Here is a 72,089-nt window from a genome sequence, read left to right on the forward strand (position 1 = left end):
TTCCTTTGCGGCCCAATAATGATGTTGGGTTCGCATATGAAAGATCCCTCACAATATGATTTGTAGAGAGTGAGCTTGAAAAGCTAGCCGTTGGTCACGGGGCGATGCCCGGTTTCGGTTTTAGAGGAATTCGTGTAGAAAAAGGATTTGGGCTTTAATATTTAAGCCCTACGGCGTCGCATCCTATGGGATGGGTCTCCTCGGACTTGATCCGAGGGCCATTAAGGTCTTACCCCGGTTACCCAACGATGGGTTTTTTCTGTGATCTCAGGTGTTGTTGAGGTGTTCTCACCCATGTAGTCTCTCCTTTTTTGGAGGTGGGATGGGAGTCCCCTTCTAGGTTCACTTACTTTTTCTTTTATACTAGCTTACGTTCGCTGTCCTTCGTCCACGTGTAGGGTTAACCTTTACAAGATTGATACTTGTCCCATCAGTCTAATCCCAGAATTGTTGGGGATGGTTGATAAAGCTGGAGAATACGACTCTGTTAGGTGCAAAGTCTTATCTAGGAAGGGTAGTAAGGATAACTTTCCCAAGATATTTTGGATCCCCTTCCACATTTGTTCCTTTAGCTCTTTTTTACCCCTCCCCTCAATGGAGCTTTGGGTCTGCCGAGGACGAAACTGTCATCGGCTGCATCTCCGGACCATTACCTTCTTCGGTTTGGGCCTTTTGGACTTCCCTCGAGCAAGTGGGCCTGGCCCATAAATTACTGGGCCCCACAATAGCCCCTCAAAACCCTGCTATCCGACTTCTTGGTTGGAAGGGAGGGTTTTGGTAAACCCGGTTCTTTAGTATGGCTTATTTAATTCAGCCCTGCATTAATGTGGGCGGTTTTCCACCTGTCCAGGAAACTCACCGGTTTACAAGGTATTCCCTTTAATTTTGCTCGTGACCCGCTCCTGCCGTTTGGCTGTCCAAGACGCGCCTTCAATGACTTCCCTTTACGAGGCTCATTTACGTCCGGCGGCTCATCTGATGAGGTGGGGAAGTGGAACGGACATATCTTTATTCTTCAGATTCTCTTGAAAACCTGAAGGAATTTAATACCTTCCGTTTTGCCCTTCCTATAAGAAGGCAAGTAGGAAGCCATCACTTTCGTGCAGACACCCTTCCATCTTTCTGAGATCTGAAACCCTCAACCTCCCTTAGTGTTCACTTAACCCAATTGTTATTCCCCACATCAAAATACGTTTACCATAATGAGTGATGAAGGAACCATACCCCTCCTCAAAACATCATGTTCTAGTAAAGCTCGAAATGGCTTGGTCAGGGCAAGGATGGCGGAGACTTAAGATTTGCCCCACCTCCCTTTCAGCCAAAATCCGAAGCAGGGGCTCGTCACGTCAAACTTTCGTCGTGACTGAGTCAAGAATACCCACTATCAGCACCACCCGGCTCCTCCCGAGCATACCTAACATGGCACCAGTGCGTAAGGAGTCAGGACTGAGGCAGGGGCCAAGTGCCTCTGCTTCTTCCTCTCTTTGTTCACTGGTGCCCTCCTCCGCCTTCCTCTCCTAGTCTTCCCAGCACCAGCTCCGTCCTGGTGCTGTCCTTCTCCCTTTTTTGCTCCTCTCTCTTTCTTTTCATCTCTTCTCTCTTCTTCTCCTCCTTCTTTACTCATGTCCTCCATCTTCTTCATTCATCCCCTCCATCTTCTTCATTGATTTCTTCCTTACTATTTCCTTCTCCTTCATCTTTTTCCAAAGAGGGTTCTTCTCTTAACATGAGCAACATTGAGGCAGAGATTGGAGAGACTTTGAAGACGAGTTTAAAAGGCGCCTGACCATTTACTTATCTGTACTACGGATGTTAGTATTGCTTCGGCAGCTCATCTTTTGTATAGGCTTGTTTAAGCCCCTTTTTGTACGTTGTAATAATTTTTCATATTAATAAAAATTGTTGTTATTTCATTTCGCATGTTCTATCTCTATGTTTTTATAAATTAGCAAGCACTGCTCGGCACAATAATATAGCATCTAAATCAATGACGACTAAGATCAAAATACTTGATAATAAAAAGATGTCGCCATAACTTTAATAGAAGTGCTTGGCACAATAAGGCCGACCAGTGAAAAGTAATACTTACCCCATACTAGCCGAGGAGAGAACCGAAGGCTTGATACCGTGTGAGAAATAACCATCTGAAGACATATCACCTGCCAAATGAACAGCCCTCTTAGGCTACTGAATACTGGGGCGTTCCACCACCTTCCTTACACCTTTGTTGGCCTTAACCTTTTATGGTGTTTAAGCCGTGGATGAAGTAACCTGACATTTTTATCAAGTAGCCCATCCTACGAAATTCAATCCTTTTCTTATCCAAGTAGTTGGTTTCCCCATTGGTTTGGGTCCGAGGACCATACAAGGCCTTGGTTCTGTCCAAAACTTGTAATAATAATAAATTTTTTTTTTTTTGTACTTGGTTTCCCCATAGGCTTGAGTCCGAGGACCATACAAGGCTTTGGTTCAGTTTATCCCTTTTCCTCAGGTATCTCACAAGTTGCCGAGCAGGAGGTTGTCCTCGGCAACGGTTATTCCTCGGCGTGGGCCGTAGTCCGTGGGCCTCCATGCAGGACGGGCCTGGGCCGCGAATTTACTAGGCCCACAAATTAAGAGGCATCTCCGTAGTCTTTGGTCACGCGGTACTTTTTGGCGTCCCAGTGTTCGAGGTGCGCCTTCACGAGGCTCCTTTAATATCGTGGTTGCAGATGGCGTGGGAAATCGAGCCGGAGACATTTTGTCCGTAGCGTTCCTTGGGACGCTGCGTGAATTAAATGCCACCACCTTAGCTTTTTAAATAAATAGGAGAGAAAGCTGCCTTACCTGTGCGCAAGTCCTTCAGTTTCCTCCCTTAGTATATCATGTTTGAGGCGAGGGTTGGGGAAAAGGAACTCTTTCCGCCACAGAGGCGCCGTGTCCTCCTGAGACTCAGAGTAGTGAGGTACGGGCAAAGGAGGCGTAAATTCAAGGGAGCATTCCGTTTCGTCAGGGGGGAAAGGGTGTTTCTCCCTCTTTTAGTCAAAATCCGAAGCAGGTTCTGTTCACGCCAGAATTTTGGTGTGTCAGAAGAAAGATTCTCCGCCATCAGCGCCTCTGCCTTTTTGTAGGCAAATTTTTGGTGAAGGCTCCTCAACTTCCGGCTCCCTGCACCTTTCCTTCAGCGGTGTGAGGCTCAAGTTGGGTTCTTTTGCTGCCTGAGTTATAGGCGTGCAAAAGCATTGAGGAGGAATAAGGTCTCGAAGCAGTAGCCAACCTCTCCTCTGAGCTACCTCCTCGGCTTTATCTTCACTCTCTTGTATTTTTCTTTTACTTACGTAGTTAATTCTAATGTAAGCTTGTTTCAGCTTTTCATTGTACATTGTACTGTTCTTTTGTCTTAATAAAAGATGTGTTTATTTCTTTATACATACTTTTCTTCTCTGCAACAACTATTTTGTGCATGAATATTAAATCTAAACCTGCCTTTAATGATATTCCGGGCAGAAAAATGCCTTAACACGGATTCCTATTGGTTTAAACTCACAAATATTATCAAGTATAACAATGGTAATCCTCAATAGATTAAACTCTTGGAACTAACCGGGATAACTGCTGAGTGCTGCGCGATGCACGCTGGACCAATGTCCGAGAACGATACTCTAAATAATTCGTCCGAGAGTGTAGCCGAGTAGCGAGGGACTTTGATTGTGCTTTTGGGTAATATATTGTACCGTATCGCATCAAGCCCTTTGGCACTAAGGATCCGAGGGTAGACCGGGGAACCCGTGCAATTAAGGGATTGACCCAACTGTTAACGAGGAGTTCTCTTCGGATGGATTTTGAGGTTTATGTGCCATAGTAGTTTATTTTTATTTTTATTATTTTTTTTTTAAATAGTTGGTTTCCCCATAGGCTTGAGTCCGAGGACCATGCAAGGCCTTGGTTCTGTCCAAAACTTGTGAGATTTCCTTTCTGTACTTGGTTTCCCCATAGGCTTGAGTCCGAGGACCATGCAAGGTCTTGGTTCTGTCCAAAACTTGTAAGATTTCTTTTTTGTACTTGGTTTCCCCATAGGCTTGAGTCCGAGGACCATGCAAGGCCTGGTTCTGTCCAAAACTTGTAAGATTTCTTTTTGTACTTGGTTTCCCCATAGGCTTGAGTCCGAGGACCATGCAAGGCCTTGGTTCTGTCCAAAACTTGTGAGATTTCTTTTATGTACTTGGTTTCCCCATAGGCTTGAGTCCGAGGCAAGGCCAAAACTTGCAAGGGTTTCCCCATAGGCTTGGTTCTGTTGGTTCTGTCCAAAACTTGTGATTTCTTTTATGTACTTGGTTTCCCCATAGGCTTGAGTCCGAGGACCATGCAAGGCCTTGGTTCTGTCCAAAACTTGTGAGATTTCTTTTTATGTACTTGGTTTCCCCATAGGCTTGAGTCCGAGGACCATGCAAGGCCTTGGTTCTGTCCAAAACTTGTAAGATTTCTTTTATGTACTTGGTTTCCCCATAGGCTTGAGTCCGAGGACCATGCAAGGCCTTGGTTCTGTCCAAAACTCTTTTATGTACTTGGTTTCCCCATAGGCTTGAGTCCGAGGACCATGCAAGGCCTTGGTTCTGTCCAAAACTTGTGAGATTTCTTTTATGTACTTGGTTTCCCCATAGGCTTGAGTCCGAGGACCATGCAAGGCCTTAGTTCTGTCCAAAACTTGTAAGATTTCTTTTTTGTACTTGGTTTCCCCATAGGCTTGAGTCCGAGGACCATGCAAGGCCTTGGTTCTGTCCAAAACTTGTAAGATTTCTTTTTATGTACTTGGTTTCCCCATAGGCTTGAGTCCGAGGACCATGCAAGGCCTTAGTTCTGTCCAAAACTTGTAAGATTTCTTTTTTATACTTGGTTTCCCCATAGGCTTGAGTCCGAGGACCATGCAAGGCCTTGGTTCTGTCCAAAACTTGTAAGATTTCTTTTTTGTACTTTTATTTAGGTTTTGAACGTTTTATTTAGGTTTTGAACATAAGCCCCTGGACCAGGGCGGGGAGAGCTGTTTTGAGGCCAAAAGCCCCTAGAGCTGCCCGCGCCGTTGGCCCTGCAAGGCGTAGCCCCTAGCAGAGGTGTATGTCGGAGCAACAGCCGCAGGTCGTCGGATATGGAGGAAACCCCGCGAATCTCCGCTTGCGAGAGAGTTATCTTCACCACCACCTGCGCCAACGTGCAAGCTTTCCCACAGACGGCGCCAATTGTAAGGACACAATTCCTTTGCGGCCCCATAATGATGTTGGGTTCGCATATGAAAGATCCCTCACAATATGATTTGTAGAGAGTGGGCTTGAAAAGCTAGCCGTTGGTCACGGGGCGATGCCCGGTTTCGGTTTTAGAGGAATTCGTGTAGAAAAAGGATTTGGGCTTTAATATTTAAGCCCTACGGCGTCGCATCCTATGGGATGGGTCTCCTCGGACTTGATCCGAGGGCCATTAAGGTCTTACCCCGGTTACCCAACGATGGGTTTTTTCTGTGATCTCAGGTGTCGTTGAGGTGTTCTCACCCATGTAGTCTCTCCTTTTTTGGAGGTGGGATGGGAGTCCCCTTCTAGGTTCACTTACTTTTTCTTTTATACTAGCTTACGTTTGCTGTCCTTCGTCCACGTGTAGGGTTAACCTTTACAAGATTGATACTTGTCTCATCAGTCTAATCCCAGAATTGTTGGGGATGGTTGATAAAGCTGGAGAATACGGCTCTGTTAGGTGCAGAGTCTTATCTGGGAAGGGTAGTAAGGATAACTCTCCCAAGATATTTTGGATCCCCTTCCACATTTGTTCCTTTAGCTCTTTTTTACCCCTCCCCTTAATGGAGCTTTGGGTCTACCGAGGACGAAACTGTCCTCGGCTGCATCTCCGGACCATTACCTTCTTCGGTTTGGGCATTTTGGACTTCCCACGAGCAAGTGGGCCTGGCCCATAAATTACTGGGCCCCACACTAGCCATATTCACTACTATGGTCGCATCTAGCTTATCTTTGACATTGTTCAAGAAATTGAAAGAGGAGACTCGCCATGACCTGTTTAGTAGCAATGTGCCAAAAACTCCCCAAAAAATGATGACAAATCCAAGGGCCACACTAACATAAAATCCAAGGGTTATAAACCCATCTTCCGTCTCTTGAATGCCAGCATGGTCACCACCTCTATTCATGGCTGGGTTTTGAGTTGTTTCTCCTGGACATTTCTTTGGAAGTGGAAATCCACAAAGATTTGGGTTACCTTCATATGCAGTGGCATTAAAGGTATTGAGTTGAGGGCCTATTGTTACAAGTCCAAGAAATTTAGAGAATTAATAAGAGCGATGCTTGAAGGAATTCCACCCGATAATTGATTCTCGGATAGATCTAAGACTTCTAATGACTGTAACACACCAATCTTTGTAGTGATTCTTCCAATTAGAAGGTTTCTTGAGAGATTCAAAGAAATCAATCCAATAAGTTCCATAAGTTAAAAAGGGGAATCTGGATAACTAATTTCGTTTTCCCAACTATCTAGTTAGTAGGCCACTTTTTTAAACCATATAACTTGGTAGCATCTCGAGCCTAAAAAGCTCGATTTTGGGCTTATAAACCGAGCCTCAGAGGCTCGGTTTTCATGTTTTGAGGTACCCTGACGTGGAACCTTTTCCATATGGAAATCGAGTCTTATAGACTCGATTTTCATATCGAGCCTTAGAAGCTCGATTTTGGTGGCCTAATATTCCACGTAGATGCCACATGGAAATCGAGCCTTAGAGACTCGGTTTGCTAAAAGTGAAACCGAGTCTCAGAAACTCGATTTTTAAATTGTGGTCAAAATGAAGGACACGTGGCTGATCATGTCTAGGTCCCTATAGATCTTGTTTTTTTTTACTAGGTCTCTCAGGCCTGACTGAAATGTTTTCACATGTTCACTCCCTCTCTCTCATACAATCCCAACAGTTAATCAATTCTTCCCTCTCTCACTCCCCCTCTCACTCTCATACAATCCCAGCACTCACATTGCACATCCTTATGTCAGGTAAGGATCTCACGCTCTAGTTGGTTGTTTGTTGTTTGGTTTTGATATTTGTCTTTAATTTTTTTTTTTTTTTTTTGCTTGAGTATGAAATTATTATAATCATTGATTGTATTTGGTGATGTAATTGCTTCATTTTGGTTTTTCCATAAAAACTTTTTAGCTCCATTATGTATTGGTAATCTCCCATCAGAAATGTTGTTGTAGTAGAAATATCAAATGTTGCCATGAGTAATGAAATGGGATTGATCTGCTAAAAATATCAAATGTTGCCATGAGTAATGAAATGGGAAGTTGAGCCCCTGGCAGATTTGTTTACAAAGAAAACTTAGCAAGCATGCTCCTTTGTTTGCTCTATAGTCATACAACTATTTACTTCAATTGTGTCCACAGTACATCGAGATCAACATTATTCATACTATTCCTAGTATGCACTTCATCCATGAACTAGATCCACCAATTGCACTTTACCATCACACTTACTAAGTAAACCAATACACAAAACATATTTTTAATTATTGGAACCTATAACTTCTAAATGAGCCATATCTTGGTGCAAGATTTCAAGAAATACTAATCAAATTCACAAAAATTCCAAAAACCAAAATTTGAATATGAGAGAGAGATCCATACTTGGCTGCTAGAAAGAATGGCACAATTCGTAACAAACACATACACAATATTTATATGACAGTTTTACCAAAAACATACTTCTTAGATGTTAATTTATTTTAAAATAATTAATTTCCTTCTTTTCTTTTCTCCCCCCCCCCCCACACCTTTTTTTAATAACAAGTTAAAATCCTTTTCAATTGAGTTATATATGTATCTTGACATTGATATGGCTTGAATATGGAGTTGTTGTCAACTTGTCATCATGGAACTGGTTGAAAATCTTAAGGTTAAAAATTATGTTGTTTCTTGAATTGTTGTTGGCCTTGATAAAACATTGTCCTCAAAACTGTTCACCTCATTGTTAATATCCTTTCTATGGCGGCGGAGCTACACTTACCCAAAATTTTTAAAAGAACTTTATAAGGTATATATATTTTGCAAATTTTTTAGACACTAGACCTTAAAATTGATAGTTGGCCCCTCCAAAAAATAAGAGCTGCCCCTTGCAAAAAAGTATTAAATAACTACTTAAATGTTGGGTTCTAAAAAATAATTTTTAAGAACTACAAACCATCCGCATTGTAGGAAAAAAAAAATTCTTCTTAGTTTTTTCCTCTCTTATTAATTGGTAAGTTTTGGCTGTTGAGTTCAAATAGTAAGTTTGTAATAAAATAAATTTCTTGGTAGAATTTTTATTTTTTATTTTTTGGGACTAAGTCTTTCGTTGTTGTTGTTAATTTTCAAATTGTTTATCAATACTTGATTTAGTCACAAAATGTTAAATGAAAAAAACTATAAAACCAATGTCGTCTGTAATTTTTTTCTTTTTGAGACAACCAATGCATATAAATTACTACTAGAGGTTTCTATTTAACCAAAAAAAAACTACTAGAGGTTTTCGTCAAAGCAATACCTTTTTCCCAAATAATAATTAAAAAGAATCGCAGAAAGAAGGAAAAAGAAATGATTGGTGCCGAAGGTTTTGTTTTATGCTTCCACAATATTGCAAGCCATGAACTTTAATTAATTACCCACAATGTTGCAACTTGCAAGTCACGAACCTTAATCTAACAATAAATCTAGGATAAAACACACAAATGACCCTAAGATTATACCTAGCTAATACTAAGTATTATTAAGACTTTTTAAAAATATCAAATTTTCTCCCTAAGGCTCTATTTGGTTAAAGGATGAAAAATATTAAAAAGATGACAAAAAATAGATGGATGAAAAACTCATTTATTTAGTTGAGAATAAAATAAAATAACAGAAAATGTAGTTTATAAATTTATCAATGGTATGTATCATAAATTTCTTTTGTTGTGTGGTTTGATATTTTTCTTTAGTTTTTATTTTTTGCTTGAGTATGAAAATCATTAAGTATTGTTAGGTTTTTATCATGGGTATGTATCATGAATTTCTTTTGTTGCTTGGTTTGATATTTGTCTTTGATTTTTTTTGCTTGAGTATGAAATAATGATTGATATATTTAAGATGTATTCTTGGTATATTTGTATTGTTAGGTTTTTAATGATTATATTGTTGTTTGGTTTGATATTTTTATTTATATTTTTGTTAGAGCTGATTCGAAATTTTGTAATGGGGGTGAGTTTTGTCTTTAGATTTTTTTTGTTTGAGTATGAAATGATAATGATTGTGTGTTTGTACGTGATGTGGGCTGAGTATATGCAAATGTGGGGTTACAAGTTGTAATTTTTGAACTTTGAGTAGATAGAAAAGGTTTTGCAATTGATGTTAAATGAAAAAGATAAAAATATGTCACTAACATATTATTACACTTGACTCTAATAGATTCACAATCTCTGAAGAATATTGATATAAATGTATACTACGGTGGACCCCTTGACAATCCTGGAGAGATTGACGGATTTCCATTTAAAAGGCCGGGTATCAAATGCTACTACATGATGATACACCATGAGACCAAGACGTTAAATGATTTGAAGAAGAAAATAATGGAATGATTGAATTTGAACCTTGCTTGTTATGAGTCATGACATAAAGATTATTTATCGTCATGAACGGATAAATTACGGGTACATGGCAATCAAAGAAGATAAACATGTAAAGATCATGTTTAATAGGATCCATAAAATGCCCTAAGTAAATGTTGCTGAGTTATACGTAAGTTCGGAGCCGCTTGCAGAAGTTGATACTGAGGAGGTGCAACAAACAGCTACATCTTTACAATTTACAGCCCTAGATTATGGATGCACTACAATGGGAGGCTATACAATGGGAAGTTATGCGTTCCCATCTCAAGATCATGCTGCCAATACTGGTGAAACACTCCAACCTCAAGAGACACATTTAGGGAAGGAAGATGAAGACGAAGATCATATTGCGAATAATGGTGAAAATATTGATGATATGGATGAGTACGAAGAGAGAATTGAGCGAAGTGACTTTGAGAGGGATGTGGATGACCATGAACTCATTCCCAATTTTGAAGAGGAAAATATGGAGTACCATGATGAAGGTGATACAAACGATGATATTGGCGTCCAGTATGATACAAATACGACCACTGCCTACACACCTCCTAGCAAGTCATTCAGCGCAAATACTTAGGAAAATATGGTTGATCCTTCACGTCTTCAGATACCATTTGTTTCTACTTGGGAAGATGTGATGCATTTTAGTAAAGGGTTGAATTTTGCAAATAAAGAGGTGGTGAAGTGTGTATTGATAATATACGCAGCAAATGATAATAGAAATTTTATTATCCGGAGGTCGACCAAAACTAAATTGTATGCCGCATTCATTGACACCAACTGTAAGTGGTACGTTGGGGCATTCAAGAAGTCTAAACTTAATGGTCTGTGAATGGTCACGTCTTACGTGGGTCCACACAATTGTATACCCTTTGGCTTGCAAAGAGATGGTAAAATGATGGATTCTAATTTTGTAGCATTAGAAATTGAGGGAAAATTGCGACAAAATCACACTATTCATATTTATAAGCTATGTGAGATCATACATACTAAGTATAAGCATGAGCTTTCTTACTATAAGGTATGAGACGTAAAACAAAAGGCAATTGTTAAGATACGTGGGGATTGGGAGGAGTCTTACCAAAGGTTGCAAAAGTTGTTGTTGGCATACTTGGATCAAGATTCGGGTACTCAGTACAACTATTACACCATACTTAGAGGCATAGATGGTACTACATTACTGCACTATGTATTTTGGGCATTCGTTCCATGCATTGCTGTATTCAAATATTGCAGGCCAGTGATCAGTATTGTTGGGACTCATTTGTATGGTAAATATCGAGGGGTGTTGACGATTGCAATGGCAACCGATGTGTACCAAAAGGTTTTGCCTCTCACCTTTGCTGTTGTGGACAAGCAGTCAAGGCCTAGTTGGGGGTGGTTTTTAGAGTGTCTCAGGAGTTCAATAGGGCATGTGATACCTGACGAGGGCATTTGCATTATTTCTGACCGACATAAAGGTATCAAATGTGCCATTACAGAGTGGCCTAGACAAGATGACGGAAGCCCACAGGTATTTCACCAATATTGCCTTCGACATGTTGCTAGCAACTTCAACACACACTTGGATGACCCGACTCTAAAGGCATTGGCCTTGAAAGCTGGATATGGGACTCATGAAACTAAATTTAAGTCCATAATGCAAACCATTAAGGATGTTAAGATTAATGTACTGAGGGGTGTAGAACCTGATGATTCTAATATTACACGCTATATGCCATACACATATTTAATGAGTTTGGATCTGAACAAATGGACCCAGGCACATGATGATGGAAGACGTTACGAGGCAATGACAACCAATATCTCTGAGTGCTTTAATGGGGTACTTAAAGGTACCCGTGGTTTGCCCATTGCTGCAATAGTTGAGTTCACTTGGTGCAAACTTGTTGCATATTTCCACGATCGACATAAAAAAATTACTTCTGATCTTTCTCAAGGTAAGGTCTGGAGTGATTATGCAATGGGGATCTATACCAAAAATGAGCAGAAAATTTCAGGATACACTCTGAGGAATTTTAATCATAAACTTGGTGTATATCACGTGGTTACCCCATACAACGACCATAGAGGTGGAAAGGGAAACCACAGTCATGAGGTGCTCGTATTTGCTAGAACATGTAGTTGTAGAAAGTGGCAAAACATTAAGATCCCTTGTTCACATGCAATTAAAGTTCTCCAAGGTCTATACCTCAATGCCACCAGCTATATTGACCCATGTTATGGTTTGGAGAACGCCATTCACACATATACACATCAATTTTTGGTGCCAAAGTCAAAGTCATTGTGGAGGGACGTTCGCGAACCACGGTGGGTGCTTGACCCACAGCTGTTGCGGGGCAAAGGTCGTCCTGTGAAGTCAAGAATAAGGAATGAAATGGATGGGCTACAGCGAGAACCGGGAAGCCGGAGGGAAGATCCGCACTTGAGGGAGATTCAACTGAGGTAGCGATGCGGAGTGTGTCATAAAAAGGGGCATAACCGCAGAAGATGTCCCAAATCCTGTGGGGCTTTGACAAGCAATTCCCATGGGGCTTCGACAAGTGGTAATGCTACAAACTAGGCAAGTGTTGTTACTGTTTTCATATAATATGCTCAGAATTTCATTTGGTTTTTGTTCTTTGCATTTAGGAACTAACGACCGTACAACAATGTTTGTCAGGCGAGCGGAGACTCGATATTGGAATGGCATTGTATGTGGGACTTGTGGTTATCTTCTCTATGGATAAGTGCTAAGCGACTATGTAGACTATGTTGCATTAGTATGGGCAAGTGCTAGGTGACTATGTAGAGTATGTTGTATCAATATGGACAAGTACTAGGTGACTATGTAGACTATGTTGTATTGACTTAGTTGTTATTTTGTTTATTGCTGAATGTTGTTGTAATTGAGTTATTTGCTATTCATTGTACTCGTTACATTAGTTGTGTTGTGCAGCTTTTGCCTATAATGCCAGCAATGATATTACTTTGGCATTAGTAGCTACTACTTTGGCAAGTTCAACCACAGGGCCCTCCTTTGAAGTGATGATAGCTAGTATTGAATGTTTTTGTGTGCTAAGAGAGCAACTATAATGCCCATGAATAGTAACTATTTTAATCCGGTTGTTTGCATCTGATGTATTCTCCCTTGACCACTATCATATGCTTGTATCTAGTTGTTTACCGCTGCCCATGTGATGTGTTCTGAATATAGTTTATTGCTGCAGGGGAAGGAAAACTAATTTTGGTTTACTGCTGCAGGAGTAGCTGCCAAAAAATAAAAAAAATAAAAAAAATAATCCTAGTGGAAATTGAGTATTTGAAACTTGATTTCCATTTAAGGAAATCAAGTTTCAGAGACTCGATTTCCATTTAAGGAAATCGAGTATCAGATACTCGAGTTCCACCGGAATATATATATATATATATTTTTCCAATTTGAGAACTAATTTCAGAACTCTATAAATAACAAAATTTTTTTCCTTTTTACAATTTCATCAATGTAATGTGTAATGAATACCCTATACCAATTCAAACAAATATTCACATTAGGTAAATATTATTTGTAGGTGACAATGTGAACTGTGTGATTTGGTGACATTTCTTGATTGCATGAATTAGAAGAATTTTCCCCTAATGTATTTAGTTTAAATTTAGTTTTACGCTCTGTTTGTTTCAGCATAAACGTTTTCTGGAAAATGGTTCATTTTTAAAAGAGCATTTTCTAGAAAACTATATCATTTTCCAATGTTTGGTAACAACTTTGAAAATGAGCTTGAGAATGCTTTTTGGTGTTTGGTATGCAAATTTTTATTTTTATTTTTATTTTTTATATTTCTTGTGTAATTTAAAACATGTGTATTTTGTTAAAAAAAAAAAAAAAAACAAGAATGAATTTTGTTTTCATACTAAAATTTTGACAATAGATACAATCAAAATTAGTTGTCAAATTTTCATGATCTCTACCACTCATCTTGCTCATATATATGGACAGTAACGTCCATACATACATACATACATACATACATATATATATCAACCATTTGTCTATTTACATAAAATTAGACCTAACACGATTCAAAATAGAAAAAACTTCAATCATTTCAATTTGTTTGAAAGGGGAAAAAAGAGAGGGTTCCAAACCTAAATAAACATCCGAATTGCCCATGAATTTCAATGACCAATTAGAAATTGATGCGGGAAGGAAGTTTTCCATACCTGGAATCTCATAGAAACTTTCATTTTTATGAATTGTTCATTCAATGAATTTCGAATAAGTCGTACCTTGCTTAGATCAATAAATAGAGCTAGGCTTATAATTGAAGCCGCTAGTAGAAAACCGAAATAACTAGCTATAGTAGGCATGAAGGAGCTAAATGAGATATGTTATTGTTATATATTATAACTTTTTATATAATAATAGTTTTTAAAAAACTTACCTAATAACTTTTAATTGTATATTCTTTTTGCTGGTACTAAATTGTCTACTATGGTCAACCACGTCTTTAATATTACTCAAAATTATGTATTTATATAATGTATCTACATAATATATTATCACTACATAGTATCTGCATAATGTATCTACCAACAAATACAATTCCCCTAAACAATTATCATTTATTATATAACAATATTATTAATTTACAGTAAAGATTATCCTATGTAAAAGCAATTTAGAGCCGTATAGGCACTATGTTTAAAATTTTCGTCTTTTACTTCATTCATTCTTTCTTCTTTTTTATTTTTTATATATTTTTTAAGCACTTTTATCTGCAAAAAAGAATTACCTGGAATCCATCAAACCAAAAATTTCTTAAAGAAAAAAAATAAAATCGAGTTTGAAATTCAAAGTAAAGAATTCGAATTTTAGTAGAGAAGAATGAAATAATTACAGCTGCAAATATGTTCTCCTTTGCAAGTTGGTAGAGAGGAATGAAATAATTATTGAGCAATGAGGGAAAAAAAATCTAATCCGAGAACTGCGTTATAAAGAAGAAGAGAAACATGGAGAGAGAGAGAGAGAGAGAGAGAGATCTATAGAAGAAAGGAGACCAGAGTTAGTGACAGTGAGGGTGTGAGGAAAGAAAAAGAAAAGGGAATAGAGAAAGAGAGAGAGCGTATCATGGGAGAGAGATTGTTTTCCAATTTTTTTTTTTTTTTTTTTGCAAAACTACCTATAGAAAACAAGCCTTATTTTTATTAAGATTTTCCATTGACTAAAGATAGTTTTCTGTTGACCAGTTTTTTTTGTGCTACCAAACACTGGAAAATGTGGAAAACTATCTTTACAGAAAGTTTTCCAGTGAAACAAACAAAGTGTTAGTAGAAAGTTTCATAGATTAATTCTGACTAACAATAATATTATTCATAAAATCGATAAGACATAAATAATTTATTACAAAATCTATCAATAATAGTATTCATAAAATCAATAGGACAAATTATTTCTTACAATATTTATCAAAATACACCGCGCATTGCATTGGATACTGACTATTTAATTACAAAAAAGTAAATAATTCTACTTCATCTTAATTAGATGATTGAAACTACAATTTTATTATATAATTTTAAAAAAATTGTTAAATTTGTAATAATGCTTCGAGTTCTTGGACCATTTTGACGGCTCTTAATTACCTAGGAGCCATGGTCTGATCCTATGGCTATGGTTTTTTTTGTTCAAGGCAAGCGGCTGGGTGAAGGTGGTAAATGAACATACCTACTCTTTTTCATTGGTTCATTAATTACTCTTCTAAACATAACCGAACCATTTCAAGCAATTTTTCCTCATCTTTTCATCAATAAGGATCACCCCATCTTTATTCATTAAGCAAATTTCCTCATTTAAAATATTATATTTCTATGTATTTCTACTTATCTATTTTTAGAACATGTACTTATTAACAACCTAATATTCAGTACCAGGCATAAAGATAAATCTAGGTTCATCATTCATAGGTCATATTTTCACAAATTACCACCAAATAATAATAATAAAAGCCTTACTTCTATCTGCGTGTAGAGAGGGAAAATTCCCGACCTATCACAAGCTGACACATCACATTACCAAGTCCACAAAATACAGCCAATTACAGAACACCATGTATTGCTGCTAGGTTTTTCTATCACTATTCAGAAGCCAACAGAAATTTGCCAAGTGTCATGCAAGAGCCAATCACGCATCAGCGCACGTGTAAGCGATGACTCAAGCAGCCTCACATATGTAAGCGATGACTTAAGCAGCCTCTCACGTGTAAGCGATGACTCAAGCAACCTCACACGTGTAAGCGATGACTTAAGCGGACCAATCAAGCTGTGACATGTGTCACCAATCAAGCTCCGCCACGTGTCGCTCATCCACCCCCAAACTCCTATAAATAGAAGCCTTCTTGAGACATTCAGAAGGACCAAGATTCAGGAAGATTCAGAGGACGCATATTCAGAAAGACCAGAATTCAGAAGGGAGAAAGCTCTGAGAAGATCAAGCCTCAAAACCTTCAAGAACTTCAAGAACTTCAACCCCAAAATTGGAGAACATTCGAAGCAGAATCATCCAGATCATCTGCCTAGATCCTAAAGTTTGCGGGAATCAAGCTCAAAGGTCCGAAAACATCAACAAATCATAAATCAGTGAAGCTCTACGGATTCAAGCCTCTAAAGCTCCGAAGAACTTCCACCACAAATCTTCAAATACAAAGAACATTCGAAACAGAATCATCCAAACTATCTACCTAGATCTCAAAGTTCACTGGAATCAAGCTCAAAAGCCTCCAGAAACCTCAAACAACCACAAATCAGTGAAGCTCCACGGATTCAAGCCTCTAAAGCCCCGGAGAACTTCCACAACAAACCTTCGAAGACGACGAATGCCCGAAGAACACACGAAGAACACGAAGAACACAAAGAACACGAAGAACAAAGAATTTCTAACAAGCTCATAGCCAGAGATTCATTGTAATTCTGTTCCAAAGATCTTCGATCCATTCCTCAACCAAATTGAAGGATATCTTTTGTTCAAAACAAAATCACATCATCACAAATCCAATCAACAAATCTTTTAAGGAGATCGAATCAGAGGATAACTCTTTTGTAATTATAGAGAATTGTACCACACAATCATCAATACAAATTTGCATTTGCGACACTATTTTACTTGTTCGATTTATTTCCAAACGAGAGATTTAGTCGCTTACAAATTTTGGCACGCCCAGTGGGACATCTCTGCCTCTCATCTCATTCTCCTTCAAAGAAAGAAATCTTCATCATCTTACTACGAACTTCAATGGCCTCTAGCAAGAACATTCAAGCTTCAACAATAGTTGCTTCAACTAAACTTGGTACGGCTACCACCAATAACTGCATTGGTGTAATCAATTGTAGCCAACCCAAAGCAAACAATCAACTTCAATCAACCAAGGAAGCCAAGGTCCGAACAATCATCTCCTTAGACCCTCTTACAAGAAACAAGGTCATCAACAAGGACGTCTCCACCTTGGAACACCTCAAGTATGGGGGCAAATCCCCTTCTTCCTTCACAAGAAGTTGGTCGCACGATTTCTCTCCCATCAAAGGGAACCCAAAAGATGAGATTCCACGTGCTCACATCAAATCACTTTCTTCTTCATCATCTTGGGAAGTTGTGTCAGTCATGATGACTAACACCTCTACCATGGAAGAAAAGATAGCCGAAATGGAACAAAGAGTTGTCCTTCTCACAAAAGCACTTGAAGATAAGGACCTTCAAATTGCAACTTTGATGAACAAGCTCGAAGTGCAAGATCTTGGTGAATCAAGCCATGGTCATAAATTCACATCTACGAAAGATGACGAAGGGAGAGAAATTGAAAACACTCTTCGACGAGAACAATCTACTTCGGTTGCTTCGTTGTTAGTCCAACAATTACAAGACATGATAACAAATACCATCCGAGCACAATATGGAGGTTCTTCTACAAGTTCTCTCACATATTCAAAACCTTACACAAAGCGCATCGACAACATGAGAATACCAAATGGGTATCAACCTCCCAAGTTCTTGCAGTTCGATGGCAAAGGAAATCCTAAGCAACACATTGCTCCCTTTATAGAAACTTGCGAGAACACAGGGACTCAAGGAGGCCTCTTTGTAAAGCAGTTTGTCCGTTCACTAAAGGGGAATGCCTTTGATTGGTATACGGAAATAGAGCCCGAGTCAATCGATAGCTGGGAACAACTTGGAAGGGAGTTTCTTAATTGATTCTACAGCACACGACGCACGGTAAGCATGATGGAGCTTACCAATACTAAACAGTGGAAGGATGAGCCCGTCGTTGATTATATCAATCGGTGGCGTTCTTTGAGTCTAGATTGCAAAGATAAACTTACTGAAATATCTGCTATAGAGATGTGCATCCAAGGCATGCATTGGGGACTTCTTTACATCCTTCAAGGGATAAAGCCCCGAACATTTGAAGAGTTAGCAACTCGTGCCCATGACATGGAGTTGAGCATTGCTAGTCGCGGAAGTACAAACCCTCCTATACCTGAGGAAAACAGAAGGGAAGTAAGGAGGAATGATAGGAATGCAAAAGTCAGCCTCAAAGACCCAATGGTTGTTAGCACTGCTGAAATCAAGGTTCCAAGAAGAGGAGCAAAGGCAAATGAAAAATAGCTTGAAGGGTGGCAAAAGAATGAAGTGCGTCGCCTGACCTTTAAGGAACGTGAGCAAAAAGTATATCCGTTCCCCAATGAAGATGTGCCAAACATCTTAGAACAACTATTGCAATTGAAGCTAATTGAATTGCCAGAATGCAGGCGACCAGAAGACATGGGGAAAGTTGATGATCCTAACTACTGCAAATATCATCGCATCATTGGCCACCCAATACAAAAATGCTTCGTCTTCAAAGAACAAATCATGAAACTTGCCAAAGAAAACGAGATTGATCTAAACTTCAATGAAGTTGTGGGGTCAAACCATGTGACTGTTGCTTGTGATGTACTTCCAACTCTCAGGCAGGGGGCAAACACCATTGGAGCTCACAAGTTGATCGATAATGATGATGGCATAAGGATCGGCCCCATCAATGGGAAGTTCCTTAAACACTTCTACACTTGAAAATCAAGAATTGCTCCTTGGTAAGAGCTTAAACTACCCACTGTAGCGTTGCAAGAGTACATGATGTCTTCCCATTACCCTTTAAAGCGTACCAATAAAGAGAAATTAATCTCACTCCATGTCAACAATTGCGAGTGTGGCGTAGCGGTTGGACGCTCGTGTCACCCTTGAGGCCATCTCGGGTTCGATCAGTGGTGATACCCACTATTACATACTGCGCCCCCTTTTTGCAAAAAAAAAAAAAAAAAAAAAAAAAAAACCAGAAATCTTTTGAACTACGTGATGACTTGATCCCTCTCCGGGTACGTAGGCAACTTAGTATTTTTTGTTGAGTTCAGTCACACACTAAAAAAAAATTATTGAAAAAAAAAATTATAAAAAAAAAAATATATGTTGAACTACGTGATGACTTGATCCCTCTCCGAGGTACGTAGGCAGCTTAGTACTTGTCACTAAGTTCAGTCACATGAAAAGAAGAAGGATGGCCAGTTTAACTTGAAGAGTTTTTTGACAGTCATCAATGCGCTTTTAAGGTCCTTTCGGTTGGCAAGACATTGCTCAATAGGATGATCAAAGATCGACGCAGTAGAAAAGTCTTCATGGCATTGCTCATTTTCTATGGCCATCCTCCTACATCTCTGAAGTATACTTTGCATCATTTATCTCCTGGGGGCATCTCCTTGTACCTTCCATCTCTAGGCTGCATCGTCTCTTTTCTAGGTTGTGCTACTTCATAGCCCTGAAATTAAAACCATATCATCTCCCTTCTAAGTGGTGTTGTTTCACATCATGTCTTTGAAATCTGGATGACGTCAATTTCTTCCGGAATGATGGTAGATTATATATCTAAAGTCGGTGTGGCATCATCTCCCTTCTGAGCAGTGCAGCTTCATATCATGTCTCCAAAAGTTGGACAATGTCACCTTCCTCCGGCATCTGAAGTTGGTGTTGCATCTTCTCTCCTCCAAGGGCATGTCCATGCAATGTCAAAGTCTTGGTGGCATTCTTCTTGAAACTTCAAAGTCTTGGCATCTCCTTGCATCTTCAAAATCTTAATGAGAGCTCTTTGCAATGTCAAAATCTTGGCATCTTCTTGCATTTTCAAAGTCTTGATAGGGACTCCTTGCATTTTCAACATCTTGTTGGCATCTCTGAAATCTTGATGTCTGGCTACAGTGCCATACGCCCTTGATGTCTGAGTGATGTTGCCTCTGAAAATTGCTTTATATGAATGTTGGCACAGTTTCGGCGAATAAAGTCTTGACATAACTTCAATGGTAATGTGGAGTGTTGACATGGTTTCGTGAATGTTGGTATGACTTCTATGCATGTTGGCATGGCCTCGGTATAAGTGAAGTGTTGTCATGGCTTCATGGCAAAGATGAATGTTGTCACAGTTTCGACATGTTTGAAGTGTAGATGTGGCCTCAATGCAAATAAAATGTCGAGGCAGCTTTATGACAAAGATGAATGTTGGCACGAATGAAGTGTTGACGTTGTTTCATGACAAAGTTGAATGTGGGCACGGCTTCAATACAAGGACAGATGCTGGCAAGGTTTCGTGGTAAAAAAACTCTTGATGCGGCTACGTTGCAAAGACTCTTGAAATGGCTGCGTTGAAAAGACAAATGTTGGTGCAACTTAATTGCCAGGGAAACTGTGCTGCAAAACAAAACCAAGCAATAAAAAAACTTGTCAGGGAAAAGATCCCATAGCACGTAAAAAAAAAAAAAAAAATATTGAAAGCATGAGGAGAAAGCTGAAAGTTGAGCATGTATCTCAGTGATGAAGGAAGGCAATAGCATGCCTTTATATAGAAAATTTCTGAGACAACAGACAAGAAAAATGAAGAAAGTCAGCAAACCATTAAATGGTTCCACCAACCGGCCAATGAAAAAAAAATTGCATTCACATTTCAGAAATGTGAAAACAATTAAAGCTCAAAGTCAAATTTTGCAAACTCGAATGTCCTCAAAATCAAAGAAGACTGCACCTAATCTTGAAATGAATAAGGATATGCAGCCATGGAGATAAAAGCTGAAGGCTCATTACCCACCTTACAAGTCTGAATTCTGGCACCATCCTGTCAGGGCGGCCACCGCCAAAGCAGACCAGAAGGCCATAAGTCCAACAATGACCCGCGGTTTTCACACCCAAATCTGTACAAATCCAGACACCATTTCAAGAAACTAAGCATACCAGTCAATCCAATGGAGAAAGATCTGCAAAACCCAAAAATTTCAAGTCCAAAAACGGCTGCACGCGCAACCACGCGCCGCCATAAGCTCGCAATGACCCGCGGCTTTCACACTCGAATTTGTGCAAATCTGTTCATAATTTCACAAAATTGACCTCACAGGGACCTTAAACGGACTTTATTTGACAAAACCCTGAAAAATCAAGGTCACCGGAGCTAACACGCACCGCCAAAAGCTTCAAAGGAGCGCGGCATCCTCCTTTAAATTTGTGCAAATCCGTTCACAATTCTAGAAAATTGACACAATAGAAATCTTCTACGGCCTCCGATCTGCAAAACCTGAAAATTTCAGGCCCAAACATCATGCCACGTGCCTCCACGCGCCACCGGCAACATCGGCGTTCGTTGCCGTCAGTTCACGCGCCGATAAGCAGACAGGCCTCGCACGTGCCACACGTGCCGCACGTGCCACACGTGCAACGCGTCCACGCGCGTCCTCAACACCCGTTTGTCCAGATTTGACCCGGACCAGCTCGCAAATCTGACCCGGTCCGAACCGCCTAAAAAAAAAAAAAGAAAAAGAAAAAGAAAAGAGAGAAGAAAATGCTTGGACCAAGCAGACTTTTGACCTTGACCAGAAAATCAAAATTTTCAAAACGGACTTGTCCCACTCAATTTTTCGAGTACATTCCGATTTTGGGACCCATTTCTTCATTCAAGGCTCGAAAATTGTGCAAACGTCCAATTTCCAAAAAAAGTTGACTTTTTGTGCAAATGTTGACCAAACGTCAAAATTTTTAAAATGGACCTATCTTACTCAATTTTTTGTATACATTCCGATTTTGGAGTCCGTTTCATCATTTGAGACTCGAAAATTGCACAAATGGCTCAAATTCCAAGACAGTTGACTTTTCTGTTGAAATCAACCTAAAGTCAAAATTTTCAAGCCACATTTGCCTTGCTCAATTTTTCGTGTACATTCCAAATTTGGGGTCTATTTCTTCATTTGAGAATCCAAAATTGCTCAAATGGTGTGATTCTACAACTGTTGGCTTTAAAGTGAACTTTGACCAAGAATCAAGACATTCGAGTAAAACTTGTCCCGTTCGGACTTTCTCAAAGATTTTGATTTTGAAATCCACTTATTTGTTTTGGATTTGGTGATCACCAATCCAACCCACATCTTTGAAGTATTGACGATGTCCAAAACTTAAACTCCTGAGATCAAAATTTGAGATTCATCCATTTAATTGGGATCTCCTTAGGGTTATTCTCCATACTTCATCAAGACTTCTCTCTCCAAGTACAAATGAACTCTCACAAGTGTGTCAGAACTTGAAATTACACTGGGTCAATGATTCAAACTACCATTCCCGTTCGGTGCCTACCATTCCCACCTACCGTTCCCACCTACTGTTCCCACCTACCATTCTCACCAAAAATTCTCAACTACCATTCTTAACTACCTACCTACCATTCTTCATCTCTCTACTATAAATAGGAGGGCCGGGTTCATCAAAAACTCATCCGAAAAAAAAAAAGAAAAAAAAAAACACTGAATTATGAAATGAAGAGTTGCTTCTTTCAGATTTTCAAGTCCTTCTTTCCATAGCCATTTCTCACTATGGCCTCATCATTCTCAACACCTAGCAACCAATTTTGCTTCATAATCGGTTTGAGATCAACCCTCCCATGGTTCGGCCGAAACCCTATTAACAACATCATTGTAGTTTTGAGATCCAAACAAACTTTGTTTCTCCACTTAACAACTACATTTGCCCATAAAATTTCTCATAACATAGCCTGTATCATTGTTCCTTGTAGTCTCAGATCTACCTAATTAGGAGATCTAAGGCCAACTGAATCTCTTGTACCCTAGCTCAAGGAGCTTCCTAACTGCTTTGGGAACTCTGTAGTCCTTCTCAAGTTGTTTGGTCTTACAGCAAAGGTAGAGGTTTGGAACAAACAGCAACTTGTTTGGTTTCCAAACCAGGTTCACAAGTTGGTTCCATCTTTCATTTTTCTGTGCTTTTCCAACAAGTGGCAGTAGATGAAGATGGTAAAAAGTGTTGGGGTATCCTACAAATTGTTTTCCATCCAACACTTAAAACAACCTCCAAGGCGCCAGCTCATCAGAATTCAGCCTTTGGTGCCGGTAAATGGTCACCAAAGCCTTATTCCATGTTCCCACTACTATGGGACCCAAAGGTCATCGTTGCTGGTACCTCAAAACTCACTTTCTGGAATTACTCCAACTTAAAATCAGCTTGAAGGATTTCAGAAGATACTCTTCTGAAATTACTTCAACTTAACGTCCGTCAGCATGGTCCCATTACACAGGTGCATTCAATTACTTGCTGCCGGACCCCATGCAACACACAGTCAGTCCCATATTCAAAGTTGTACTTCCCATAAACATCTACACCAGAAGGGTCCCAGCATACAGGGCCAGCACCACGGTGGTGTATGCTTTGCTCATTTGCTTTGCTTCATCTCCATCTTCTTTGTTGCCACTACCAGCATACCCAGAATACATAAGCTTCTGAAATTACTTCAACTTAACTTGAGTGATACAATTATGCAGGGGCATTCAACCACTTTCCCACTTGTCCTCGTTGTAATCCAAAGCGTGATCTTCTGAAATAACTTCACCAGAAGTTCTTAAGAACACGAGGTTAGTTCCATGACCCTGCATGCTGTATCCAGCCACCATTCTCTCATCTTCCCCATCTTCAACATCTTGTGATCGCCACCAACGATCCAAAATACTCTTTTGAAAGTACTTCAACTTAATCTCATCCTTCTGAAAGCTCCACCACCTTCAACAGCTCCACCACCTTCAACTACTTCACTTAAAGAGTCAAGTACCAAAAATCCATTTTTTCGAAACTCATTCCCACACCACACTCCGAGACCGTGTGTGTGAACGAGTCTCGAGGGGGCATTTGTAGAGAGGGAAAATTCCCGACCTATCACAAGTTGACACATCACATTACCAAGTCCACAAAATACAGCCAATTACAGAACACCATGTATTGCTGCTAGGTTTTGCTATCACTATTCAGAAGCCAACAGAAATTTGCCAAGTGTCATGCAAGAGCCAATCACGCATTAGCGCACGTGTAAGCGATGACTCAAGCAGCCTTGCACGTGTAAGCGATGACTCAAGCAGCCTTGCACATGTAAGCGATGACTTAAGCGGACCAATCAAGCTGTGACATGTGTCACCAATCAAGCTCCGCCACGTGTCGCTCATCCACCCCCAAACTCCTATAAATAGAAGCCTTCTTGAGACATTCAGAAGGACCAAGATTCAGGAAGATTCAGAGGACGAATATTCAGAAAGACCAGAATTCAGAAGGGAGAAAGCTCTGTGAAGATCAAGCCTCAAAGCCTTCAAGAACTTCAAGAACTTCAACCCCAAAATCGGAGAACATTCGAAGCAGAATCATCCAGATCATCTGCCTAGATCCTAAAGTTTGCGGGAATCAAGCTCAAAGGTCCGAAAACATCAACAAATCATAAATCAGTGAAGCTCTACGGATTCAAGCCTCTAAAGCCCCGAAGAACTTCCACCACAAATCTTCAAATACAAAGAACATTCGAAACAGAATCATCCAAACTATCTGCCTAGATCTCAAAGTTCACTGGAATCAAGCTCAAAAGCCTCCAGAAACCTCAAACAACCACAAATCAGTGAAGCTCCACGGATTCAAGCCTTTAAAGCCCCGGAGAACTTCCACAACAAACCTTCGAAGACGACGAACGCCCGAAGAACACACGAAGAACACGAAGAACACAAAGAACACGAAGAACAAAGAATTTCTAACAAGCTCATAGCCAGAGATTCATTGTAATTTTGTTCCAAAGATCTTCGATCCATTCCTCAACCAAATTGAAGGATATCTTTTCTTCAAAACAAAATCACATCATCACAAATCCAATCAACAAATCTTTTAAGGAGATCGAATCAGGGGATAACTCTTTTGTAATCACAGAGAATTGTACCACACAATCATCAATACAAATTCGCATTTGCGACACTATTTCACTTGTTTGACTTATTTCCAACCGAGAAATTTAGTCGCTTACACTGCGCTCAATCTAAAAAGGCATATATTGCAAGGAAAAAATAATGAAATTATCTACTAAAGAGAACCACACCAAGTCTAAAAGCTCAAATTTGAAATTTGTTTACTTTCTCTCATTTGAATTGCAAGTTACACCACCAATTTCAGGGTTCAAAATAGCTTTAAAGGAATGCTATCAGTATCAAGTACACAAATTTCAATTTGTTAATTTGCAATTAAATTACTGAACCAAACATTATTCCATAAAAATTGAAGTCTAAAGATAAATGTTAACTTCAACCCCCAAAAAGAAACCGTGCTGCCTGATCTTCATTTCCTTCAAATAATTTAACAGCTTGTATGACTGCTTCCTTCCAAACCCTAGCTCAACAAGCTTTGCCACTTTGGCTTCAAAATCAGGTCCCTGCAGCCATAGATATCACATGAAATCTTCAGATCAATCAAATACAATTACTAAATCTTGTTCGTTAATCAACGTAACACCCATTCTTTAAAAATACCAGATCGATAGGGTCAACTATCAATAAGATGGCAAACCGTGACAACTTGTCAGTGAAGATACTGCAACAACCAAGCCTTAATCCCAAAAAGTCAATCACTTCTCAATAGTTTAACCAATTTCACAATACAGCAGAGACTATTTTTTTTCCCTACAAGGAGGCTAAAAGAAAGCTGAGACAGTTCTTAATAACAAATTTACCTGGCTTATATCACCACGAGACCCTCCTATTGGGACAATATTGCTTCTATCTGTTGTTCCTAATTTCACCTAAAGAATAACAAGCAATAAAAACAAAAAATACAGAAAGCAAAATGGTATCTACTCATTGCCGATATACATCACTATACAATATATATACACATAAAAAAAAACAAAAAAAACAAAACAATGCATACGTGGCACACACTTTAGTTAGTCATAAAAAAATAAAATTCCAGGCACCAGTTGAATTCAGAATAAAGACATTTGCATAGTAGATCTTGTAAAATCCTTAGTCAAAAGTACATCATCAAGGAAAGTTTCTTTAGGACAAGCAAATTGATTAAAAGTATACTTACTGGGGTCCCTGAGCTGGATGCTTGCTGGGACAACCTTTCTTCATCAAGAAAGCGTGATGGGATGTATTTTTCTGAAAACAATGTACAATTTAATTAGTTAATTTTCTATTTATCAAAAAGGTTGACCATAAAAGCTATTTAGATAATTGGTGAGTTGTAAATAAAGCAATTCAGGCATAACTGCAGAAATTGGTCAATTATTGAACAGCAAGCAACTTTTATGCAATCAAGCACATGAAGAGATTAGAAGGCCAACCTTGCAAAAATGGTACAGAAACTTCTCCACCACCAACTCTCAAAACATTATCCTTTAAATCTATAATGCACTGTGGACATTGACTAAGTCAGAAAAGAATAATATTAGAACCAACCTATTACTCAAGTAGTTAAGTTTCCAGACTTTATCTGATTCCAGACTTCTTCTTAACAGAAAAACCCTATTTACATGCTTTAAACCCTATTTAGCACCGGGCCTATTGATGAACCTCTGAGTTACCCTGTTGAACCAACCAAAGTACTCGTGCTGTGGAGGCATATCACCAAGCACTACTTTAAAACGCCGTTGAAGGCGATTACCCCAATCTAGTATATGCACAACATGTCTCTGCATCCAATTTACACCGGCCTTACCCCTCAAATCAATTTTATGAAGGACCTCATCAATGTCAACATCATGGGGAATTTCTTGGATCATCCCAAATTGACGAACGACACGATTTGGTGTATGTTTCTCTATTATGTGGAAACATACAAGCAGCACCATTGCCGTCCACACGGCCCTCCCTGCAACGCACCACGACAGAAGGTCCTCTAACTCAGTTTCATATGGCTGCCACACCATCTACAACAACCAAAAAACAAGTACACAACACATTAGGCAACAATGTTTATATTTCAAAATTCACCAAACCTATAAGATTGTTCCTAAACATGTAAAACATGGCATTTTCATACCTGGCTTGGCAACATTGAAGCTATTCGCTCGCGATACCTGTCCTTGAAGATGTGGGCGGGCCTATTTTTCTTATTTGGGACCCACAACTACCTACAACAATCAAGAACAAGGGATCAATATCTAGAACTTTCCTACTAAGATAATGTTACTCAAAATCTATAATGTAATCACATATAACAACTAAGAAAATCTTATAGATATTTACTCAATTAATAATATCACTAGAACCACTTCAACCGTCCTTATAAAAAACAGAGCACATACAAGCCACATGACAGTCACAAAATTAGAGTATATTAACGTAATCATATATATTGAACCTCTGTTTAAAATTTATTTATGTTGACATAAATAATTCCTAGAAGCCTTTAAAATAAATAAATAGAATCAATGGGTTTTGTTGGAATTGTATGGATGATGCGCATAGGCCAGTGAATTGTGAGACTGTGGCTAAGTGGCAATTGAAGAATAGTTCTGAGGCTCAAGGGTCACAGCATGGATTGTAATCAATACCAAGCCATGTCCAAAGTGTGGAAAACCCATTGAGAAGAACCAAGGGTGCATGCACATGACATGCATGAAACCTTGTAGACATGAGATTGTGTTAGAATATTCATAAAACTTAATTTTCATAGAATTACCAATCTGGAATAACACTGAAATCAAATCCACTTGGCATAAAATATGTAGAGTATGTTGTGTATACACATAACCAATATTTTGGATAATGTTGCAACATTGGCAGAAAATTGGGTTTATCAAGGAGGAAGTATATTGCTTTAATTCCATAATTTTACCGCCACATCTGTAACAATACCAAGTAGACCTGTTGTGCAATGTTCTTATACAATGCCCTATAAAATTCAAACAAAGTTGTAGAAGTTATCAGTTATCAATAAACAAATATTAAAAATACTATTTTTTCACAGCCAAGCACATTTTCACAGCATCCAAACCTCTTCAAACATTTCCCAATTCATCAAGGGTTGCCCAAAAATGCCTTTATAAAAAACAATTAGTTGCCCAGTCCACCAAAAAAAAAAAAAAAATTCACCAAACAATAATAATTAGTTAAACCAAAATGATTGGGTTTTGGGAGAGAGGATGTAGTCTGTCCAAAATAAAGGGAGTGGGGATGGGATTCAAGAGAGACTTACTTCAGGGACAGTGGACCACGCACTAGAGGACCGTAAGCACCTACTGGCGGGCCACCTCAACTGCCGGGCACAAATATAGGAACTTGGCCCATGCCCAATACTGGACCAACAATAAGCACCCACTGATCTGACTGGTGCCCCTATAGCTTGCCTTGCATAACTCTCAGTACAACCATGCAAGGCATGGTTGTTTCCAATATATCTGTGTGAATCCACTAACTAATCTATTTACTTGTGAAGTTTTAATTATACCATTTTCTCTCTCTGTATCACTTGATGATGTTACGAAATGCTGGATTGTCTTGTTGAAATTCTGTCCCTGCATTGTAATGTGGTATATAGTTGGAATGCAGGTTACTATTTTTGTTTGAAAATTTTCTGAATGGTAAGTAGTCTAAAAGAATTCAGACCTAGCATTGGGTGATCAAAGTACTGCATTTTTTTTTCCTTATGCCTAGACCAAGGGGAGAAAACGAGGAGCATATTTGGTGGGTTGTTGAGCTTGGGAAGTTGATTGTTTGAGGTAAATGGACAGTTGCTATGTACCAAACGCTCTTGACTGTACCACACATACTGATTTTAAGTGAGGACTATATAAATTTGTTAATTTGGACTGATGATATTTGCTAGCACTAAATCTTTTGCAGTGCGAAGGGAAACTACTTATGGTGGTAGTAGTGGATTTGAAGATAAGCAACAATATCAATCTAAATTCGCAAATTTTTAATCTGCACAACAACGTGTTGACTAAGAGCTTTGCTTAAGATTGGGTGGATGATATGGTCTGATTTGAAAGTCACAGACTGTACAATAGAGTCATAGACTGTACAATAGTCTTCCATTTTAGGCTGATTTGATGATGAATTTGTTAGAGCATTTGATGACCTTGTCTTTGCTGTATTACTCTATATATAAATTTACGGTGTTTTCCAAATGGTGAAATCGTTTTTTGAACATACCAAGTTTCTTCTCAAGAACAAGATACTCTTGCTTGTTCGAAGGAAAAGAAGCAAATAATTTTCACTGTTTAAGTACGTAACACACACTATTATTCCTAATTCACTGCCATTTTTTTTTTTTTTTTTTTTTCGTGGATTTTGCTAAGTGACATAAAGCAATCAAATTTCTATTACTAAACCAATTAAGCAATAAATCGAAACAATTTGTCAATTAAGATTTTTATTATGGCTTGATTCAATGGTTATCAACATTCAAACATGCGTCACATAATCAATTGCTAGCAATATTGTAGAGTATTCATACCATGGAAAATCCAAATAGGTAGGTGATGCTATAAACTACCAAAAATATTTTAATATATTATTTTCTTACACCCATTGAACTCATAACACAAAAAACAAACTAGTATTAATAGATATAAAATGCTACAATATTTTTGGTGGCTTCATTATCAGTTGTAGGTGCTTTTTCTTTGGTTCATAAATCATAACGTAATAGACATGATTCAAAAAAAAAAAAAAAAAAAAATCTAAGATATATTCTCAAAAAACAACTTTTATTAATTCTTTACGTTATTTTCAAAACTTACTATCCAAGTTTATAACAAAACTCTAAGTTCACAATAAAACTTACTATCCAAAGTCATATAACATATAGAAGTCAAAGTTTATTAATATTTTAATACAATATGTCTATATCAAAACAAAACTCATAGGTTCACTTGTTTTACTATTCTGGAATACATGAATTCCTGTTTTCAGGCCATTTTTTTTCCATCTTAATGATCTACCTAGATTGATTCATTCAAATTTTCTTGCTTAGATATTCACAAGGAAGCAATCAAGAAAAACTTTGAACCACAACTCATTCAAGAGAACAGGATGTGAACAAAATAAATGATTCTAGGGGAATAATAATTAAGACATATAGGCCATTCTTAGATTCAATGACCAGTAAAAACTTTATATTTTGATTGAAGACTCAAAGAGAAGTGATGTTTGACAGCCAAATAGGCTGCCACATGCTTCTCAAACAGTAATCAGTATGCTAAAATACACTCTTTTGTTTACCTCATTAAAACTAAATGTATAATTCCTGTACTTGTGCAACAGTTAGTGTTGTCAATATTTATTCATCATATATCTCACAATGACAAAAACTGTTCCAAACTTCCTTGTGGTATATTAGATATGCAAAAAATAACTGTCAAAAATTCCAAATTGAGTGTCCTACAATTCCCATTGGAAACACTATCAAAATCATATGTTATCTTCCCCAATCCCACAGCTGTAATCAATGTCTTTTTCCAGAATAGATCACATAGATTCTTCAAATCAGTGCACACCACATTTCTAGTCTTGAAAAAGTAGTACTCTAGCACAAGTTCTCAAAAAGAACTATCAGCGCTTCAGCCAAAAAAATAAAAGAAAAGAAGAAGAAGAAGAAGTAACTGCCAACAATCTCACACCTTAAACCAACCCACATATCAGGTAAATCCTTTTTTTTTTTTTTTTTCTACTGGGGGGGGGGGGGGGGGGGGGGGGGAAGGGGAAGGTGGTCCAAAATGAGGTAAGTCTTTAGTTCTAGCATATTCTTAGCATATAAGCCTAGGAATTAGCTTCAACATGATGTCTACATTATGCTCTTAACACAAGGAAAGCTATACATGCTCTATTTTATTTTAGTTAAAAAAAAATAAGAATTTCTATTTTAAAAAATGGAAGCTCTGAAGGAGAAGTTTCCAAGATCTTACAATCAAAGGTGTAAGGTATCACAAAATCAACTATAGATTTACATACACAACTACCAATTACAGCCCTATAATTTTTTTTTTTTCCATTTAACCCAAAGCTAGAAGTCATTGCTATTATATCCCTATATTTTATATTAAAAGATATTCTAGCATTCTCATTCGCTTCAAAAGAAACTCAAAATCATAAAGTCGGTTTACAAAAAAAAAAAAAAAAATGATGACCTAGTAGCTTCAGATATGAGGTTTTAGGCATTGACTAGTTGTTGGGTAAATCTAATAAAACACATTGGTGACCAAAGAATTTTCACCACCTCCAAACTGACAAAAAGACCATTTATCTCTGCTTGAAATGCAAGATGCAGTGCTTTTGACAATGTGAACTCATCAAGGGACAAAATGTCAACAGTAGCAATACCAAACAGTTCATGCTTGCATCAAACCATTGAAGAAAATGGTAAACTCCATCACAATTAATGATGTAGGATTTGCTATACACATATGAAATGACTTCATTATAATTTGTAATGTATAAGATGATGATTCCCATGTAATATAATGACACTAAACTCTAAGTGGAAGACAATTATATGTAGCAATTGAAATTTCATGGGATTTCAAAATAGCCCTAATGAATGAAAAAAAACACTAAACAAACAAAGTGAGGGACTGAAACTTCAACACAATCACATGACGGAAAGTTTTATGAAGTAGAGGTTTTTATTACCGCAATTGCAACCTGTAACATCGGCCAAATTAGTAGCATAAGTAGCACAAATAATTGCTAGACCATGAATGTTTCGATGCTTTGACACCAACCCAACTCCTCCACTAACAATCCCAGCCCAAATCCAAAAAAAAACAGGTCAATTTCTCAAATTGTCAACACCAAATAAATTCCTTTACTTTGAGCCCAAGTCCCTAAACCCAACTGAACCCAGTATAGCAAATTGGTTTAGAAATGTTTCACTTGTTTTGAAGTAAACAGAAATATAAAACTTAAATTCAATACCAAATAAACTCCCTTTAATCTCAGCCTAATTCCCTAAACCCAATGAACCCAGTTTAGTAGTATGATACAAATAATTGGTTTCACTTGTTTTTAGGTAAAAAGCACCAAAAATATTTCATTTACTCTAAGCCTAATACCCTAAACCCATCTGAACCCAGTATCGCAAGTTGGTTTTTTAAAAAATGGGTTTCACTTATATTCAAGTAAATGGAAACATAAAACTTAAATTCAATACCAAATACACTCCCTTTACTATGAGCCTCACTCCCCAAACCCAATTGAACTATAGCAAATTGGTTTAGAAATAATGGGTTTCACTTATTTTCAAGTAAACAGAAACATAAAACTTTAAATTCAATATCTACACTCCCTTTACTCTGAACCTCACTCCCCAAACCCAACTGAACCCAGTATAGCAAATTAAATCCTCTGCAAATATAAACAAACCAAGAAACATAATCCGATTCCACAGTAAATATAAACAAACCCAAAAACCTAGAGACATAATCCAATCTCAAAAAACAACAAAGCTTCGATCTTTTTTAACAGTTCTATTAGAAATTCAAAACAGAAACCAAATTAGAAAAAAACAAATTGAAACCAAAGTTTCTTTGATTTTTCCCACTGTTTCTCGGCAACCAAACAGTGAAAGTGAAACAGACTTTGAAGCAACTCACCTTTTATTTTAGTTTTGAGAAATCGCGTAGATTGAGGAACTTAAAGCTCTGTGAGTGAGAGTGGAGACTTTATCAAACCTTTGTACACGTCGCTGTGCTTTATCAAATCTTCGTGCTAGGTGATGAATGTGAAATAGACTGAGTAAGAGAAGAGGGTGATTGGTGAAGGTGATGAATGTTTGACAGAGTGAGAGAAGAGGGTGAGTGAGAGAGGCGCCGAAGTGTGAGAGTGAGAGGGTGAGACTGGTCTGTGTGAGAGAGAGGGTGAGTGAGAGAGTGGATACTTTAAAGTGAGGCGTTAATTTTAAAAAAACCCCTATTTGAAACCGAGTCTCTAAGACTCAGTTTCTTGGTCTTCCACGTGGTTCAACCACATCACAGCCAGATTGCCACGTGGACACCACGTGGGAAATCGAGTCTTAGAGACTCGATTTCCAGGTAGACCTCTTGCCAGGTCAGATTTGATCAAAACACGAAAACCGAGTCTTAAAGACTCGATTTATAGGTCCAAAATCGAGTCTTTAATACTCGAGATGTTACTTAATAATATACTTTGCGAACCAGACCTACTAGCTAAATGGTTGGGAAATTATGGTTAATTACCCATTTCATCCGTTAAAAAAATCCAAGTGGAGCTCAATTTTGTTAATATCAAGTTCCATACAAATGTTAAAACTTGTTACTTGAAATACCGAGTTCTTTGTAATAAAATGAAAATCATTGACGCCAGTAAGTACCATCCACAAAAAGAAAAAAGAAAAAAGTGGATGCATCGGCTATACCTATTCATAGTGAAAGAAAGAAGAAGAAGAAGAAGAAGAAGAAGAATTACCTTTCTCCGATAAGCAATGGAGAAAGTTCAGTTGAAGAGAAGAGGGAAAGGAGATTGGATGGGAAAGGAAATCTCTACTCTTAACTCTCAACTCTCTACTCTCTACTCTGACTCTCTACTCTACTCTAGGGCGCCCTTTTTTTCTTTTTCTTTTTTCAATTTTCTTTTTTAAGTTTCGGACTTTACTAAAAATCTTTGTAAGTCATATTCAATAAATTTTGCTTAAGAAATCAACAAAATAGCTGAAATTTGATTTTTTTTTTCCTTTTTTTTTTCAAGTAAAAATCCGATTATCAATGCCTACACATTCATATTCATCAATAAAATATTCTACAAATTGATAGATAAACCCTTTTTTTAGAAAAATTGATAGAAAAACATATATTGAAATTTGATCGGGTCTTATACTGAAATTTGGTCTTTTGGCCAATAATGTAATATTATAGAAATAAAAAAAAAAAAAAAAAAAAACATTTGTCAATTGATATTGCTTTTAAAAATAATTTGTGAGCAGTTTGTTCAATAATCAATTGTTTGTAATTGCTACCCTCCCATGTAGGGCGGGATTGACTAATTAAACCTATTGGCCAAGGGGCTTTCAGGTCTCCAATAATACTAGCATGAGCGAGAGACCCTCCATACCATCTTAGTGATGGCTACCTTGGAAACACACAAATAAATCCAACCATTTTAATTGACAAGATGTGAGAAAAAAAAATATAATAATTATAATTTGGCAAGATGTGAGGAAAAAAAGAAAAGAAAAAAAAAGACCAAATCACTACAGTTTTTGTTATAATTTTGAAATCTATATGTTATATTTAATATCTTAGGTAAATTGTAAAGTACACCCTAAAGTTTGGGGTTACTTTGATTTTACAGCCTGAAATTTGAAAAATTGGATTTTATACCTTGAAATTTACCTCTGTTAGCACAAACAACCCCTCCATTAGTGAACTTGCCTAGGTGACCATCAAGTGACACGTTGTCATCTAATATGTTGTTGTTGTAGTTTTATTTTTTTATTTTTTTTATTTTTGTTGTTGTCACGTAAGCAAGTCCACTAACGAAGGGGCTACTCTTGCTAACAAAGGTAAACTTCAAGGTATAAAACTCAAGCAACCCCAAATTTTAGAGATGCACTTTGTAATTTACCCTTATTTTGATTTATGACTTTGCCTCTATGTGTGGACTCTAATTTACCGACAAACCCTACATGTACCAAAGATATTTTTCCTTCTTCTATTCAATAACTCACTTTACAAGAAAATTTTAAAAAAAAAAAAAATTCAAGTTACATTTAATCTAATTTTTTAAGGAATGTTTCCACAAATCAACATTTGAATTACATTGCTTTGTCATACTCTTCGTACTTACAAATATCAAGATTATTGGAGATTAATAACTATTTCATCATAAAAAATTTAAATTTAAAGTATTTTTAATTTTAACATTATATGCAAAACATGAGTTTATAGATTAGATAATAATAATATTCAATTAACATGAAATTTATGAGGTGAGATTTATTAAGAGGCAACCAACACGACTCCACTCTATTCGAGTGGACATGGTCAAAACCTATGTATATTTCAACGTTTGGACCAAGGATGTAGTCTTTTACAAGGTTATGACAAATGACTTAGTAACGCCATATGACTTGGGGGCACTATAGCGCAATATGGTCCATAATAATAATGTCTTAAATCTAAGTTAAAGACATAGTCTTACTAAGAATTGTGTGGATTTGATTGGATCAAATTGTATAGAATAAGTGCGTTATGTGAGCTTGTACATAGCCCCACAGAAGGCATTTACTAGGTAGATCTTGACTATATAAGTGACTACAAAGAACCCTAATTGTAATATGACTAATCCTACTAGGGTATAATATAAATGTGACTGGTGTTTCCTTTAGTCGTGGTAAATGATTTTAGACCAATGTCCCACTCTTGGTGGGAACACAAACATTATGAGTCATGTCACATCATGAACCATACATGCAAGGACACGTGTGCAGAAGCATTATGGAATCCTACATAAGCTAATTACAAAGAGAGTGATAAATATATTGTTTGAATTTGTGCCCTAAATTCCAATTTGTATGACATCATTTAATTGATAGAAGTTGTTTATTTTATATGTAATCCATGAGATGCATTGCATGTGAGTTATGTATGGGAATGAGATTTGCATATAGAAGATCTAATCACAATTCCTTGTAAATTCATAATTTTAAGGTCAGTTTGGATTCAACGTTTGCGTTTGGGGCTTTTTTTTTTTTTTTTTTAAACCAACGTGTTATGCACTGTTCATTGGCCATGAACAGTGAATTTAGGCCAATGAACAGTGCCAAACAGTAATAAATATTAAAAAAAATTATTTTTTTTATTATTTTTAGTTTTCAGCAAAATAAGATGTATCCAAACGCATACTTAATTTATAGTTGCTGATGAAATTGAGCAGTTTATATTACAAGAGTATTACATATCAATTATGAGGATCTGTCTTGATCATGGAAGTGTTTGTTAGAAGGGTCAAGGCTGTCCAACGAATCTATCTTGTAAAGAAGAGGAAGAAATCTGAACAAGAGATGGAAAACTCATATAGAGAGATTTTAGTTATAGAGGAATTCTTTTAGCTGCACATAACTCCTTTCCACAAATATGGATCTTTGGAAATAATCCATAAAAAAATGAGTGTTATTGTTGAGGAGCTTATAAACGTTAGACATGAAGGTAATTTGGTTTGAGGATAGTTCACAAAAACTATGGGACATAATAAAAAGAAGAAACCTAAGAAAAAATGGAGTAGAAGGGTGCTTTGCTCATGCATGTTCATTTTAGCAATGAGCTAGTTGTTGGTTCTAAACTTTTTTTAAAAAAAATTATTCTTATATATTTGTATCCATGTATTGGAGTAATATACCTACTACGTTTGACAATGAGTGAAGCTTTCTTGCTTTTTGGGCTTTTAAGTTTGGTATAAGACATGAAAATTTGTGGGAAGAATAAGAAGAAGAAGATGTTGTGGTGTCTTTGGTGGTAAAGTTGACAAGATTGTGGAAGACTAGGACTAATGCAGAGTGTAAACTATTAGATTAGTGGGGTTATATTTTTATTCTCAAACTTAGTTTTGGACTTTCTCAAAACACTTTGATTGTAGAGTTAAAGTGTTTCTTTTGGAATTGTTGTTGATGCAATAGCTTGTGCTAATGTGTTTTAGCTATTGTAACAAATATCAAGCTTGTACTTTTTCACAGTGGTAGTTAGATATAAGCTAGGAACCAAGTTAGTTACTTGATTAAGGAAGAATTAAAACTCTAGATAATGTTTTTACAACTAACCCAAATTATATGAGTGCTTTTGCATTTAGGCATTTTTCCTCATTAATAACAACTTGCAAAAGAAAAATGAGTTAAAAACACTACATAGTTAGATGAATCAATAAAGAAATGGAATGAAATGTTGTGCAACAATAAGAATTTGCCACTTTTGATTTTTTAGTAATCATATTTTCACTCTCAACGAAAATTTTCTATCTCTAAATGAAGATTTCTCTCTACCCATTGAGAGAAGGTGGTATTTGGTGTATACTATATAACATATATCTCACGTAGGGTGAGTCTCACGCTTGTGGGATCCACTGTCCACCCTATGTGAGAGAGACATTATACAGACTTGCTACACAAAATTAACTTTCATTAATTTCTCACTCTATTCAATAGTTGCCAAATTGATTTATGAATAAGTTTTAAATGAAAAGCATAGTTTTTTTTTTTTTTTTTTTTTGATAATGAAACAAACTGCATTCAAAATTAATGAGAATCAAAATACAAAGCTTCTAATGCAGGTGATGGAGAGTCCTCCAACCATACAGTTTCATCAGCAATATTTCTAGCATATTGAGCTAAGGAGTGAACTACAGTATTAGCAGTACACTTAACACAACAAACTAACATAGACTAAAGACCTGAAGCAATATAGCGAATGTCCTCATACAAGTTTCCCAAGTGAGAATGATTAACCCAAGGTTGTGGAATGGTAGTCATGACATTTGCATTGTCTCCCTCAATGATCAACTCTAAGAAGCTCAAATCTATTGCAAACTCTAGAGCCTTTCAACAAGCTAGCACCTCAACTTCCTCACTATTCATTAGGGCTATCCATAGAAAACCGGTACTTGACCCACCCGCAAAAACCGTCCGATTCGGCTTGAGCACCGACCGACCTGGCGCCGGTGACGGTTGAAGGTGGGTTTCGGCCTCCAAAACCTGTAAATAGTGGGTTAGTTGGCAGGTTTTCTCCCCCAAACCCGAAGAAACCAGACCAAACCGAAATAATGATCATTTTTCGGCAAAATTATTTAGATCCAGCAAGATCTCAGCTAGATCCTTGAAATCTCCATTTGATTTGGCGAGATCTCACTGGATCTAGCAAGATCTTGCTGAATTTGTTAAGATTTTACCAAATTCGGCAAATTTCCAGCGATATTCCAGTGAAAATATCACCGAAATTTTACCGATTTCACCATTGACTCGGTGAATTTTGGTCGATTTTTCGATCTCGGTCTATAACCGAATCGACCACCATCCGTTGAAGGTCGGATCAGCCCGATCCGATCAACACTCCGGTCAACGGCAAGTTGAAAATCTGAATATCCGATTTGGTTGGGTCGGTTTTGGGTTGGGCACAAACTCGACCCGGACCAACCCGTGGACAGACCTACTATTCATCACCATGGGACCCTTAGCAGACACAGAGGTCATGACCTCTCCCAACTCATTATGCACCAAAGCCAAAGGTATTTAGAACAAGGAATATGGCAACATCAAAATTGAGTTTATATCCAGGACCAGAGGGTGGGTTCCATGATGTAACTTTCACAATGTTTGTCGGGATAGCCAACTGATCTTGAGTCTCTTTATATTCATCCAAATAGTCCTTTGCTCTCTTTACTAGCCAAGCTGGATCTTGTAGGTTTCCTCTATGAAGAACTGTTCATTGGTTCCATAATAACGATCCCTGTACTAGAAACAACTTAAACTCTTCTAACAGCAACTTGTTCATCAGTTCCTCGACCAACTGTAAAAAATCATTTTGGCCATAGATGCATTACTATAATCGCCTCGAACACCCAGTCTAAACATCCTATGTAACACTACATTCCCACAACACATGAAGTACAGTTTCAGTGGCCTTTCTTACAGAGTACATAGTTGCCATCCTTTGCAATTCTTCTACGAGCAAGATTTTCAGAGGTTGGAAGTATATCTTAACATGCTCTCCAACCAAATACTTTAATTTTATTAGGGACATAGAGCTTTCACAAATTGGCCCACACCTAGCATCCAGCTATTGCCGAAGAACTTTCACCCTGCCTATTCTCTTCCCACATGATCTACCTAGTCACATGATAGCCAGATTTCACTAAATACACCCTATTTTTATTGTATAGCCAATAGAGAGCATTGATAATCTATCTATGGCTCAAGGTGATTCGAAGAATGGCAGTTGCATCATCTTAATGGAACTTCATCTCAATCAACTCTTTGTCCTATGAACGGATATTCTAATCAATCAACTTCGTAACACGCCACTCCCACTCCTCCTCTAGCGGCGAGTAAATCACCATATTAGTTGGGTGATTAGGAATCCACTTATCCTTGGTAACCTAAATAGATGAACCATCTCCCACCCTCTAGTAGCAACCTCTCTTTAGTATAGGTTAAGTCGCAATTATACTCTTCCACACATAAGAGTTATTTGGTACATCCATCACCTCTAAAAGGTTGCATTTTGGGAAATACCTGGCTTTCAAACAGCCATAGAGCAGTAATCCATGTTCTTGAAGTAGCCTCCAACCTTGCTTGGCCAAAATTGCTAAGTTAAAATTCCAAATGTCACGAAATCCCATCCCCCCCTCTTTCTTGGATCTCGACACAAGGGCGGCTTAATGCATTTGGGGGCCTAAGTTGAAATTGAAATTGAAATTGAGGCATTTTATATATTTAAATCTGACCCTTAATTAAATATTACTTAAACTCTATTATCTTTTTTTATATGCAAAATTACTACTAATTAACTGAGGTAGTTTTTTTTTTTTTTTTTTTTTGGGCAAGTTTATAAACAAATAATTTGATACAAAATTTCATACCTGTTGATATGGCAGATTGATATTAGTAAGTAAAAAAGTTATGTTATTGGTGAACTTAGATGAGAACTAGTAAAACTTTGTCAACTCAACGTATGAAAAAAGTTGTGTACTTTTTTGTGTATTGCTCTTTCTTTTTCTTTTTCTTTTTTTGAGAAGTGTAGTATTCACAATATTTTTACAACAAATCTTAGGTGTTAAGTTGTTACTTGTTCTAATTTGAACTCATTACTAAAATTAATTTTTGGCCTTCAAAAATAGCTTGTAACAACCTGCCATTTAGGATTTATTGTGAAAAATGTTATGGATGTAGTATTTCTCCCTCTTTTTCATGGTTTTTTATTTGATAAAAAAATATTATTTTATTTATTGGATAATATTTAGGTTTAATTAATACTATTACAAATAAATAAATAACCTTATTGGTTAAAATTTGGGGGCCTTTTTTTTACCCGAGTCTTTAGGCGACTGCATCATCTACTTTTATTATTAAGCCGGCACTGCCTCGACAACAAGTCCCACTTCTTCCAACGAATCTTCCTCTCATCACCAACCTGACCCCACCAGAATCTTGCATACATAGCATTGAGTTTGTCACACAGCTTAACAAGTAGCTAAAATACTCCCATTGTATAGGTAGGAACCGATTAAACCACAACTTTTATTAGCACCTCTTTACCAACTCTGGACAACATTTTGCCCTTCCACCCTTGTTGCTTTTTCCAAACACCAACTTTAAGATGAGAGGAAGTTTGGTATTTTGAACGTCTAACCAGTGTAGGTAACCCCAAGTATGACTCAAATCTATCCACCTCCTTCACACCTAGAATGTTTTTTCTCCAATCTTTCTGGCTACCGTCAATATTCCCATTGAAGTAAATAAAAGACTTCTTAAAGTTAACGCATTGACCAGATGCTGCGGCATATAACTACAAAACCTCAGTGATCACTTGTACCTACTCTTGAGTGGCTTGGCAAAATAGTAGAGAGTTGTCACGACCCAAACCTGTACTCCAGTTTTTAGAGCATGGCTAGCATGTTAATATCAAGTTAAACTCAATACTAACATGAACCAATTAAAGCTGAAGGTGATTATCAAAATTTCACCTCTCATCATCCGTTTTCATTCCTTGCATAAAAGCCATAATATACAAAATTCATAAAAACTTAAAACTTCATTACATTCAAACTTGCAAGTTTGAACACTTGGCTGAAACTAAAGGTTTTTTAGTAAATATTACATAACTAAATATTTAGCAAAAACTCTTATTTACAAACCTAACCCTAAAGATATACACTGGGGTCCAAAACAAACTTAACAACATCTTTGTTCATGAGGATCAAGTACATCTTGATACCTCCTATACAACAAAAATCTATATCTTCTATACAACAAAAGAATTATATAATTTAAACAATCAAGTACCATAGATCTCTTGCCACCTCTAATACTCTTGCTGCTTCCAAGAAAGAACCTGTGCATTAAAATATAATAAGGTGAACTGCAAAGCCCAATAAGGTTTTAAGTTTCATGAGCATTTAATAAGAATGCATGTAAATCAAATATTCTATGGATATGCCAACTTTGATAAATAGTCTTCATACTATTTTTAATAATAACTTATGAACTTTCATACGAAGATACATCATTTTTCCTTTCATATAATAATAAAAGAACATAATAAGGAACTTTGACATAATTCAATAACCTTATCTTTAAATAGACTATAAAACATTTTATCATAGGCTTTCCATCAGATTTATAATACATTCAACATAACTTTCTTATTATCATACTTTTCTTATAAATTCAAAATAGCTTAATGGCTCATTAATAATATATTAGTCAGTCTAATTGTAAGTCTGGCACAACGTTTGAGAGGCTTTCAGCACATTGTGTCAGGCATCCAGCATTCCCCACAATGCTAGAAAATCTCAAGATTATATTAGAAATATCACACCCCTTTTGGTGTGATATTTCTCAGGAACATAACTTTCTTATTATCATTCTTTTTTTATAAATTCAAAATAGCTTAATGGCTCATTAATAATATATTAGTCAGTCTAATTGTAAGTCTGGCACAACGTTTGAGAGGCTTCCAGCACATTGTGTTAGGCATCCAGCATTCCCCACAATGCTAGAAAATCTCAGGATCATATTAGAAATATCACACTCCTTTTGGTGTGCTCAAATCATCAATCGTGGGGGTCGGTTGGCATCCTCCACAAATTGGTATTTTCCAACAAGGGCGGGTACAACAAAATCCTCACCACTTTTAACGGCCAATCAATACTTCCATGGAAATGCCAGTACTTTAACCCTTACTGGCTGAGTTCAGATCATAACAATGAAGTAACCTGAAAACTATATTTTTTTTGACAATTATACATTACATAAATACTTCACAATAGTAGCATATCCACTTCGTTCTTAAATATTATGTTCATAGTATAAGTAATAACATCAATATACTAGAAGTTATCATATATATATAAGATTCAACAACTCACAAATATCTATCTTTACTTAAATCTTCCTCTCATCACCAGTGATTATAATATCATCAACATATACTATCAACAAAATCTTTCCTCTATCAAAGGTATGAGAAAACACAGAGTGATCAGAGTGGCAATGTCGCAATCCAAATTTTAACACTACTTCACTGAATTTACCAAACCAAGCTCTGGGAGATTGTTTAAGACCATAGATGGTCTTATGCAACCTTAAAACTTTTCTAGACTCCCCTTGAGCCTAGGTGGTTGCTCCATATACACCTCTTCCTTCAAATCGCCATTCAAGAAGGCATTTTTAACATCTAACTGAAATAATGGCCAGTCCAAATTAGCAACCATGAAGATCAAAATCCAAACAAAAGAAATTTTAGCAACAGGTGAGAATGTCTCAGCATAGTTAACACTGTATGTCTGGGTATAACCTTTGGCAACCAAGCGAGCCTGCAAACGCTCAATGGAACCATCAGGCAAATACTTCACAATGTACACCCAACAACAACCAAGACTAGTTTTCTCTAGAGGACGAGTAAAGACCAAGTAGCATTTTTCAGATAGGGTAGACATTTCTGCCTCCATAGCAAACTTCCAACCAGAGATGGACATAGCCTCCTAGATAGACTTAGGAACAACAGTAGAATTCAAGGATGTGGTAAAGGCATGAGGAGATGAAGACAAGTGACCATAAGAGACAAATTGAGAAGTAGGGTGAGAGGTACAAGAACACTTACCTTTGCGCAAAGCAATTGGAAGAGAGGCAAGATTAGGAGGCAGATCACTAGGCGGGGAAGAAGTCTTTGTTGGAGGTTTCTGCTGATGACAATATACTTGGAGTGGTTTCTAAGGAGATTCAATAGGAGACACAAGTGGTAGGAGAGGAAGACAAGGAGGAGAACTGTCACTAGCAACCGAAGGAGAGAAACAGGACTGAGATTCATCAAATGTGACATCAACACTAATGAAATGACAATGAAGAGTAGGTGAGTAACATTGGTATCCCTTTTAAGTACGAGAATACCCAAGAAAAACACATTTAATGGATCTAGGATCAAGTTTGTTACTCCTTGGACCTAAGATATGAACATAGCACACACAACCAAAGATCTTAAGAGGTAGATGAAACAAAGGTGCATTAGGAGAGAGCACAGTATAAGGGATCTGACCACCTAGAACAGTGGAAGGCCTACGATTAATTAGATAACAGACAGTGAGAACAACATCACTCCAATATGATTTGGGAACACGCATATGAAACTTTAAGGCACGAGTGACCTCTAACAAATGACGCATTTTGTGTTTAGCAACACCATTTTGTTGTGGAGTATGGGGGCATGAAGATTGGTGAATTATACCATAATCATCAAAAAATTGAGACAAAGATGTATGAAAATATTCACGAGCATTATCAGATCGAAAAATACGAAGTGAAGCATTAAACTAAGTCTTTATTTCCATATAAAATGATTTGAAAATTGAGTACAATTTAGAGATAAAGATAGGTGACTCTAGAATAATCATTAACAAAAATGACAAAATATCTAAATCCCAACAATGAGGGAGTGTTTATTGGACCCCAAATATCAGAATGAACTAAATGAAAACGACTACTAACATGACTCTCACACCTAGAGGCAAAAGGCACCCTATGGTGTTTACCCAACTGACATGCTTCATATTGTAAAGACTCAATTTGACAACATGACGGAACTAATGACTTCAAATTCTAGAGAGATGGATGACCAAGGTGACAATGATGCTAAAGAGGCGAGATAGACAAATGAGAAGCCACTAAACAGGAAGAACCACATCGATCCTGGTACTAAAGTCCACTGGCTTCGTGCCCTCCACCAATAATCTTCCTCGTCTTGAGATCCTGAAAGATACAATGAGTGGATAAAAAAATGGCAACACAATTCAAAATTTTAGTAAGCCTACTAATTGACAAAAGGTTAAAAGGAATATATAAGACAGAAAAGAGAAAAAGATTAGGACTAAGATTGGCAGTGCCCAAACCAGAAATTATAGTAGCTGAGCCATCTGCCAATGTAACATTGGGAAGACTACTAGATTGCTCAAGGTCAGAGAGTAAACCTGAAGTACCTGTCATATGATCGATAGCACCTGAGTTAATGACCCAAGGGTCCTAAGTGGCAAGACAAGCAGCAGAAATACCTTGTTGAGGGTTTGCCATACAACTCCCAACAAAAGTCTAAACAATAATCTAATGTATGATTCAACTTGATACCATGTTGTTTACGGTGAAGGTGTTTAGGGTTTGAAAAGTCAACCCTAACATATAAAATATTATTTATATATAAAGAAGTACATGATATTATTGTTTTGCCCCTGTAACTCATAACATTAATATTTAGTATCAATAGAATTGACTTGTCAGAAAGAAAAACAAAGAGTAGATAGAGTCCACAAGAGTCTAGATCTCAAAGTGCGACTTGTCTGGTGAGATGTGGTGCCTCAACTATCATAATCTCTTATATTCCTACTTTCTTCCTAGCCTATAATACTGCACTTCTACATCCAAAGCTTATACCAGCATGTCATAATCTCAGTTATTATATGATATTTTATTTTTACTGAGGCATTATTAAAATAAAATTTACAGTTTTTTCCTTCATAACAGGGACTCCATAAAACGGTCAAAACTTCCACTTCTGTGGAAGAGCCTTGATGTAGGACAGATTTGAAACCTCAAAGGGCCTAACTTTTCACAAACTTTGGAATTTCAAATCACCTTTTAAAACAATCCCTTAAATCTTTATTTCTGCTGCTACACCCAAAAGTTGTGCTACCTATCCTTCTCTGTTTCAGCCACTCTTCATCCCTTGAACCCTATCTTTTCCAAACACTACTCAATTGACAAATTCTAGATACCACTCATAATCCCTGAAGCCACAAATTTAAACCCAAAAGGCGGTAGACTATCAGCAGGCAGAGTTCCCTGAATCTGTCATAGATTAAGCTATGGTTAATGTGCAACCAGTGATTGGTAATGCAATTGAAAATCTGATGCCACAATATGCTTTTCTGCAGTTTCACATGTTGACTATAGAGGATAAAGTTCTAGAAAGTGAGCAGGTTGAGTCCATGGCACAATCAGCCATTTCTTGGGCATAATTCAATTAAGGAAAGATTTGGTGCCAATTTAAGTAGCAAGGACTAAAGTTATCTTTCCATATATTAGGTGTACTTTGTAATATAATGGCTGTCATGAGTTTTGGATTTGTTTCAATAATTTTCTTTTTAAGTTTTTTCATAAGTCTTTATGTTTATTTTGCTAAGAAGTAAAATCATCAATGTCTCCCTAATTCTTATTCTTAGGATTGAAACCATTCATATTACATCAGTACCAAGTTGAGTAGACACCACCTTATTTTTATGTTTGGTACCAACACACCTCTATGAATTTCCATTGCCTAGTTAGTGACTCTATGCAACCGAAATGACTTCACTGAGCTAGATTTCCTTTTAAAATTTATACATTTTGCTTTTATGTTATAGCAACTTATGTTGGCACTCCTTCAAAGAAAAGTTGGTTTTGTTCTAGCAAACTTATATGGGACTTTCTACCTCACAATGATTATTCAGCTCAAATTTTTATTTGTGAGGAGAGTTGTGATGATTTTACGTGTCCCCATTTAATATGTAATAGTGTTGAATTTCAGTGGGGGCACAATTGCTGGTCTATCATTGGGATCATGGCTGAGTATACTAAAGTCAAAGGTTTGTCCTTCTCAATGTAGTTTCTTATTTGCTGTTCTTGACCTATCAATTACTTTCAATTCTACATTTCACCATTTGTAGGTCCATGCATTCTCAGTTTGTGATGACCCTGATTACTTCTACGACTTTGTTCAAGGCCTACTTGATGGACTTGAAGCAGGTGTTGACTCACATGATATTGTTAACATTCAAAATGTGAGTGTTTAAGTATATTAGCGTAGGTCCTTTATGAAACTGTATTTTTCTGTTTCATTGATGTGCTGCTGTCATTTGCCCCACTTGGTGCATGTGTAACTTACCAATCAAAAAGAGAGAGAGAGCTTTCTCAATAAACATGCATTATATGGCTGCATTAATTGTATTGCCTGCCCTCTAGTTTTACATAAATGGAAAGGAAAATTTTTTTTTTCTTATTTAATGTAGGTGGGTGGGTTGTAATGCCTTAGAGAGTTAGAAAGATAATGTTGTGTTATAGGGTTTATACCCATCTTGGATGAGTGGTACTCTTCTAAAGGAGCCTGAATATTCGAGTGGTTAGGTGTCCCTACCAGCTGTCACCATTAGAATATTCATTATCCTATTACAACCACCTCTTCCATATAAATGGAATGAATAATCCACTGGCTAACATTCTTGATTTTCAAGCTCCTCCTTTTCTATAATATATCATTCTCTTTTTCTTCAACATAATGGTGCATGAGTATGTGAAGGCATGCATCTATGTCTACACATTTCTTTAGAACATTGGTTGGTATTCTAGCACCTTTTTTTTGGTTGGGGGGGGGGGGGGGGTTGGGGTGGGGGGGTGTTGCATTCATACTTTTCACATATTATACTGTACCCTCATGGAAATAGTTTGCTTCTGCTCAGTCTGGAAAATTAATGCTGAAGTGGTATGTTGAGTTTTCTGTTTCATTCTCATTTTTCCCTGCTTGGATGGTGGCGGGTTAGTAGTCCCAGAAACAGTAGGTCTATTCCAGAAGATCTATGGGTTGTAATGTTTCTAGTAAACTAATGGTCAAACCTGAAAAATCTGTGTTCACTAACGACAATGTTTATGCTATTATATAATTTACAATGATTCATTTTAGAAGTTTGTGGTTAGATGATTAAATTTACCATATCCCAATAACTTAAACTTTTGGGACAATTGATAATTTGACATGGTATCAGAACAAGAGATCCTGAGTTCGATCATTGTCTCCTCCACTTTACGTCTCAGTTAAAATTCCATGTGTTTGGCCTCATCTATTTAAAGGGGGAGTGTTAGAAGTCTGTGGATAAATAATTAAATTTACCATATCCCAATAGTTTAAGCTTTTTGGGATAATCGGTAATTTAACAATTTACTCACACATGTTATCTGTATGAATTTTCCTACTTCAGTAATCAGACTGAGGATGCTGTTTAATTGGTTATAAAACAGGAAGTAAATTTATTATTATCTTCTTACAGGCCAAAGGTCTGGGCTATGCAATTAACACCCCTGAGGAGCTTAAATTTGTTAAGGAAGTTACTTCAGCGACTGGTGTTGTTCTTGATCCAGTATACAGGTATAATATTTTGCAAACCTTCATCTTTCTTCAAACAGGTGATTATTACAGGAGATTCTCAACTAATAAGATCAGTTTTTGGCTAGAGAAAGACAAGTATTATTTCATGATAAGCGGGAAAAAATGTTTTACATATACATCATTTGCACGGAGCTTGTGTTATATTGTATGGTAAAGTTGTATTGGTGGTGAACGTTTTAATTTAAGGTAATGTGAAAAACCCAAACGTGAAAAATTATGTAAAAATTTACTGTGTCCCATCACTATCCACTTAAAAACCTCAATCATATGTATAACCATATTGCTCTTTTGTTGGTCACTCGCTCTCCATCGGCTTTTTTAAAGCTCCAGAAGGTTAAGGCAACATAACCTCCTTTCACCATTGTTTTTTATTCTTAATATTGAGATTCTAAGTAGAATTTTGGTGAAAGTTGTGGAACAGGGTTATGCCTCATGCTTTCAAGTTGGGAATAACCCGGATAATAGCTTGCTTATTTATCCTCTCTTATTTGTTGATGACACCATACTTTTTTGTGAAGATATTTTGAACATCTTTACATCCAAGTTTTTTCTAGTCTTTTCAAGTGGGTTTAGGCCTAAAAGTGAATTTGGGTAAGGACCTAAGGACCCTTAGGAATCAACACCTAAGGCGTTAGGAGTCAGGACCTAACAATTGGAAAAATATCCTATCTGAATTTCATTAATCACGTCTATCTTACAATACAAATAAATCAGTCTCTTAAATAGAGCTAGAGATAAAGATAACAACATACCAAAACTAATTTTAACCGAACTCAAATACTAATACTTATCTAATCTCAAAAATAAACAGAGGAATCCCAAACAAATCCAACTACGTAAGAAATCCAATCTAATTAAGTGTGCTGTCCTCATCAACTCTCCTGGGGTGGGGAAGAGCAAAATAGTCCCAGTTAGGGAGGTTGAAGGAAGAGAAGACCTGGCAAAAATATGTTGTTGTAGAATTGGGAGTTTCCCAATAATTATCTGTGCCTTTGGGATCTTTTTCAAGGTGAGAACGGCTCAAAATCCTACTTTCGAGAAGATAAAGCTAACACTAAATGCTATTATAAATAGCCGCTTGAGTTGTACTCAGCCTTTTCTTATCTATTTTATGAATATTTCATGAGCTCTTTGAGCCTAGAAATTGATTTTTGATTGTTCTAACTTAAGTCCTATTATCTTCTTTGTTTTAATGTTGTTTGTTGCTTGAATTTATTCTTAAATCCTTCTTATACACTAGACATAAGTTCTCCTAACTGCATCGTTATTACGAGGTCATAAGAGGTTCCACTAAATCTACTCTGAAAAAAGTAGCTTTCTTTGTATGGACAGCTCAGAAAAAATTTTGACATCATATTCAGAGCGGCATCATATTGGTGAACTGGTGTTGCATATGTAGATTTAGTGGTGAGACAATGGACCATTTGTTAGTGCATAAGGATGTAACTCTTGAGTTCTGGTATCGACTTCTTTCTAAGTTTGTGGTCCATTGGGTGTTTGCCAAAGACCATTGCAGAGTTGTTCTTCGGATAGTGGAATTGGGTTGGGAAACATGGAGGCTATCTGGGGTGGAATAGGACCCCATTATGTCTAATGTGGATGCCTTGGAGGGAGATGAATAATTGCATTTTTGGTGGAGCAGAGGCTTTAGTTATTGAGTTGGAATCTTTGTTTGTGAGATCTTTGTTTGAGTTGTCTCATCGCATGGGAATTAGTGACAGGCATTCACTGGTAGATTTTTAGACTTTCATTCAGACTTGTTCTTCTTTATTTTTTTCCCTGTACAATTCTTTAGAAGAATTTGTGTATACAGCTGGTATACAAAAAAATTGCTTCTCTTCATCAATAAAAGCATTATTTATCTATAAACATACATCCAAATTTGCAAGTAGTCCTAAATAAGTTGCTTTTCAGACAGATTTGGTATCGTAGCCCTTTGTCTCAAGTCTATTTTGGTATCAAAGCCAAAGATCCTAACAAATTTTGGATGGATTGGTAGGAAGAGTTGAATTATCATGATAATGAGGATAAGGTCCTCTTTGATTATGGATTTTATACTTTGATTATTTGATTACAAAGAAGTTGGGCCTTGGTGTGATGACAAGTGTCTTCCACCAGAAGCGACATGTCGTGGGTTCGAGTTTGGGGATTAGCCTCTCCAAAACAAATTGGGAGTAAGGCTCCCTATCATGACCTCTTCCAAACCCTGCAAAAAGTGTGAGTTTTGTGCTCTAAGTCCGACTAATTTTATGATGAAGTTAAACAAAAGCACATTGTCTAGCTTGCAACATAATTCCATATTAGGTGGAGAGTGAGGTAATGGGTTGAAGAGCCGTTGGATGTGTGTATAACTTATAAATAAATAAATAAAGCTTCCCAACATATTTTCTTTCTCTTTTCCCTTTACCTGGTACAACTAATAGATTTGAGAAACAACAATAAGATTTTTTGTGGGAAGGTGTTCGTAACTTAATTAAATATCACCCAGTTAATTGGAGTGCAGTTGTTCCCCTGTGCAACACGTGGTATTGGGTGTCAAAAAACAGCTTTTAGTAGTTCCTGTTCAAGAATTGGTTATGGTGTGAAAAGGGATCATCTTTAGCAAAGGCCTGTAGATAAAAAGAAGGGTATTTAATGGTGAAGGTGGTGCTCTGAAGAAGTTCCCAATCCTTATGGACAAAGCTTATGGAAACATATTAGAGAAGTGGCTGGATTAAATTCTCTAATCCTTAGATTTGATGTAGGGGGGAGTTCATTTGGTATGATTTATGGTGTAAAGATTCTTTACTAAAGGAGGCATTGCCCGAGGTCTTTTGAATTGCACATAATATAGATGCAACAGTGGGGGAGTGTATTAATTGGTCGAATGACATTATCCATTGGAATTTAAGCTTCTAGAGCAATAAAAGATTAGGAACTTGAATTTTAATTTGGCATGTTTTCTTGATATTCTCTATTCTACCAAGGTTGAAAGAGAGGTAGAAGATAGATTGGTTTGGGTACCAGGCTGGAGCCATGAATTTGAAGTTAAGAGCCTAATTGGTTACTGTTTTTAGAATCAGTTTTTAAAAACAATAGAAAACTAATTTTTATTTTTTGAGAATAAGAATTAAAAATTTTCTTTCTGTGTTTTCAATACGAAAGTGCATTTGGAAATGAGCTAATACCTTATATAAGGCACTAAGAGTGGAGGATGTTAATACTTTCCCTTGGAGAAGTATTTGAAAGGTCAAAGGCATCGACTGCAGTGGCTTTCTTTGCATGGAAAAAAGCATTAGGAAAGATTTTGACATTGGATAATATGTGGAAGCATCATGTGGTTTTAGTTGATCGGTATTGCATGTGCAAGTAGAGTGGGAAAAGAACGGAACATTTCCCCTGTGATGTTGCCCGAGAGGCAGGAGCTATGGACTTCGGTATTTCATTTGTTTGGAATATTTTGGGTGATGTCTAGAATTGCGATCGATCTGTTTGCATGCTAGAAAGTATGCATTGGGTTGCGTTGTGGTAGTGTTATTTGGAATGCAACTCATGAGTGCATTAGGGTGAACATCAAAGTTTCTGTATTGGAACTGAAGCCCTAGTTTTTAGTGTCGATATATGATTGGATGTCTGCTATTTTCTCCTTTTCAAATTTGTTTTATTGATCTCTAAATTTTAGAGGCTATATTTTCTTCGAGTGTTTCCCAAGTAGGGTTGCCTTTCATTATATGCATTTTATAATGTTTTGTGTACTCCATAGATCCCATATATGCATATTTTTTCTTTAATGAGATTATGATTTGATTGATACACCCATTGTGGGTAAGCATGGCTGCTTTGAGTAACTCTCGAATTTTTGTGTTGTGCGTTTCTTTTAGTGGGAAAGCTGCTTATGGAATGATAAAAGACATGACTGAGAATCCAAAGAAGTGGGAAGGCAGAAAGATCCTATTCATACACACCGGTGGACTTTTGGGTTTGTTCGACAAAATTGAAGAGATGAATTCACTTGTTGGGAATTGGAGTCGAATGGATGTCCATGAAGACATTCCACGGAAAGATGGTATTGGAAAAATGTTTTAGAGAAGCAAAACAAACATATATTGAAGTTCTTACATTGCATTATGCATGTAAAATAAGTTTGTGCTCACACGGATACTTCTTGATACTTTCAAGAGAGACATTCATGGTTTAAAACCCCCTACCCTTATCATGAGATGTTTAACACACAAACATATACATCCATGCATACATACATACAAATGGAGAGAGAGAGAGAGAGAGAGAGAGAGAGAGAGGCCAATAAGTTGTGTTATTCCATTAGGTATTATTTCCTTTCGAGTAAATTACATTTTTGAAAACTTTAGGTTGTAATAAATAAAAATTTATTGTATCTAAAGTAATAAATTCAACCATGAGATTTCAAAAAGTCATAAATTAAACGTTGTGTAGTTTCAAAATTTGCACCTCAAAGTTTTAAAAATAACAAAATAAATATCAGTCCATGTAATTAGTGAAATTGCATTATTCTTGAAGTTTAATATGGGTTGAGGATGGGCGTTAATTATTACTTTTCAAATCTTTGGGTTCTATTTTTTATTTGTTATTTTTAAAGCTATAAAGTTTAATTTTTTATTTTTTGGATTTTATTTGTTATAACTCCTAAATTAGAAAGTTTAAAATGTTATATTTTTAAATAAATAAATAAAAGTAATCATGTAAATAATTTAACAATTAGTTTAGTCACACAAAAAATTTCATAATTTTTATCAAAACTGTTGAGATGGCATGTTGTATTGTTGTGATTGGTGTACAAAAAAAGTAAATGAACTCAAATAAAAATAATGTTACGTTAGTTATAATTAGTCATCTCAACAAATAATGAAAAAATTCGTATCTTTAATATTATGGCAAATTATATTTTTTTTCACCTTAAACTATCATTCTGATTACACCTAATCCCTTAAACTATTCAAGCACACGATCAACTCCCTAAAGTTATAAATTTATTTAAATGTTCTGGGGTTGAGGACTTCAAAATTTATGCATTTTGCATGATGCACGATCCCTGGACCCACAATCTAGATAGGCTCCACCACAAGAAATGAAATGACCAAACTGTCCCCAAAACGATTGTCTGAATTTTTAAGTAAAATATCTCTTTCATGGTTGTTTGGTTGTCAATGAAACAGAATGAAAAGAAAATTAAGTGAGAGAAAAAAAAAAAGGTTCTCTATTCTCGAATTGATGATAGGGTTCCAGCACTGAGTTTAAGTAGCTGAGGATATCAGGTTAGTGATGGAATAAATGCTCCAAATCGTATATGGATATGAACTTGGCCATCGTTTTTTTTTTTTTAAGAAAGAATTTAAGTACTTTTATTAATGTAAATAAGTTACATCCAAATCTAAAAACGAAACAATATGAGAAGGTACATTTTCCATTCATACTTGTAAACCTGGTATGCTTATAGCATGTTTTGCTAGACAATAAGCTACACTATTACTGTTTCTCTTTACATGAGAAGACAACATTCTTTGAAAATGGTTCAAGTAAACTTTAACATCCTCCACCAGTAGACCCAATGGGTTTATGACCTTGACCTTGAGAGAGAATTGATTCACTTGAAGAATATATCCGCCACCAATTCCAAACATATGGTTTGTATTTTTCCATTTATTTCACAACATATTTTTATGAATTTTTAGAAAATTCATCACTAAATTTAGAGAGTTTTGTGATGGTGAGGGACAAGCATGCGGATGAGAATCTGAGATGGCATTTAATCCCCCATATATGACTTTTTTTTTTTTTTTCTATTTATTTATTTTTCTGGGGAAGAGGATGAACTGGGCTATTCAATCTTAAAGTTTGTAAGGATATTTTATTTATTTAGGTATCACTTGAGTATCAGCATTGGTTAGCTATTTTATCACCTCAAACACCAAAAAGAGCCCTACATCAATGGTGTCAATGCCAAATATTTTTTTGGCAACTTGCTATAATGAACTGCCAAGACTAGCAGGTCACTATAGCAAAAATGGACAAAAATATATATTATTTTATGCCTTTTGTTGGGTTTTGTGGTAGGGAGGAAGAAAGAGGAAGTGAGAAAGAAATTAATAAAAAAACGAATAGTATTTGGCTGAAGGAAAAAATAAGAGAATTGATGTAGGTAAGGGTATACACGGGTTGGGTATGTGCCCAACCTATAGTGGACTCAATGAAATTGGGTTGCTGGAAAGAAGACCCATCGCCAACCGAGAAAACCCACAAATCAAATCTGATCGAACTCAGCTAGTCGGCAGTTGGGTCGGTCGAAGCCAACAAAGATGTTGTCAGAGGTTCCAATCAGCAGTGATCTGCATTTTTTCGTTGGATCTTTGCCGGATTTGAGCATAACTCATTGGATCTAAGCAGAATAACATCGGATCTTTGCCAAATGTGAGTAAAACTCACCGGATCTTAGCAATTGATAGACTATAGGTGTTTATGTTGATTTTGGGTGGGTGTCATTGGAAGGTTGCATTTGTGTTATGGGTGTGGGTTTGCTTTAGAGAAGAGAAGGGAGAGAGACGGAGTGGACGAGAGAGAAAGAGACAAGAAAGAATAAAAATAATAATATTTAAATGAGGTGCTAAAAATATAGAACCATTGATGTTCGGTGCATTATAAAATGAGGTGTTAGAATAGAAAAAGTGGCTTTTTGAGATGTTAAAAACTAAAATTTTAGCACTATCAATGCTAATGCTCTTAGGTCGAAACCGTAAATCTATCTTTTTTTCTTTTCTTTTTTTAAATTTTTAAATTTCATTTTTTTTAATTGTAAATTGCAACTTAATTCAGTACTCCAAGATTCATTTAACTTTAACATTCATTTGAATGGTAGAAAGTGATAGGTTCTAGTTAGTTCAACTAATAAAGTTTTTTTTTTTTTTTTTTGGGGTCAAATAAGAGATTTTTGGTTCGAACATCCCTACACCAAAAATCAACTAATGTCTTAACTTAATGGTAAAATGAAATTACCAACTAGGTTGTAATTCTAAATGGTAGAATGTTATATGATAAATTGGATTTAATTAGGTTATTGACTATAAGTTTGTAAAAGTTTAGGGGTGCATTGGAGCAAAGTGGGATAGAGTCTTAGCTAGGTTGTTATCCACCATGAAATGAAATCTTAATGTGTTTTTGGTTTTCATAATTGTAACTTTTTTTTTGAGTAATTGGTATGAGAACCAGGGGAAAAAAAAAAAAACACTAAGCCAAACATGAGAACTTGATATGGGGTTCACGAAATTTGGGTTTTGAGTGATGAAAATTGGAACTCTGTTTGGTTGTGTTGTTTAAACAATAATTTTCATTGTTTAAATAACACAACACATATTTTCATAACACTTTTTCATCCATATGTATTTTCATAATATTTAAACAATATTATTAGAATAACATTACCAAACGAGCCCAAAAAATTGAGCAATGAAAATTGCTAAACTAAGCACCCTGGTTTGTGTGTTTTTCGTTGTCGGCAGGGAATGGATAACAATAACAAGAGACAAAGTGATGGAGTGATGATGGTGGCATATTTGGGAAATTAGGGACCGATTGGTGTGAGTGTGAGTGTGAGTGTGACTGTTACTTAATATAAAAGCATTGCCATGCCCATGTTGCTGCCAGCCAGTTAAACTCAAGGCCACACGACCCGACTTGCCGACGGTTCGTCAAATGAGGAGGAAGACCAAAGCATATAAATATACTATATTTTGAAATTAAATAAATATTTTAAAAATAAACATAGCATCTATTTAATTTAATATTAATAAAATTTAAAAGAAAATAATAATAATAATAATAATTGTTTCTTAATATTTGACTCAATCATTTAATATCTATCAAAATGAAATTTGACCTCTTATTAAATTGTAAAATTTATAATTGATTGATTTTGTATTATATGTCGTAAAAGTTTGCTTTTCAATGTCCAAGATCAAATAAGTTGTTTGAAAATCATATTTGATCTGATATTTAGCTTATAAGCTTATTTGCTTATATACAATCTATTAAAACTGTATTTTTCATCAAATAAGCTCATAAGCTCACAAACTGAAATTTAGCTTGTGAGCTTGTTTCATAGTTGCTGTAAAACTAAAAGAGCAAATAGGTACAGCCATTTTATAATCAAAATAGCATGAACCATGTAACTTGAAACTCGTATTTTTTATAATAATATGTCCAATATTCCTCTTATTAAAAACCACTTTGTGTTGTCAAGTAATTGAAAGAAAAAAAAAAGGAATTCATTGACAAAAAATAAAAAGCACTAAAACAATCATTTAGGTGGAACGAAGCAGCACAACATCACACAAATCTCAAAGTATCAACTCTCAAACTCAACCACAGGTCTTAAACATCAAACAAGCAATTTGTAATGCCAAACACAAATAAAAAATATGACCATTTTATCTTCTAGATTCTTTTGGGCAATTTTCAATTTAAAGTGATTAGTTTTTAATGTAGGGGGAGAATATAAAATTTTTTATTTCAATTTAAGGTGGTTAGTTTATATATATATATATATATATATATATATATATAAATCACCACTATCATATTTATTGTTAGGACTTAGGACCTCAATTATTAAATTAAAAGCATTTTTTCTTTCTCCTATTCATTACTTTCAGAAGTTTCCATCTCAATTAAGGGAGAGTATTGTTTAGTTCCTCTACCAATGCAAGCACACAATAAAAAATGAAAATGAATAGTTGATTTGGAATATCAAAATGAAACTGGACATGTATTTTGAAAAAGAATGTAAGAAACAAAATAAAAATGGAGAAAGGAGGGGAAGTAATTTAGGGAGAGGAGAAAATTAAAATGAAGAGAAATATGAAGTAGAGATAAAAAAGCCGTAACAGACTTTCAAAGAAGCACCAAAAAAAATCTGGATATAAAAATGAAAATAGAAAAGATTTTGTTTGAGATGAATAGCTAATCAAAATCTGTTAAGAAGTAGGAAACAGTGATGTTTGTTTCAATGGCAGCAATCAAAATGAGTTTTATTTGCATTGTAGCAGCATTATTATTGGGAGGGAGGGAAGAAGAGAAAAGAGGATTGATGATGCCGAAAAAATCACCAGTGAGTTACACAATCCTCGCATGCTCGCAACAACACCTGCATAATAACACGAAAGGACCTAAAAGAGAGTATCAGTGTGGTGCCGGCCAAATACCCTTTGAAGGTCAAGTCAGAATGTTTTTACAACTCTAGAGTGCCAGAACTGAGGTGAATTATGTGTACCTGTTTTCTGAGGGTCTTTGGGTTTTTATAGTGGCGTAGAACCGTATTTCCTTTACTTGCGTTACAAGTCCTTTCCCTATAGATTAACGTGTGTATCTTCCAGAATCCTCCTTATGCTAGAATTCTACTCATACTTGGATTCTATAAACTAGGGTTAATCGAGAGACGTAAGTCTTTTCCATTTAGGATTTTGTGGAGACCTCATAATGACCACTTTAGCGCCACGTGGCCTTTTGGTCCGTCCACCCTGATCCATATATACTGGATCCGTTCACTTTGGGCCCACTTATCTTAATTTGTCAAGCCTATCCAAATGTATCCATCATTTTTACATTCCTTCCTCTTCAGTTGCCCCCTCACCCCATGGGTCCGTGATCACCGAGTAGAAGGACTCGTGGGGTGACGGTTCAATCCGACCTTTTGAGGAACACCTACAGTCTTGACAGGCTAGCTTAAAGTCACTAATGATGAAGGACACGTGTTATTTGCTGAATGGCTGATCACTTGGATCGAAGCGCCCCTTTGTCTTCTGTGCCATTCCCTCTATATAAATCAATCTCTCTCCTCTTCCCATTTCTTTACTTTCTACTAAATCTACGATCAGAGCGCACCCGTCATCGTTGTCAGACCATACTGTCCAACTGTTACATCCGTCATCAATGCCTTTTTTTGTCCAGCTACAACCAGGTAAGCATTCTTTTCCTTTAAAGTTTTTTATGCACTTTTTCATTTCTGTAGACTACGTATGATACCATCATCCATTATAGACCCGTTAGAGTCTTAGGATTTATCGTCACGTGTAGGTCATGTCTAGTGCGTAGAGTAATCATTCGTTTGTCCATGATGGAGCAGGCTACGATGAAATGTACCCGTCGGGTCACAAAGACCTTGACATTCCGAGTGAAGAAAGAAGTCCGTCGGATAATTCTCCTTCCTCAAGAGATGATGAGGGTTTAGAGACGGAAGGGCCAGAGGATGACTTTATTCAAGACCTAGATGACACTCAACCCCCAGTTCATTCCGTCGTGGGTCCTAATGGACTTAGGAAATTTATAATGTTATCCATATGGACGGTTAATGACTTTACTTCCACAATTAAAGAAACCCATTTTAAAACACTTAGGGACAAGTTCCAAATCGCTGACAGCATACCCATCCGTCTATCTTACAAATCGGAGAAATGTTATTATGATAGTGTTGAAGGTGTCAGGGTTTATGAGCAAATGCTGAAAGCAGGGCTTAGATTCCCCCTGAGTTCACTCCACCATCAACTCCTTCAACACTTAGGCCTATCTGTCAACCAGATTTCCCCAAACGCTTGGAGGGTCTTCCTAGGCGTGGAGGTATTGTACGGGGCAATGTTCGACGATGCCAGGATGTTGACGGTGTGGGAATTCCTGCATTGTTACTGTCCTGATGAGATTACCGAGTCCAAGGGTATGTGTAGCTTTGTACCTAGGAGCCCTTTGCTAAGACTTGTGTGTGAGACACCAGACTCTAATAAGAACTAGAAGAGTCGGTATTTTTTCATGGAAGGGGACGAATGGATGTGTTGTCCTGGTGATGATGAATTTATGCCCGTCGACACTACATGGGGCATATTGCCACCATCTGGTATGTATCCATCTACATTTGGCTTAGTTTTTATTTTGCCATGTCATTTTAACTGTCTTCTTTTGTAGTTCGTGAACTTCCACAAGTTTCTCTTGAAGAGTGGAGAGAATTTTCAACAAGTCCAAGCTAGAGGAGAGGACGTGGGCAAAGTTGGTCACATTAGATACTATCCATTGGTACTGTGACGGACCAAAGCCAACTTTAGCCGCCTGTTGATACGATGCCCAAGTTCGCCAATGTAAGTCCGTCACCCTATCCTTGGGTTTCTTTGTTTGTGAGAGCTCTAACCATTTGTCTTCCCTTGTGTAGAAATGGATGCTGCTAAGAGAAGAGCTGTCATTAAGAATAGGCAACAAAAAAAGAAAGAGGTTGAAGGACAATAACCTATGGAGACAGGTTCATCCAATCCGTCCACAAAAAGAAAGCTGTTAGAGAAACAAGGTCGCCTCCCCAAGAAACCCAAAACAATTCTGGAGCCCGCCATGGGATTAGAGGCCAAGGGCAGGAAGACGGTCACTCCCGCCAAGCATGGAGCGGGAAAAGGTTTAATGAAAGGCCCGTCTACCACCCAAGATGAGCCACTTGTCCTTCTTCGTGAGGATTCAAAATATGCTTTGGAGAAGCTTTCATCCATCTTAACGTCCGAGGACTATAAGGACTTAGGCAACCATGCTACGGAAGCTATGGGGGAGACGAGGCTCTTTTGTATTGCCCAGGTAATTTATGTCCGTCCTATACACTATCCTCCTCGTCCACTTATCTCTGTCACTAACAACTTTTGTTTTCAGGCGATGGTGATGATGAAGGGTCGAATGGGACGGTGCTTGAACCATGAGACGGTGCTGGATGGTGTAAGGTCAAGGGCCAACAAGACGGAGGAAGAGTTGAACGATTTTAAGGCTTAGAGGGTTGGTATGGAGAAAAAACTCTCCCTCTCGAAGAAGGTCAGGAAGGAGCTTGATCAGCAATTGGAGACGTTAAGGAAGGTCTTGGAGGATAAAGAAAAAGAAATTAAGGATGCCAAAGACCAACTCCGTCAGTCAAAAGAGGCAGCGATCCGTGAATATTGCAACTCCGACACCCTTCTAGAAGAGCTGGGGACTTCATATGCAGATAGTTTTGATGACGTCGTCCGTCAGGCTAAGAAAGCTTACCCTGACCTTGACTTTTCTCAACTCAACATTGATACTCAAGCCCAAGCTACCGCTCAACTCGTCATCTCTAAGAGTATAGAGGATTTATTTGCTAAGGATGCAGTCCCTGGTGACCGGGAGTCAGCCCCTATTGAGAACCGCACCCAGGGCGTTGATAGTGATATCCGTCAGCTCAAGAATGTTGAAGAGAACGTTGAAAACATCCCCCCTCGGCAGTTTTTATTTTATTTTATTGGAATTGTACCTATTTGGGGAACTGCCTTTTAACTTTTTATCCGTCACTTATGGCATGTAAAAAATTCCCTTTAGGAGATTTAAGTAATACTTATTTGTTTCGTCGTATGTCTATTTTATGTCTTTAAACATGTAGTTAATGATTAAAAACCCATCTTTTAGATGGATCTGTCCTCTGATGAATGTGTGGCAATTTTAATTCTATGTTGAACCCGTAATAGGGGTCTCATAATTTATCCTCTTCAAAAGGGATCCGTTCACTTGTGAATTAGTGAGGAACATTCAACTTTGAGTTGGGTCTAACCTTCAGGGCGAGTCCGTCTACTGAATGACTAACTATTATCCAACTATGAGTTGGATCCGTCCACTACATGTATCAATTGTGGATTGAAGTACATCAATTTTATGTTAAGCGTGCACTAAATGGACCTTATTCATCTTTCAAGATGAGTCCGTCCTTTCCTGGATTAGTATCATAAATCCAACCATAAGTTGTATCTGTCCACATTTTGATTGGAATATTATTGTGAATCCGTCCTAATATGGACCTTATAGCCAGATCCATTAATTACATGGACTTTACCGTTACCTTCCTTTAGGATGAGTCCATCTACTTGTTGGGTCTAATAATAATATTTTTGCCTTATCGGGGTGAACCGTCCATCTTGGCAGATTGGAATTATTTTATTGTACATGGATGGATCCGTCCACTTTATTGACTTGAGTAATGACTTGTCCTTTTTATGGACTTTAAAATTTTTGATCCTCCTAGGAAGAAGCGTCCATAAGGATTTCAATTGTTCCATAAGTAATAACTTGTCTTTATGGACTTTAGAACATTTCTCCATCCTGAGATGAACCGTCCACTTTATGGACTTTAAGTAATAACTTGTCCTTATCATGGACTTCAAAACATTTCTCCATCCTCAGATGAACTATCCACTTTATGGACTATAATAAAATTTCCATCCTCCTGGGATGAACTGTCCACTTTATGGACTACATAAAATTTCCATCCTCCTGGGATGAACCATCTACTTTATGGACTAAATAAAATTTCGTAGGAAAACACATCAGTCATATCTGAATATTCCTCTTATTATTAAACCAAAAGTAGTTCTTAAAGGAAAAGAAGCCTAAAAAGAATACTTAAAGTATTGTAGCAAAAATAAACCGTCTAGATAATAAACTAGAAAACTGGAGAATGTTGTAATAATAAACTTAAACTAGCAAAATTTGAATAAACTGAGAGTCTGTCGGATGTTGCTTTCTACTGATAGTACTTTCTTAGGTGCTCAGTGTTTCATGGATGGCGCAGTTTTTGCCCGTCTAATGTCTAGAGGTGGTAAGTGTCTTTCCTTTACCATGACGTAATTATGTAGGATCCTTCCTAGTTGGGGCCGAGCTTTCCTTGGGTAGGATCTCTGGTGGCGCCCATTACCGTTCTCAAGATAAAATCCCCAACCTGGAAGTCCCTGTGTCTGACTTTGGAATTGTAGTGCTTAGCCATGAGGTCCTGATAACGTGCCATTCTTTGTTCAGCTATTTTTCTGACCTCGTCTAGTAAGTCCAACTCTAGGCGCATAGCCTCGTCATTCCTCTGTTCATCATGGTTGTCCACCCTATAGCTTGTAAGTCCAACTTCGGTTGGGATGACTGCTTCTCTCCCATACGCTAGTCAAAACGGTGTCTTCCCGGTGGGTGTTCTTGCTGTTGTCCGGTATGCCCATAAAACGCTTGGAAATTCCTCCGGTCAAATGCCCTTTGCCCCTTTGAGCCGAGTCTTGATGATCTTAAACAAGGATCGATTCGTAATCTCAACCTGTCCATTGGCCTGCGAGTGGGCGGGTGACGAGTAGTGGTTCTTGATCACTAGCTCCAAATAAAAGTCCCTGAATGTGTTGTTGTCGAACTACTTTCCATTGTCAGAGACAAGCACTCTTGGTATCCCATACCTACAGATAATGTTCTTCCAAACAAAGCTCCGAATATTCTTTTTCATGATAGTGGCTAGGGCTTCTACTTCCACCCACTTGGTGAAGTAGTTGATTCCAACTACAAAGAATTTTAGCTGCTTGATTGCTGGTGGGAAGGGGCCCATGATATCTAATCCCTATTAGGCGAACAACCATGGGGCCGTCATAGGGGTAAGTTCCTCTGAAGGTTGTCTGATGGCATTGCTGAACTTCTGACACTTGTTGTAGGTTTTGACATAAGCTTGCACGTCTTTCTACATGGTGAGCCAATAATATCCTGCTCTAATCAGCTTGTGTACTAACGACTGTACCCCCGAGTGGTTTCCGTAGATCCCCTTGTGAACTTCTCTCATGACATACTCTACTTCCTCGGGACTAAGCATCTCAGGTAAGGGTGGGAGAAACCTCTTTTATACAAAACATCCTTCATGAGAACAAATCGTGAGGCTTGAATCTTCAGCTTCCTTGCTTCGCCCTTTGCATCCGACAACATTTGATTCTTCAGGTAGGAAATTAATGGCGTGGTCCAATTGCTTTCAACGCCTATCTCCTGCACATTCATACTATCATCTATGAGTGATGAGGTTTGAACAAAAGATAATACCTAAATTGGGACAACTATGCGTTCTGCTGAGGCAGCCTTATCAAGTCGATTGGTGCATTCGTTCTTCTCCCTTGGGATTTGGACGAACTTGATTTGGAGACTGTCAATTCGACCCTTCACCTTATCGAGGTATTTTTTCATCCTTTCATTCTTGCATTCGTAGCTACCGTTGACTTGACTAGTTATGACTTGGGAGTCACAGTGTATGATCATGTTTTCAATCCTTGTTGTTCTTGTGAGGTCCAGCCCTACTATCAAAGTTTCGTATTCCGCTTCATTGTTGATCATTGGAAACTCAAGTCGGATCATGCACTCAATCCTATCTTCCTCTGGGGAGATAAGTACTACACCGGCCCCTCCTGCTTGCTTATTGGAAGACCCATCCGTGTAAATGTTCTAATGCGGAATCTCTTCTACCCCCTGGCCATCCATTTGAGTGAATTCGACGATGAAGACAGCCACAACCTGTCCCTTTATAGCGGTTCGCGGTCGGTACTGTATGTCAAAATCATTCAACTCAACTGCCCATAAAGCCATTCGTCCTGTAGCCTCAGGGCTACTCATGGCTCTTTTTAGAGGCTTATCCATCAAAACAACAATGGTATGTGCTTGGAAGTACGGCTTGAGTTTTCGTGCTGCGGTTACCAGTGCAAAGGCCAACTTCTCTATCTGGGGGTACCTTTTTCTGCTTCTCAAAACGCTCAGCTTGTAAAGTAAACGGGTCTTTGTGATCCATTTTCCTCTCTTACCAAAGCTGCGCTGGCAGCAGCTTGCGAGACAGCTAAGTATAGGTAAAGTTCTTCCCCTAGCCTTGATGGGCTGAGCAATGGGAGAGATGAAAGATACACTTTTAGGTTTTCAAATGCCTGTTGGCATTCATCCAACCACTCAAACGATTTCTTCAATATGCGAAAGAAGGGAAGGCACTTGTCTGTTGCCCTTGAGACGAACCTGTTTAGTGTTGCTATCTCGCCATTCAAGCTTTGCACCTCCTTGACCGTCTTCGGTGGGGCTAGCTCCATTATAGCTTGTACTTTCTTTGGATTGACCTCTATACCTCTTTGGGATACCATGAATCCCAAGAATTTTCCCACAGTAACTCCAAACGCACACTTACTCAAATTCAACTTCATGTTGTACATTCGGAAGGTCTTGAAAGTCTCTCAGAGGTTGCTTAAGTGATCATCTTCTCGTAAGCTTTTCACTAGCATGTCATCTACATAAACTTGCACATTCCTCCCAATCTGGTGTGCAAACATCTTGTTCGTTAGTCTTTGATACGTCACCCCTGTGTTTTTGAGTTTGAATGGCATTACCTTATAGCAGAAGAGTCCCTGGCTGGTAACAAAGGAAGTTTTTTCTTGATCAGCTTCCTCCATTTTGATTTGGTTGTAGCCTGAAAAAGTGTCCATGAAACTTAAAAGTTGGTGCCTCATGGTCAAGTCTACTAAGGTATCTATCCGTGGGAGTGGGTAACTATCCTTGGGGCAGGCTCTATTGAGATCCGTGAAATCAACGCACATCCTCCACTTTCCATTGACCTTTTTTACCATGACCACATTTGCCAACCAATCGAGGTAGTACACTTCCTGAATGAAATCTGCATCCAGCAACTTTTGAACTTCTTCAACTATAGCTCTATCTCTTTCCTGAGCGAACACTCACTTTTTCTGTCGGATAGGAGGTGATGAGGGTGACACATTCAACTTGTGAACTATGATTAAAGGGTCAATCCTTGGCATGTCCTCGTGACTCTAGGCGAACATATCTTGGTTTTTTTTTACGAATGTCATGAGTGCCTGTCGTACCGTCCGACTAGATGACATTCCCATTCTAGTTGTCCGTTCGGGCCTTGACTCATCAAGGGTCACCTCTTCTAGTTCTTCAACCGACTCCGCTATTACCCGCTGTTCCTCTATGCACATTGTTTGCTGGTGATCATCCATCTCCAGCATGGTTATGTAGCATTCGCGTGCAGCCACCTGATTCCCCTGCAGCTCTCCTACTCCATAGTTCGTAGGGAATTTGATCATTAAATGGTAGGTTGAAGTTACAGCTTTCCATGAATTGGGAGTGGATTGTTCGAGAATGGCATTGTAAGCAGACGAGCAGTTAACCACGAGGGATGTCACATCCTTGGTGATCTACTGGGGGTAATCGCCTACTATTACTAACAATGTGACGGAGCCTAGGGGGAACACTCTTGTCCCTCTGAAACCTACGAGGGGAGCATTTGTCGGGACCATTTCTCTGTCAATCCACATTTGCTAGAATGCTGGGTAATATAGGATGTCCGCCAAGCTCCCATTGTCGACCAGAACCTGGTGCATGTTGTAATCCCCAACTTGTAGGCTGACAACGAGTGCGTCGTCATGTAGGTGGTGAAGCCTTCGAGCATCTTCTTCAGAAAACCCGATGATGGGGTTGTCTATCCGTGCCATTTTAGGTACAGATCCTATAAGTTGGACATTCTGGACCATCCTATAATCATTCTTATATCTCCTATAGGTGGTCTAGGACGTTCATTCTCTCGTATTGGGGCTTGCTCCTGGGGTGGATCCGTCTTTTCCTTACTAACGAATCTCTGTAATTTCCCTTGTCTTATAAAAGCTTCTATCTACTGTTTCAAAGCGTAGCAGTCGGTTATGTCATGGCCGTGATCATGGTGGAAACGGTAGTACTTATCCCTCTTTCCAGGCTTCTCTTTTCAGGCCAATAATGCATCCTCCGTGTTCATATATTTGGTAGCCCTATAGAGCACATTCGACATGGTTTTTGGATAGTTTTTATATAGAGAAAATAAGAATTTACCTTTCTGTAGGCCATTAGTGAATGATGCTACGAGTATTTTGTTGTCCATTTCATCGATTGAGAGGGCTTCCTTGTTAAAACGGGTTATGTAGGACCTTAGAGTCTCATCCTCCCGATACTTAATGTTCATCAGGCATGCAGTGGATTTATTATACCTGTGTCCCCTGATGAAGTGTGAGGCGAATTAGGCGCTTAACTCCTTAAAGGAACTAATGGAGTTAGGCATCAGCCTGTTGAAGCAGATCCTTGCGGGGCCCTTTAGTATGGTGGGGAATGCTCTACACATGATCTCATTTGGTACCCCTGAAGGTGCATCAGGGTCTTGAAAGACTCCAAGTGGTCTAGCGAGTCCTTGTTTCCATCATAGTTTTCCACCTGCGGCATACGAAACTTCGATGGAAGGGGGAAAGAAGTGACGGGTGCTATGAATGGTGAATTTGTTCGGTAGACCAAGTCATCGAGGTCACTCGATACTCACCCCTTGAGGGCGTGCATCATAAAGTCCATTCATTCTCTCATCATCCGCATCTCTGCAACAATGTGTGGTGGAGTCGTGTCAGTGATTGATGGACGGCTCATGACCTGTCTTTCTGGTCTACTTGGGGCATTACTTCCTTCCGGCCCCTCTTGGTCTCTTCATTTAGCATTGGTACCTTCTCGGTCCTCCTTTTGGGTACCCATCACCGCGTTCTTCTGCCGTAGTTGTTCCTCTAGATCTTGGTTTTGTTTGGTAAGACATTCCACTACTGCTGTGAGGGTTTGGATTTGCCTTTGTAGGGCATTGGGTCGCGGCTCGTCTCCCTGAACGTTATTAGTGGTCGCCATCGAGTGAGTAAGTACCATGCAACTCTTTGTCTGAGAAGCGTTTGAATGGCTTACAAATCATAATCGTTCCCACAGACAGCGCCAACTGATGATGCCAAAAAAATCACCAGTGAGTTACACAATCCTCACACATTCACAACAACACCTGCACAATAACCCAAAAGGACCTAACAGAGAGCACCGATTTGGTGCCGACCAAATACCTTCCAAAGGTCAAGTCAGAATGTTTTCACAACTCTAGAGTGTCAAAGCTGGGGTGAATAATGCGTACCTGTTTTCTAGGGTCTTTGGGTTTTTATAGTGGCGTAGAACCGTATTTCCTTGACTTGCGCTACAAGTCTTTTCCCTATAGGGAAGATCTTCATTAACGTGCGTATCTTCCAGAATCCTCCTTATGCTAGAATTCTACTCATACTGGGATTCTATGAACTAGGGTTAATCATGAGACGCAGGTTTTTTCCATTTGAGATTTCGTGGAGACCTCATAATGACCACTTTAGCGCCACATGGCCTTTTGGTCTGTCCACCCCAGTCCGTTCATACCAATGTGGTGCCGACCATATACTCTCCAAAGGTCAAGTCAGAATGTTTTCACAACTCTAGAGTATCAGAGCTGGGGTGAATTATGCATACCTGTTTTCTAGGGTCTTTGGGTTTTTATAGTGGCGTAGAACTGTATTTCCTTGACTTGCGTTACAAGTCTTTTCCCTATAGGGAAGATCTTCATTAACGTGCGTATCTTCCAGAATCCTCCTTATGCTAGAATTCTACTCATACTGGGATTCTATGAACTAGGGTTAATCATGAGACACAGGTTTTTTCCATTTGGGATTTCGTGGAGACCTCATAATGACCACTTTAGCTCCACGTGGCCTTTTGGTCCGTCCACCCCAGTCCGTTCATACTTGATCCATTCACTTTAGGCCCATTTATCTTGATCTGTCAAGCCCATCCAAATGTATCCGTCATTTTTACATTCGTTCCTCTTCAAGGATAGTGGTGTTTTGTGTTATTTCTATGGCAGTAGTCAAGATGGGCGTCAAGAGAAAAGAGGAAATAATAATGGTAAATGAAATGATATCTCTCGTTAAAAAAGGGTGCATGATGGGCACTTCATAAGTATAAGTGTTTATGGGGTGTGGAAGGTAAGAGCCAGGGTTCAACAGTTTTAGAAAGATGTAAATTTTTAAAAATTACACCAGTTGTAAGTGTAACTTCAACCAATCTATTTTCTATAAAATTGTAATTTTCAATGTTATATGGTTAACGTTTTTTAGTCGGTTAAATTTAAATTTAATTGATAAATCTAAAATCTATAAATATATATATCTCATCAATCAATCAATATCATATACTATATATAATAGCAGAAGCCTCTTCCTACATTTAAGGAGGTGCTGCTAAATAGGAAAAAAGGCTCCTTAAAATGATACCACGTATACAATTTATTCTTTAAAATACTGTACGGCGCATTTGGAAGACTCACTTTCATCAAACGTATATCTATAAAAACACCAAGCCACTTATCCAAAAAATTTTTAAAAAAAATGCAAACCCTAAAACACAAACGCCATATTTCCTAATCAAAAGTTCATACTCACTTTGACTTCCACCTCTTCGCTGCAACTCCATAGACATACAGATCAGAATAGCGTGTTCCAAACCAATAAGCATACGAAAAAAGAAAATCCAAAAAAAAAAAAAACTCCTTTCGTCTTCTGCAACAGTGAAAACTGAAAAATTTTGTTCGTCCTCTGCAACAACAGGCGATTCAGAAGATAATTCAGAAGGTAAGCATGTTTTTTTTTTTCCTCTTTCTTGTTTTCGATTCAATTACCATTTCTAGGGTTTTGAAAATTACTATAGAGTGTAGATTTATTGATGATTTCTCTCAAAGTGAAATTATGGTTTTCCTGAAATTATTTACTGCATTTTTTTAATAGAAAAAAAACAAATAGATAACAAAGATTTTGTTAAATATTGTAAGGTTGAATTTAATCAACCATCTTGTTGGTTTTATTTCGTGCTAAATTTACTTGTAATTCAGTATTTAGAAACCCTGCATTTAGGTGGGAATCATGTAAGGATAGTGTGTGAGAGAGTGTGAAGAAAAGTTCAAGAGTGTGCACTCAGCAGGACTTCACGATTGGATTTCGCGGCTGGCTCACGGCTAGCAAGTCGCCAAAGCTAGCACACGTGTGAAGCATGCAGAGGAGCTGAAGAGTCACACCAGTTGCAGCACTACAGGACAAAACTTCCAGTCTGGCCAGGCAATTAGCTCGCGACTTAGTCAAGTCGCAAGGTCAAGTCGCCAGACCACTCTATTTGGGAAAAACTGACATTTCGCATTCCAAACACATACCAGTATAAATACCCTTTATACCCACGTATTGTAAAGAGCTTTCAGAGAGAATTTTGAGAGAGAAACCCTAGAGAAAAAAAAGATTAACTCATCCACAATCTTCATTATTTGATTCTCCAAATTCCTTTACTCTCACCCTCTTCATTGATACATCCTTGAGAGGTACAATAGGTAAAACCTTTTCTCACCGTACCCATATCTGTGAGGAGGCTATTTGGTGCTTAGGAAGCAGTTAGGAAGGGACCAATTGATATTGGTTGATGCTATGGGCTATAGCAGAATCCGGTAAGTTAGAGAAGATAAAGGTTCAGCGTAACCTCGTTGGAGCAAGAAACTTGGAGGGCTTAGGTACATTGGGTAAATTAGGCTTGGAGGGTTTTCTGCTATTCATGTATCCCAACTTCATTCTCTAGTGGATTATTGACCGCTTGGAGGGTGGTGGAGAGGTATTACGCTAAGGACTTTGGTTTTCTCTTCAATAACACATCGCTATGTTGTCTTTGTGTTTGCATCTCTCTTCCCTTAATCTTCGCCATTTAATTTCTGATGTGGTTGTGATTTTATTTGGTTTAGGTTGTTTTATCAATTCTGGTTTAGTTTATTTTCATATTCCGCACATATATTGTTTGATAATAAGCTTGAATTGGTAATTTGTAATTTTGGAGTCTAAACGTTCAAGGTGTTTTACACACTATTTGAACATTCAAATACTATTTTGCCGCATTACTCAATTAAGATTTAAGGTTTGGCTACCTTTTTCCTTAATTTCCAATTTATTTTTACAATTTCTTGAGTTTTGTTTGTTCGATTGTTGTATTGATTAAATTTTGTTTTTGTTTGGCAGTTTTTTGTTATGTTTGTGCTTTTTTTAGTTCACCCCTAAAATTTGAATTAATTTATGCTTTTGTGCAAATCTATGTTTTGTTGAATCGTACTCAAAAGAAAAAGAAAAAAAAAATCATTGAACTGTTAATTACCTTTCAAATGGAAACAACCCTCGATTTTAATAGTGATATTTCTAATACTTTCTTTATTTTTTGTATGTTTTTGTGCTTTGTTGGATAGTTGTGCTAATGAAGTTCCTTATCAGTTTATATTGTACTTAATCTATGTTTGTTTTTTAATATATTTTGCTAATAGTTTAAATTTTTTAAACAAGCATGAGTTGATAGACAACCGTAGAGCATTAGTCCTAAAATTACTGACAGATTTTTTATTTTTTATTTTTTATACTTAGGCTACATTGCTGTTTTTAGCCCACATACAAAAAAAGAAAAAAAGAAAAGGAGGACATGGCACTTCTGTCCCTCACAAAAATAAAAACCCCATTAAACCTACATGCCATGGCACTTCTGCCCCTCATAAAAAACACACACACAGCAAAGTGGATATTAAGAAAAATGGAAAGTAACTGCAGAATAGTAGATCATCAGATCAATTCTAATTTGAAGTCTAGAAGTTCTTGGTACTTCTCGGGTAAATATGGTAGAACCTGTAGGTATTTAAGTATAAGGATATATATGCAATATTTTAGCTTCTAACTTTAGTTTTGTGTAACTCATACGTCAAGGTAGGGTAAGATTTATCAGTGCTGCGGTCAGCAGCAAGTATGCTGACTTTGACAAAACATGGATGCCAAGTTTGGTTGGCCATCATCTGTATAAGTTATGGATTTATCAATTGTAAAGATGATCCTCACATCAAGATATTGATGGTCATTACAAGTTTATTACTTGATTCATTGATGTACCACAAAATGAAAGAAAACTGCAGGAAACAAATTAAAGAACCAAAAAAAAAAAAAAAAACCGTAGGAGCTAGCACCAAGTGGGAGAAAAGGGATATAAAAATTAAAAAAGAAAAAAAAAAGACACACACACACTAGAAGTCAGTACCTAAGGTTACCTGGAGTTAGCCCCAAGCCATTGGAGAATTTCAAAAAGTATTATATTCATCCAATCATAACTACTAGGGCTAAACTCTAAACTTATTTGATTTGGGCTAAAACCTAATTATAGAATTATTAAAAAAAAAAAACCATGACTTGAGAAAATTAAATAAAATACTAATAAGCTGATTAGTTAATAAGAGTTAAATATGAATCCAATGGACCATTAGTAAGGATATGATTGACTTCAAATTTAAATAAAATTGTTTTCATATCCCTGCATCATTCATATTGATCATAGAATGGAAATTTGATAGGTGACATATATTGGGTGGAAACTGCTGAAGTTAAATTATTAATCCATTAAAAAGAAATATAGTGTCTTTGTTGAATAGGAAACCTCACAATTAATGCTTGCAAGTTACTAGGCTGTACTAGACTGTAGTCTATTTAGCACCGGCTACATTGTCTTGAGCTCAAGTTAGGATTAATTTGTTGGCTTAACCTTCATAATAGGAAACCGAACTATATTGAAATTCTGTCGAGTAAATTTCTGACATCATAATTGTTTTATTCCCAGAGTTTTGGAGAGAAATTGGAATGGATTGGATAGGATATGTTTGGCTACAGGCTGACCATATGTTCCGCTTTTCAAATCCTTCCTGTCAATGCACTCATCGTTTAATTTTTTCTCTTTTGGCAGAAGATCAATAAGATCTAATACATTTGGTAATGCCAAAAACATAGCTTGATTAGGCAGAAGCCCAATTAATCCATTAAAAATGATATTGCATGTGTCCTTATGACATCTCCAGTAAAGGCTTTTTATTCATGTATGGACTCTATGGGAAATTAATGACATATGAGTTGAACCAATTACATTTGTTAATAGCCTGATAGGAAGCTTCATAGTAAATATGACACACAAGTGGACAACATAAAGGACTGACATTACTACATTGACACTTCTGTAGATTAGAAGCCTACTTACCTTGCACTAGTTTAGATGCAACTTTATTAGTAAAAGGAGAAAAGTGCTAATCGGGTATGCATGCTGCACATTATTGTTGACATTCAATATTATCAAAAACATATTGGATCATCATCCTGATTGATTGCTTTTCAATAAATTATAAAAGTCATACTAATTTTAAGTCTCCATTAACAGGAGAAAATATATATTGATATTTTTAATTTCTTTCTAAATGAATTATTTTTTAGGAATGAATTCTCTTGTTTTGCATTTAATATTCTCTTATACCCAAAATTTTTTACATGCATGTGTTTGCTGCACCCATACCCAATCAACGATAAACATATTGGATAATTTATGATATAATCCTTTGAATAGTGCATCATTCTCTAATTTATGTGTTAATTGCTAATTGTATGACTCTTTGTTTATACAGAATTTGAAATTGGATGACAATGTCCTACCAAAAGAAATTCAGAGGATAATTAGCAATGAATATTTCTTCCAACTGCATCTTGATGAATATAATTTGAAATATGGAAGAGAAAATTATACTGCTTCGAAGATTTTGGAAACGGAAATCTCACATAAAGTTAAAAGACATCAAGTAATAATAAAGTTGAAATCTATCTCCAATATATTTATCACACCTAAGTACCATAGGATTCATAACTACTCTTTACATGGTATCTCCAATATGCTTTATATACTGTTCATTGAAATTGAAGCATACACTCCACCTTACTTGCTGTATGATTTTAAAATTTTTGTATGACACCATCAAAGTCAGTATAGTACAATGAAAGCACTCTAAATTTTAAGTAACATGCATATATTCTTTCATTATTTCAAACAGCATTTAATGAAAGTACAAATTATTGAGGACACAATAGAGGAAATTGTGAGGAAATTGTAAGGAAATCAAGGAAGGGCAAGTCAATTGCTAGTCAGAAAATAGAAATAGGAAAAACATCTA

At 37.2% G+C, this 72,089-nt stretch overlaps 2 protein-coding genes and 1 long non-coding RNA gene across 4 annotated transcripts; 2 read left to right on the top strand and 1 right to left on the bottom strand.

Annotated features, from left to right (window-relative positions):
* The first annotated feature begins 10,941 nt into the window (after positions 1-10,941).
* Positions 10,942-12,090, top strand: LOC115964652. The gene has a single exon (XM_031083918.1). It carries the CDS (start codon positions 10,942-10,944, stop codon positions 12,088-12,090), a length of 1,149 nt encoding a protein of 382 aa, XP_030939778.1.
* A 13,000-nt stretch (positions 12,091-25,090) lies between these two features.
* On the bottom strand, positions 25,091-32,838 carry LOC115965495. 2 transcript variants are annotated; one of them, XR_004086070.1, is made up of 6 exons: positions 32,582-32,838; positions 27,025-27,115; positions 26,327-26,911; positions 26,071-26,141; positions 25,712-25,780; positions 25,091-25,414 (listed from the first exon to the last, which is right to left on the bottom strand). It is a non-coding gene; the product is annotated as an uncharacterized LOC115965495 (long non-coding RNA). The 2 variants fall into 2 exon arrangements; XR_004086069.1 differs by lacking the exon at positions 32,582-32,838 and adding an exon at positions 28,183-28,548.
* Positions 32,839-45,059: 12,221 nt separating this feature from the next.
* On the top strand, positions 45,060-51,457 carry LOC115964653 (bifunctional D-cysteine desulfhydrase/1-aminocyclopropane-1-carboxylate deaminase, mitochondrial-like). Its single transcript, XM_031083919.1, has 5 exons — positions 45,060-45,165; positions 45,748-45,818; positions 45,900-46,013; positions 47,274-47,371; positions 51,253-51,457. Exons 1-5 carry the CDS (start codon positions 45,060-45,062, stop codon positions 51,455-51,457), a joined length of 594 nt encoding a protein of 197 aa, XP_030939779.1.
* Positions 51,458-72,089: the final 20,632 nt, after the last annotated feature.

The sequence above is a fragment of the Quercus lobata genome, chromosome 10 (assembly GCF_001633185.2).
Source record: "Quercus lobata isolate SW786 chromosome 10, ValleyOak3.0 Primary Assembly, whole genome shotgun sequence".
NCBI lineage: Eukaryota > Viridiplantae > Streptophyta > Magnoliopsida > Fagales > Fagaceae > Quercus > Quercus lobata.

Coding starts and splice junctions, on each gene's coding strand:
- LOC115964652 (XM_031083918.1), top strand. CDS start 10,942: ATGGCAACCGATGTGTACCAAAAGGTTTTGCCTCTCACCTTTGCTGTT.
- LOC115964653 (XM_031083919.1), top strand. CDS start 45,060: ATGGTTAATGTGCAACCAGTGATTGGTAATGCAATTGAAAATCTGATG. Junction 46,014..47,273: donor ATATTGTTAACATTCAAAAT/GTGAGTGTTTAA, acceptor ATCTTCTTACAG/GCCAAAGGTCTGGGCTATGC. Junction 47,372..51,252: donor GTTCTTGATCCAGTATACAG/GTATAATATTTT, acceptor CGTTTCTTTTAG/TGGGAAAGCTGCTTATGGAA.